This window comes from Helobdella robusta (genome assembly GCF_000326865.2).
Source record: "Helobdella robusta unplaced genomic scaffold HELROscaffold_2, whole genome shotgun sequence".
Classification (NCBI taxonomy): Eukaryota; Metazoa; Annelida; class Clitellata; order Rhynchobdellida; family Glossiphoniidae; genus Helobdella; species Helobdella robusta.
In genome coordinates this window covers 6,208,263-6,280,351 of record NW_008704083.1, presented here as the reverse complement: position 1 = coordinate 6,280,351, position 72,089 = coordinate 6,208,263, and the positions used below count along the sequence as shown (strand labels likewise).

Here is a 72,089-nt window from a genome sequence, read left to right as displayed (position 1 = left end):
AAAAGTATAAAATAAGATATTTATGTTGTATAGAAAAGTTTAAATTTCTAGATCTAAGACGCCTGGTAAAATAAAAACTTGTTGAATTATGTTTGATCTGATAACGTTTCAAAATTGATTTTTTATAAAATTGCAATGAGAAAATGAGAAACAAGAAAAAACTTTCTTAGAAACGCACTGTTAAAAACTTCAACCACCTTACCAATTGAAAAAATATGAGCCAACCGGTTAATGACGCGATGAAATTCATCTAATTAACACGCGAAATTCGGCCTGAGGAACGGAGTGGCGTCATTGGACACAGGTGTTGCATCAGATGATAGCATCAAATATGCATGGGCTATTCTATTTAATTTATTAGCCTCTCATAAAAAAACACCTGTACCGCAACCGTGATTTGGCACTTCTCAAACAATATTCGTATTGGTGGCAGTTTCGCACCCTCTTGATATCTTTAAGTACCATTTTTACTATTATTATCTTTATTATTGAGAAAAAAAATAATTATAATGTTTTTCTATCATTATTTTGAAAAATATTTTGTTTTAAAAGTATATGAATGTATCTTGAGAAAGTAATAAAAATGTTATGCCAATATTTTGATTCTAGAAAGTGGTTGATTTATTTGATTGCGGTAATGATAGTGGTGATGACGACGAAGACGATGATGATAATAATAATGTTGAGTCAAAATATATCTAAAACGACAAAAACAATGATGATGACGATGGTTATTATGATTATTTTGAAGGTGAAGGTTGCAGTTGGACTCACCAAGACCGTCATATAATTTTATGTCTCGGTTTACATTCGGCATGAATTTGAAATTTCATGCGAGCCGAGTATAGTCTTGCTTCATCGTCAGCCACTATGCTTATCTTGCTACGACATCACTTGCAACTAAACAACCAACTAACCAACTATTCAACTAACCATCCATCTAACAAATATACCAACTAACCAACCATCTAAACAATCAATCAAACAGCCATCCAACCAACCAAACAAACAAACAATTAATCAAGCTATCAAATAAACAATCAGTCAACCAGCCAAACAAACAATTTACCAACCAGCCAACCTATCAACCAACTTTCCAGCTACCAACCAGCTTACCAGCAACAACAAAATCATTCATCATTCCACATCTTATGTTAATCGACGATAGGTTGCTGGTGGTGATGATAGGAGGATGTTTATGAATGATGGCGAAGTAAAATTACGATAGCTATGATTAAACTGATTAGCGGTGATGACGACGACGATGATGGTGATGAACGATGATGATGACGGTGGTCCTAATGAGAATAATGATGATAAATGGAAAACACGTTAATGAAGATGAATTCTCTGGAATAACTACTAAAAAATAACAAGACCGCTATTAATGGTCTAAACAGTCGTTTTGTCGTAATGATATAGTGATTGTAATTAGTTTGGTGTTAGAAAATACAATGTTAAAACTTCAAATCAAAGTCTAAGCATAAAACTTTCAGCGATTTTCATTAGTTTGAGAAGTTTTGCAGATCATTCAAAGTTATCTCAAATCGTTCTAACACAAGCAGGCGAGAAAATATAAAAAGTTGTTAATTCATTACTTCAAGACACCTGAATAAATTATGGTCCTTAAATGAAGATAAACTGTAAGCAAACGACGATAGAAGCACTCGTCAATCTCCTGCCAGCGAGTGCCAGATTAATTTGCGCGTTATTGATGCTACCTCGTAAAAAACCTCAAATTAGTGTTTGTATATAATAATTTTATTGATTTTTTTAAAATATGAAATTAAGAATATGTTTTGAAAATGACTCTGCTAAAGGAATTATTTGTGAATCTGCTAAAGAAATTATTTGTCGTACAATATTGCTTACTTATACAATACATGCTCCATGCATACAATAGTTTTGACGTGCCAAACCTGTTGTTGCTGTGTTCCTTCTTAACTCTTAATTCATTCTTACTGGTTGAATGGATGGGTGTCTGTTGTTATGAATAAACAATCATTTCTTGTACCTACTTCGAACGTTACATTGTGTTGTTTATCTTTGCCGAAATGATGAAATTAGTATGAAAAATGTTTCATCGAAAATGCGTGCCACGTGTAAATGCAATTCATTTCTTTTTTGGATGAAAAAACGTTTTTTTCAAATTTTTTCTCAGGTGCTAAAACAAGATTTACACTTTTTAAAATTAAATAAAAAAATTAATGTGTTAAAATAAACATTCAAGTTTTATTAAAATTGTTTGTTTTATCCGCAAATGAACTCTGCAAATTTTGCGAAGAAAATCAAAATTCATCTTTCGAGTTTCGCTGATGAGTAAAAAATGATGATGACGAGGTAAGTAAACCTGATTGTGCCGAATTCGCTATAGGATGATCTTCAGGAAATAACTTTGCACCCACGACACTTTCTAATTTTCTTCTTGCTTTTGTTTGTTCGAACATTTAGTCAATTGCAATTTTTGTGTGGTGTGGCTTTTGATTGCTTGTTTTAAATTGCTGGACACATCAAATAAAACTGCTTTTTACGTGTTTGTTGATTTACGTGTTGATAAAAGTTAAATTGCTGCATGAATTCAAAAAACTTTTAATTTTTGAATTGTTACCAAATTGAACAACATAACGGCAAACAGAATAAATAAATACCATATTCTTTCAAGATAAAAACTTGAAAAGACAATAAAAATAGCATCGTCGGAGGAGTTAAGGGATGGGATAGAGAGATACCAGAATTACTTTAGTCAGTCCGGAACACATAAAATAGGACGAAATGTACACACGCACAAACACACATACACACACACACAATCATTTGCTAACCAATCAAACAGACATAACAATACATAATACACAGACGCAAAAAACATTTTACATATGAAATACATTAAAATAAAGTTGCGTTTAATGGTTTACAAAAAGCCCGGAGTAGGTGGGTAATGTTCTTACTAGACAGGAGAACACTCAGAGAAAGAGGCAGAGAAACATTATGTGCATTTCAATGGAAGTAAACTTTATGTCTTCGTTCAAAAACTTCATGCACATGAGTAAAATAGAGAAAAGAATTTGTTGGTGATAATTACGTCGGTGATGAAGATAGGTACCATTTCAACTATGATGATAATGATATAATGATCATGCTGGTGATAATTTTGTTCGCGATAATGATGGCGGGAATAGAAATGATGATGATGATTATGTTGGTGATGACGGTTATGGTGATGGTAGTTCTGATGTTGATTGTTGATGATGTTTACGATGATGATAACGATGATGATAATGATTATGTTTTTTGTATCTTTTGACGAGTTTGATGAAGTTTTTGATGATGATGATGGTGATGATGATGATGATGATGATGATGATGATGATGATTATTATTATTATTTTTGCAGTTTGTCAGAAATGAAATTTGAAAGGTTGGAAATAACTGTCAGTCTGTCTTTTTGACTTTTTTGTTTCGGTGACAAATTGATATGATGTGGATGCTGGTTGTGGTGATGGTGATGATGACGCTAGTACCAATTCCAATGAAGATGATGATGATGACAAAGAGTTTGTTTTTATTCAGAATAAAAAATGTTAATTAACTAACTTTAGAACAAAAACGAGCCAGATGTGAAAAATGTTCTTAAAAGGGAAGAAAAAAATATTTTTGATTTTTTTTTGTCTGGACAGCATACGGACACGTTAAGCTAAGAGCGCTGAGTGTCGTAGCATTTGTATCTATCAAAAGATAAAAGCTGCGTGATGCTGTTTTATGGCTGCTATCTCAGGCTGCTACCGCTGACACTTGTTGCTCAAATTTTACATTAACAGGTTGTTGTTGTTGCTGTTGCTTTTGTTGTTGCTGTCGTTGTAGTTGCCTCTGTTGTTGTTGTTTTTGTTGTCGTTATTGTTGCTGTTGTTGTAATTGTTCTTGTTGTAACTGCTGTTATGATTTAATGTTGCTTGTTTCAATGTTTTGTTGTAAAGTTTTTATTGATGTCATCCATAAATGTAACAAAGCTTTTATTGTTTTGATATAAAACGTCTGTGCAACAAATACTTAGAATGAATGGTACTAACGTGTACACTACAGTTGCATTTGTTCAACTTAATAGATTGAGATAAGGAGTGATGTTAATAATAAGCATTACTGTGCTGGATTTAGATTCTATGGCGACCATTTTTGACGCATTTAACTGCTACATCTCTGCGTTAAATTCAAAAAATGTTCCATAAAGTATTTTTCATCAGCATTTGTGATGCCAAACTGCAAGGACATTTCAACTTCAAATATTTCAAAACTCCATCCAATTACAAAGCAACATTTACTTGCATTTAGTTCTGTGTTACATTTCACAACAACTTTTCGACAAAACAGATTGTAGCAACTAATTTGGTCAGGAATTCAGATAACGACGAAGTGAATGGGCCGCAAATGACGTCACTCGTGACGTAGGCACGTGCAAAACGGAAAAAGAATGTGATGCTGAATATGATGATAAGAATGAATGCGATGGCGTGGATGAGGACGATGGGATTCAAGTGTTAGTAGGAATGAAAATATCAGTGTCTGATGGATTGAGTGAGGTGTATTCGTATTTGTGAAAATTGTTTTTGTGATATGCCCGTACCCATGGCAATATTTGTAGGAATGACATCGAGTCAGAGAAGTTGATTACAAATGAAGATGTAAAAATATTGTAGGCCATAATATTAAAGAACCAACCATGATGTAGAAGTGCAAGAATATTGAACTGAGACATTCGGCTCCCATTATTAATATTATTCCGTAGTTGCAAATTTAAAAAAAATATTGTTAATTACAATAAGAAATTTTTTCAAATGTAATGAAACATTCACAATAAGAGTAGAAACATGTAGTAGTAATGAAATTAAAATTAAAGGTTAGTTCGGACCACCCCACGCAGTATCTAGACCAGAGGGACAACGTAGAAACGTTAAACGCTCTCTCCAGAATTCTCCTCATGCATATTTTCATCTTATGAGACGCGAACAAATACGAATAAAGAACGAATGAATAAAGAACGAATGAATGAAGAGCGAATGAATGAATGAGGCCTGCTCACGAAATTTGTTATGTGGATGGATTGATGGATGGATGGAGAGTGTGAGCAAACATTGAAAGAAGAACAATGAATGAATAAATGATTTGAGAAAATATACAACCAAATGAATGGGCAAATAAAATATGGATCTGACATCAATCATCCTAAATGACGTAATTCCTAAAATTGTAATAAAACAGTAACCACTTTTTAAAAATTTTTAAATATAATTAGCAACTTTAAAAAACCAAAATCGAGTTCACAGAAAATTCCCCGGCGTTAAACTTCTGCAAAGCTGAACGTAATGATGATAAAGCGGTTAACGTGACATTCTGCTTAAGCGATAGATCGAAATAGGATAATATAGAAATATGGCTTAGAAATTTCTGTGTGGGTTGACGAAAATGATGAGTGATTGAATGGTGCATGGGAGTCGATAGCTGCTTATGGACGAACCTACGTGCAAATGCATGACGGACACTCTTTCTTATTATATATATTACGTAAATTTATACAATTATGTATCCATAGCCTTACAAGGCATACAATTTTGTGTATGAAGCGGTGATGATGTAAATAAATGAATAACGAGGTACACGTTGTACAAGTCCCATCGTTGCGTATATTTACAAGTTTTTATACAGGAATTTACAACGTTTGACTCATTTAACCTTTGTTTACCATTTTTAACATTTGATGAAAATTAATTTTATAAGCAAACATATTTAATTGATTTTGTATAAACAAAAGAAAAAACATTTCTGTCGTCTCAAGGTAAGTTTCTAAAAGCTTTACGATCATTATTTTAACAAATTCATTGGATACTATTGGATGACTGAACAGATATTTATATGAATAATAAAATGAATATATTTATGTGATGTATACTTTTGAGCAAATGCAAGCTTGCGAGAATATTGAGTGATGGTACTTAATACGTGCTAGGGAGTATTTGCACAATTTGCATGTTCAAAAAGCATCATTCAAAATGATGGATCTGCCTAAAACAGTTACAAAAACTTAGAAGTAACTGAAAAAAGATTCAAAATTTGATATTGAAATATTAAAGTTTCGTTTTCATACAAAAAATTTTTATCTATTTGAAATTTAAATTTTTAAACAGCTGAAATAAATAGTCTTATTTCTAATGACGTAAAAATAAATATATATATTTAATATTTGACTAAATAAAAGTATATAAAAAAAACAAAAAGTGTGTCTACTGATAAACAGTTTTTATTTTTATTTCACTAAACAGCTTAATTCAATTAAAACTTTGTTAACGTCAGTTAGGATTAATTTTTCCAAAATTTTCAAGAAAAAAATCGTTCTTAAACTTTAAGCTTTAAAAATTGAACTTATGGAAGAAAATTTAAAAAAATTATTTAACTTTTAATAAAGTTTTTTAATATTTTAAAAAATGTTATGCTTCAAGTTTTTTCTACAAAACTGATTCATTGAAACATTTTAAGTTTATTATAATTTTAGTTTATAAATATACTGTTAATAGAGTATTTACTTTTTTGTATTGAAAATAAATGTGTATGTGAGTGTGTAGAGTCCGTATTTTACAGTAAATAATAATAATTTTGTATGTTTAAGACCATGCATAAAGTTTGTGATACTCAAAGATTTTCAGCAATGCATCATATAGGGTCATAATGTTCTAACCGTCATGAGTCAACTACCTAAACAAAATTCATCTATTCTCATTCTGCTTCAGTAGTTTAATTTACAAGGGTAGGCTCTATTTGCATTTGTAACCGAATTGAAAAAAATGTTTGAGCTACTAGAAACTGTCAAATAATTACTAATTTTGGTTTGAAAACACGAAAAGAGCGCAATAAATTTATCTTCATTTTAAAAAATGCAACCGCAAATGAGAACAAACTATAGCCACTAAAAGATTTATGGTCTATATAGACATAAATTTCAAGTAACTTGCATATTCAGTATTGTCTGGTGTGTCCAGAATACATTAAAACATTCGAATGTACTCGCGTTGAGCCTGATCATATTTTTCAGTTATAATTAGTCTGTCGATCATCATCTGTGCGTAAAGCAGTGCGTCGTTAAGCACAATTAAGAGAGGGTCTAACGCTAATTTTCAAGTAATTCATCAAGCCTTCTTGTTACAAACTGTAACGTTGTGTCGGTGTGTGTGTGCGTGTGTGAATGTGCGTTTTTTACATTTTGTTGGTATCAGGTTGTAGATTTTACAAAAGTTTTTCATTTGTTTTTCATTTATAAATCATGTTTTTAGCAATATTTCATTTTATTAATAGCATACATTGTTGCAAATTATGGGTTAAATATTTATAATCATAACTTTTTTTAAACCTCAAAATAATAACTTTTGGGTTTCTAAAATAACATTTTCAGACCAAATTCTCAACCAACAATAAACAATTTTAACAGCCTTCGAAATATAGCATCACAAAAAATGAGTTATGTTCATTCATTGATTCATTCTAGCTATTAAAGTTTGCATTTAAACTTTAGCGTAATTTTTATACAAATTTGTATATTCTTTATTGAAAAAGCCAAAACAAGCGCACTGTGCCCTGACTGGTGTTTGGATTAATTTATTGAGAATAGCAAGTTACGATTAAACATGATGACCCAAGTCATCAAAAAATATTTTTCCAGGAAGAGAGTTTCTGCCCGCTTGTGTCGCTTCTTTTGCTGCAATGTTTACGACTCACAACAATGGTTTGTAATAAACTTAAAATAGTTATTCTAAACTTTGCAATTAAAAAAAGTATTTTAAAATTCAATCGTTTTTTCGACAGTAGAACATAAACTGGAACAGAAGCACTTGTAAATCACGTTGAAGCCTTCAGTCGACAATTTACTTTAACGGCCGGCCGATGAGTTTTATGGCCCGCAGTTCATAGAGTAGGAGGCACTCACTCTACATGTACAGCTCAGCAATATAAGTATTTCACTTTAAATTTTGAAGTGACTTGTGTTGGTCGATCAACATTTTTTTTAAATTTGAGTTAGCCCTGTCAAAAATGTAAAATATTTGATCGGCTCGAACATTTATTTTAAGTTCTTGCATTGGCTGATCAGGGAAAACGATTATTTATTTATGAGAGAATGAACGCGTTTACCAGCCTGCAATGTTTATGGACGTCTATATATCAAGCGAGATTTATCTGACAACTTTTGTCTCTATTGGCTTTTGTTTGCAATTTAATTTTAGTTGAAATAACTCGATTTTTTCTTACAGTAACCTGCACCTTTTATTAAATAATTTTATTGTAAAAAATTAGTGCTAACTAATATTTTAAATTGAAAAATATTTTTATGGTAATTGGTAAATCCAAACAGTTATATTCGAAGTATGACTTGCTTTCAACAAAGTTTGGTTTAATATTTAATAAATTTAATGAACTGTTTATTTGATGGAACAATAAAAAAATGCCTAATTTCAGATAAAAAAATTTTAATTTAATTTAGATAATTATTGGTAGAACAACTTGCCAAGTTAAATAAACACAAGACGTGCAAATGAATAAGACGAAAGTTCAAAAAAGCTTTGATTTCTTTTTACTTTGTAAAACTATATAGCCAATTACTTGTTCAAAAAAAAATTCCAACAAAACCAAGAAAAAGAAAAATCTTTTTGCTGAGAAAATAATTTTCCAAATTATAAACGCAAATAACAGTGTAAAAAATTATGACTTTTCATAAATATGCATATAATACTTAGACTATAAATATATTTTGCCACTAAATAATTGCAATTCTTAATCAGTCAATGTGGCAACAACGGAATACAAAAGCAAAAAAAAACATGCACCTGAGGTTAGAACACGTATGACAGAAACTACTGCAACAAAAATAATTTCAATGCCTCTGAAAATTTCAACTACTACTCTGCAAGTGACGATGGCAGCAAAAGCATTTATTACTGGCCGTGAAAATTTGTTGTCGGTTGCTTCCATCTTTGAGTAAGAAATTTCAAACTGGAAGTGTCATGTTTGCGTGTGCCTGCTTCCTTGTGCAAATGTATGTGTCTCGGCATGCACCTAAGCATGTATATTTCTGTAGGCTGGCTTAATTTTCTACACCCCCCACGTACTCAAATGCAAACTCGAATGCTTGTATGTGTTCATAATAACACACTTGGAGACAGGCGGCCTTGTGTGTGTGTGAGTATATTTTAGCCCCTGAAAAACTTCTGTCACCATCAAGCCTGGATGAAATGATAATAATGTTCAACGTCGTTGTGCTCAATTTTTACTCAATTGAAAACATTAAACAGAAAGATGCCTTTGCTGTACATATGCTGGCGTCTTTTTGCGTTGCAATGTTTAATCTTGCAGGACAGCATCATTACAGGTGGGTCAGTAAATCTTTCTTCCCATTTGTTCGTAGGTAACAAAGCGTTTATTTTAAAGCGTTTTATTTTATTTTACAAATAAACATTTGTTCATTTATTTTATGGACAGAATTTTCATGGCAATATACACACAAATTCTTTCACAGTAGAATGCTACGTTGGCGAGTTTATAAAGTTTTATTGCTGCAGAAAATGCACCAATGACATGAATATTTTTTGAAATATTCAAATTATTTTTATCAACATTTGAGTTATTTTTTAAATTCTAATAAAACGTTCGCAAAAACAAATTTTTTGACAGTACCAACTTTGATGTTTTAAAAGGGATGCAACTTGATGGCATTTTCAAAAACGTTTGAAAACTTTGGTTGATGAAATTTTGTTTTTTGTTTAAAATACTTTGCCTCAATAGATCTTATAAAAAATAAAGAGTGGTAAGTTAAAAATTGAAATTAAAAATAAGTATAAAATATTTGTCGAGTGTTGATCAATGGTTGCCAACCTGTGAAGCCAACAAGTTTCCGGAGAGGTCAAGTCAACGCTCATTTCCATTATAAAGTGAAAAACTTTGAATAGATCAACTGCAAAGTTAATTTTAATTAAAAAACGTAAAAAAATGAAAAACATAGTCTAATGAGCCAAAGAAAGGTCATCAACTTTGAACCTGCCGGTGGAAACGGAGATAGGCTGGCTCTATCATTATTTGAATTTTTAGGAAGGCTGCCACTTAAAAGGTTTGGAACCGCTGTTGTTGATCAATAGAAAGATTAATTTATAAAATTTTTACAATTAACATTTTTGGTTTTTTATATTGCCATTATATTTTTTACCATTTTAAAAAGAATATGTAAAGAAAGGACAATTCGACAGCTCTTGAAATTAAAAAATAAATTTTAAAAATGAAGAAAAAGTTTAATTAAATAGAAAAAATTTTTAACCATAAGTCAACAAAAGCTTGTATGAAAAGAACTGAGTAATCCTAAAAACTTTGAAATTTGAATGAAACTCAAGGTAATTGCACATCTTTAAATATTCACGTTAGTGTGCTGTGAGGAAATTATGCCTGCATTGGAATGTACGCTTGCAGTTCCAAGCTGGTAATACAAATACAAACAAATAGGCACATAAATCGCCGTAAGAAGAACTTTTGGAATTTTTCTTTGTCGCTAAAATGTTCAGCTGTAAAGCATCTTAATGAATGAATAGACGTCGGTTCTCAATTCCATGCTCTAACAATAATTTTCTTTTCATATTTTCATTATTGCAGTTTCAACTTACTGAATTTATTTTATTTCGCTATGGTCAACACAAGGTAATTTAAATTTTAATGATTTAATCACTGATTTCAACAATTATAAACATTGTGCGATTTTAAATGTTTACAAATATTTTACGAAAATTTCATTTTTGAAATTTTACATAAACTTTATAACCCATCACACCGCTTTGCTTTTTAAAGCACTTTTTTCTTTTCCCTGCACTTTTCCTACAACTCTCAAAGTATATTTTTCATTTTTCTTAATATAAAAATTTTTGTTTATAAGTTGTTGTTGAACTTGGAATTCAGCAAAATTATAATATATTTATATATTAGTTCACATTGCCAAACGTTCTAAATTTTGATTTTAACACATTTGCGCATATTTTGCATCCGTCCGTTTACTATTTTCCTTGAAAAATCGTTCATTCGTCAGCACGTGAATGCTCGGTCACTGAATAAGTTACTTCGTCCATTCAATCGTTTGCAACGCTATTCATTCATCTATTGATTCATTCCTCCCTTTAATCATTAAAATTTGTTCACTCAGTTTTCTATAGTTTTCATTGATCGATTGACTCATTCAGACTTCCATTAATCCAAACCGTTTCTGCGTTCAAGAGTTATAAAACTATTTCCCCATTCTATCATAATCACGTTTAAGTGCATACTCATTTTTTATACACGATATAAATATCCGTGGAAACAATTTCCCCATAGATGTGTTTGGTCATTCAACCTTTTAACAAATTCACCTTTTAAGAATTCAAATTTGTTTTATTACAACTCTTACTCTTAATAACTTCATTTAAAAATTATTTTGATTTATATACAAAATATTAATATTACTCATATAAACATTCATGCCTTCAAGTACTCAACCTTTTCACATTAATTGAAGATAACTAGTTAAAAAAAATTATTCTTAACTTCTTGACTCATATTAAATACTCTTATGCTAAATCGTCGTTTGCCTTTTCTGGACCTATTCTGTGGAACTTTCTACCTCTCTAACTACTTCTCCATCACTCACAAAGTTAAGATTGGATCTCAAGACCCATTTGTTAGTAAAATTCATTGAGGAGCGTTATTGGGCATTGCGGAAATGGCGCTTTATCGATTGGTTGAAAATGTGCAGAGCAACACTTGCCCTTTTGGAACATAGTCCATCGTTTTGCTACTGCATCTTTCCAAGCTTAAGTCCATGCCCTCACATAAACATGCACTTCTTGTGTACACTCTTTGGTTTTTTTCACACACAGACACTATTTATGTATTATACTTTTCTTGATGTTTGTTAAAGTACGAAAACCTCTTGTTTAATACGCATGCGCAGTAAACACGTGTGCACATATATGCACAATACTAACAAACAGTTTTGAAAATTAAATTTCGTGCTTCGTTTTGTAGATAGCAGAATTGTATTACGTTCATTCTCTTCTGGTTTTGTTACCTTCCTTTCATAATTGAAAAGGTTGTTTTACTGATTAGAAGCACCTGAGACCAGAAGGAGGATACAACATTTAGAAAACTATGCAAAAATTTTTTAAATGAATGAAAAGTTTGTTTTGTTTAAATTTTTTTTACATTCTAGAGCGGGAATAATGCTGCAAAGTGTATTTCATGGCCAAAAGTCTTGGCTAGAAATGTTTACCTCACTCAAACAATGTTCTCATTTAATCTTATAAAATTGCAATAAATTTTATCCTCTTTTCAAAAAAGTAATGATATTTATAGAGGATATTGTTTGTTTAAATGATGTTAACAAAATAAAATAAATAAAACAATAAATGATAAAAAATTATGACTATGATAATGAAACTGATGGCTAGTGGTATTTTACGATAAACGCTATCAACTTTATCATCAAGCTGATGATGTAATGGTGATGGTAAAAAAAAAGCGCGCTGATGAGTTCCTGATGGAAATGGACTCTGATGTTTGTCTTGTACCATCGTCGTTACTGTCTGACCAATTGTTAAAACTTCTGCGGGATGAAAATGGGGATTGTGACGACGGTGATGGTTAACATGATGATGACGACGACGATGATGATTGTGATGACTATGGTGATGATGATTATGATGACGACGATGATGATGACTGGGAGGATCATGATGATGACGTCGATTACGATGATGATGACAATGATAACAATGACGAAGTAGAAATGATTTTTTAAGTGATGATGATAACGATGGTGATGGTAGTAGTGAAAATTGAATGCTAATGATGATACCATTCAATACCAAGCGCAAACATACACTCATATCTTTCTTCCAGATTTCAGATATTTTTATGAGATAATATTTGATGCAGATGCACGCAAAAACACGGACAACATTTTTCAATTAAGCCTCAACCTAACAACCACCCTCAAATTCATAAAACTCATATTATAAAAATGTCTACGACTATTATTATTATTAGTATAGTAGTAGTAACGATTTAATCACACACACATTTATTACAAATTATAGAGAAAAACTATATGTAATTATTTTACACACGCTTCATACATACACTGACATCGTCTTGCCGAGAGCAAAGTGGTTTGGCATCTCCCTTCCTTCAAAAATTCATGGTGGGGCAGGCAAGCCCGTTATTGGCCTACGATATTTCGAATTTGATATTTTTATAAAATTAGACGGATACTTATAAAAGTTTAACTTTTTTCACTTTTAGAGTCAACTGAAATGTTTCATATAGATATACTTCACTCGAATGACTCAATCCAACAATTCTTAGTAACAAACTTATTGGTTATTTGATGCTATTAATAATTAATTCAGTTCACGGACTCAAGAACATTTTCCAACCTACGATGGTGAATTATTGGAACACCATCGCCTGCCACACGTCGGCATCAACTATGCTTAATAATTAAGCTCCTAATAAGTTCCTTAAATGACTTCAACTCGTTTCAGGCTATCGAAGAAATGATTGACGGCAACAGGAGGAAGTGCCAGATTTTTTAACTTACTTCTAGAAATTTATGTGTGCCTTCTGATTGTGTTTCAAATTGAGCTGAATTCTGAAAAATTTGTTGGTATCTTTAAACTTGGACATGATTTATTGAATCGTATAAAATATTATTTGACGGTAAAATTTTTAAAATAAATTTCAGAAAAATTATTTTATTTCAGACAAGATTGAATATTGTTAAAATTCTGTTATATATATATATATATATATATATATATATATATATATATATATACAACAGTTACTGGAAATATTTTGGCCGCTTCCAAGTGATGATGTGATTTATCGTTAATTGGATTTCGACAGCATGTCCATTCGATTCCTTCCATCATCTATTCATTCATGACGCTCAATCCACATGACAATATTGATGTTGCGTACAAATTTACACAAAACAAGATAAGATTTATGTGAAACGAAATTTTGCAACATACACCAAATTATAATAAATGAACAAAAACCAGGATGGCTGCATGCCAGCATCGTTATAGATTGCTTGCAAGTTCTTATCAATGAGGAATGAACTGCTAGTTTTTGATATTAAAGTCACTCGTGGAAATGATTTATGTTCTAACTTGTAACACGTGAACGTTTCAAGCTTCTATGAAAATTTTGCGTTATTTCTAATTTGAAAAATAAAAAAAAATTACTAAAGTACACAAAAAAATGTTTTACTCAAAAATGGTTCTCCAAAAAAGTTACGAAAACATTGGAATGGAGTTGTAAAAACACGTAAAAACACGTGTTGAAAAGCATTGTGGCAGAAGCAATTTAAAATGTTGAGTAAAATTATGGAGCATCGTCACTAAATAAAAGTGGTTTATTATATTATTTTTCAAATATTTTATTTAAAAAATATAATATTATTTTATTTAAAGTAAGAATAATTACAAACCCACAAATAACAGGCTTTCCGTATGCCAAGCTGATGAACAAAACTTTGTACCTGCAAGTCCTAGATTACGATAGGTTGGTAAAAATTTATTTATTTGTCAGTGCAAATGTAAATCAAAATGAACAGTCAAAAAACCAACAGAGCAACGCATTTATACAACATTTACAGTTAATATGTACCATGCATATATAAGCATTTAAGCAATGGATAAACACAGTGAAGTACATGTATTGATGATTGTTTAAGATTCAGTAGAGATGATCCGATTGGTGAAGTGTGCATTCCACTGAGCGACTTCGATCTGTCGTCTGGCCAGACTGTTTGGAAGAATTTGCAGCCATGCAAGAGTCACATGGTGGTTATGCTACTTTTGAATTTTATTCATTCATTTATCTGAAACATTTTTTAGAAAACCTGTTCTTCAATTGGTCTTTAGTAAACTATTAAAATATGAAATACTTTAAGATCTGCCAGATAATTTTTCTATAGCTAATACAAACGGGTTGATAAAATTTTGTTTAAAATTAAATGCTAAAGATTTTGTCATTATAAAAAAAATATAATAAAATTATTTAATTATAAATTATAATAAAATTTAATAGAAAATACAATGGATTTCATTACGTAGCGAAAAAAATTATTTAGCGCATATCAAATTTTTGAAAATTATTGTGATCCCATGAAGGTAATGAGACGGCATCTCATAAACTATCCTTCCTCCTGATTCAATAATCATTGCACAGAAATCTTTTCTAACCAAAATTTCAAATTAAATTTTATGAATTAGATAGAAAATCGTTGATATGTATGCATTAATATATGAAAAAAATAGGAAGAGAGAGAGTTTGAGAGAGAGAATCATTTTAATTGCTCATATATTTATTATAAAGTTTATTTTTTTACATATGGCTACCACCACATGTTATATATAATTCTTTAACAAAAATTATTACTACCCTATTTCCAATTATCAAAGTTAACCTAAACATCTTTAAAAATAATAATCAACACAACAACCACATCACAAAATCACAAAACACGCACGCGCACACACAAACAGACAACAAACACATGCACACTAATTCGACTGAGCAGGGAAAACTCGGGGAGATCTACGTAGGCCTGTGCTATCACCCCTCCAACGGCCAGCTGACGGTCAGCATCAAGAAAGCCAGGGATCTCAAGGCCAAGGACATCAATGGACTTTCAGGTTTTTTTTATTTTTATTCTTTTATTCATTTTTTATTATTTGTTTATTAGTTTAATTATTGATATATGGGCCATAAAATAATTTGTTTTGTGTGATATAATTAATTAAAAAAAAAGGACTGGGGTTTTTTGCTTAAAAGTAATATAAACTATGAGAAAACTTTCAATTTTTATTTGTATTGTTCAAGTGACTTCATATATTATATAACGTGACTTTCTTATTAAGTGCTTTGCTCGTTGATCTTCATTTATTTTTCTAAAGGCTTCTAATGGCATCACGCTCTTAGAAATTTTAACCTTCATTTTTTTTAACTAATTCATTTCATCAAATGATAATTTTAAAAAAATAAAATGCCAACTGATATGTTAAACTCAAAAAATATTTAATTGATTATTATTAATAAACTTTATAATTTAAATTTGAACACTTATTCAATTTAATTAACCTGCTGCCCTGAGTTGTACGTACAACGTTGTGGGAGGATGCAGTTTCTCGTTTTATGACTCTGATGGAAAAAAGTAGAGGCATAAACTTTGAAGTCAGCGTGCATCACTTGGCAGGCAGGAATGTTTTGTGGGTGACATTTGTAAGCTAGAACAGAGCACCAGCAGAACTGAAGACAAAATGTTTTATTGCTTTCATAGTACCATCGAAAACGAGTTACAATTATATAGCCCCCAGACCATCCAAAAGTGTTTGCCTTTCTATTTCCCTTGTACTTTTGTTGTAAAAATTTTTATGGCTATGCAATTTTAAGCCTTTCATTGATGCGAATGAAATGCAGGTCCTCGTACAACCAGCCCACTCGCCGCAGCCACAACGTTCTTACACGCCTCGTCTTATAAATTATTGTTACGTGCACACACTCGGAGTCATGTTGTTGTTGTTGTTGTTGTTGTTGCTGTTAATATCTGCTTGTTTATTGCAATTTTAAACAAGTGTTTAGATTGGGTTTTTGTTTGTATGTACATTCTTGGAAAATATTTGGATAATATCTAATGTTTAGATGGGGTTTTTTGGGAAAATATTTGGGTATCCCAATGAGATATTATAACATGAAAGAACATCAAAATATTTACAACCAGTATATGCAAATATCACTTAATATAATCTGCCCGAAAAGATGCAACGAATACTCCACTGTTCGTCGTACATATGCAAGCACACACAAACATCCATTCATTCGCAGACAAGGCCCCGAACATTTGCATGATCTCAAGACAAATCCACGCACAGATGCACAAACATGCACCGATAATTCGAGCGTACACACGAACATTCAAAGTAAAAGAATTGTACCTATAAACGCTGTACATGCCTGTCTGTATTGGCACATCTGTACTCTGCAGCTATACATGCAAGTGCATGCACAAATACTTGTGCGTACGTGCGTGTATACGCGTGCATGTACACCTACTCCTGCAAACATTAGATGCAAACCTTTCAACAATGTTTGCGTTTATTGCTCTACTTGATAGCTATAAAACCTTTGATTGTCTTTTTATTTATACACATATTTTTGCTTTTACCTACGTTGTGTTATCATCATTAATTCAGATCCTTACGTTAAAATATGGCTCATGTTGGATGGGAAAAAATCTGAGAAGAAGAAAACAAGAACAGTAGAAAAGTCGTTGAATCCTCAGTTTGATGAAAATTTCGCATTCGACGTACCTTACGAGAAGATCCGCCAGACATCACTCATGATAAGCGTCATGGATTACGATCGCATGGGCAGGAACGAGCAGATAGGTAGGTGTCGTGATACGTTCCTGGGCGAGTGTTTCATTAGATACAATCCTATCCTACCGCATGTTCACAATTCAACATTTCTTGAAATACTCTCCATTAAACACATCTACTTTACCTATTAATTCGAATCGGCTAAAAACTGAAGCATAAGTAATATTTTGATTTTTTTTAGCATTAAAACATATCATATACTATTTTAGAAAGTGTGAAATTATTATAAAAGTCAACATAAATGTATAAGCTATTGACAACTCATGAAATTAATTTGAAAACATGCAAGGTCAAATTTTGCTGGGCAGTAAAAGCGGGCCAATGGAAGTGAAACACTGGAATGAAATGTTCTCGAAGGCCAGGCAGGAAGTTTTTCAGTGGCACATCCTCAAGGATTTTGGTTAGGAAGCATCTGAACCGACGCAAGTTATTGTACCTAAAAGATTTCAAAAATTTAAATTGAAAATCAAAAGCATTTATTTTGAATAAAACTTGAAGAGATAGGAACCATAATTAATTTTAAAATTTTTAGCTCAAGTTTACCCCTTAGTTTTGTTTAAAATATTGAATATCATTATGAATATTATTGTTATCTTTATAACAAGTTCTCTCATCATGTACATCGCCGGTGTTAACGTCAATTTATTGAATAATTCATCTGCAAACCAGACAAAAACATTTTGAAACTTTTTTCAAATCAATCAAACGATCCAACACTCGCTGTCTCCATAGCATTTTTGTTATTTTTGAAAACTTCTACGAACACCTCATTCATTATTACATCGAGCTGTTGTTTCATTTCAGCAGCTCACAAAAACAAAACAAAAAAAGTTAAATGAGTCTATTTATTAAAAATATGTAAAGAAAAAAAATATTAGCGTCAAAAATAATTTAATAATATATTGTGTGTCGTATATCTTGTATATCAATATATTGAGAGCATAAGTTTGGTGGTTACATGCTTCCTACTTGTTTCACTTGCGATGAGTGACTCCAAATGATGAGAACGGAGTAAAATGATTGGTATATTTCGATGTGGTTATGACGCTATAGTGCATTCTACCAATGTATGATGTATATTTTATACATGTCCTATGCTTTTAAATACATGTATATATGTATATATATATATATATATATAACACGTTTTTGAGAGATATCATGAGATACCATGATTAATAAGCGTGATATGGTGGTTGGCACAGGTGCTCCGCGTAACGAAATTATTGAGTGATAGGAACAACTCTGCTGAGCAAGGTGATTTATGACGAGTTCCCCATTTTACATTCGTAACTTCAAATTTGATGATGTATATAATACAACTAGATCATAAAACATTGGTATGTTGTATTTATTGATATTTTCTTAAAAGATAAATGTAAACAATGTTTAAGCTAAATCATATCATTTCATTCATATGCTTGATAACCGTTGTTATATTTTTTCTCACTATGAGTAAATGTTCAATTCAAATTTTTGTGTGTACACACGTCTATGCGTTTGTATGCTATGTGTACTGTACATATACATAAATAACCGAACTGTGTATGTGTCAGTGTATGTGTGTTTGTATTTGTTAATGTTTGTTGCTTGTGGGTTATGAGAAGTTACGTTGTTAAAATATTTTGCTTAATGCGATTTTAAACGAAAATTGTAACCTCAAATCTGATTATGTGGAAATTAGTATTTGATGACAGTGCTTCAGATAAAAATAAATCATTTAAATTTAAATAATTCATCCTGGACTCAAAGAAATTGTTGTTATTCGCAATTACTCATAGGATTGATTTGCAATGTCAGAGAGTTCTGGCAACTATATATTTCATAGCTTTGCCGCGTTTTAATATTTGCCCTATCGTCACTGTTGAGTTGAATTATTCAAATTATATTGTCACTTCATCAGCCCTCATGTAATATTAAGTAAGATCATTTTTGAAATAATACTGGCAACAATTTTTTCTCGTTTTTCTCTGTAATGACGCACGCACTATCTGTACATAAAAACATGCACTTTCTATAATATGTTTGTGTGTGTGTGTGTGTGTGTGTGTGTGTGTGTGTGTGTGTGTGTGTGTGTGTGTGTGTGTGTGTGTGTGTACAACTTGATTGATGGCATAACTGATAAGCCGCATATTAAATTGAACCTCAAGAACGTTTGCATAATTTAAAAGTCCATCATCATCATATGAAAAAAGCGCAACTTCATTTGAAACAACTTGATTTCCGTGCTTCAAACGATGTTTTTGTCTCACAATTTGTGTTGTTGGCTGTTGGTTACATTAACGAGCACTATCGTTTCTGTTATTGTTGTTAATATTGTTGTTAATCATTGGTTATTATCGCTAAAAATATGATTTATTCTTTTTGGTATAATACAATTTGAAAATATTTTGTAAGGAAAGCTGTCAAGAACTAGTCTTTTATATAAGGACATAAATAATATTTTCAGAATATTATTTAATGTCATCTCTATATTATCACTGTTGCTTCCTTTTCAATTTCAGTTGATTAAATAGAATTAATATTAATTCAGTCAGTGATCAGTCCCATGTGCTCCCACAAAATTGAACCACATTCTTCGTTGTACATACACCTGTCAAGCTCTTTATTTTTTTTATTCAGTTGCTTTTTTAATCTTTACTATAAATTTAAAATGAACACAGAATTAAACGACTTTATAATCAAAAACAGCCATTGAAAAATTATTTCCAGGTCTTTTAAACATTTTGTGGAAGCTGTTTTCTGAAAAAATAACCGATGAAGTCACAGAAGTGACCAGAAATTACAAGTCATTCATTTTTAAATTCTCAATTTTTTTCAAATAATATTTTAGTAGTAAATGCACAGTATTTCTAAGACTTGAACACAAAGGACATCTACTCTCCTTGGTTGGAGTGATGCGAGTGCAGCTAGCATCGTCGTCGTTGTGATTGTAATGAGCAGACCGGGACAATATGAAAGAAAAGTGTTCACTTAATGAGCATCCTGACTCACCATTAACTTCACTTCCTATCGTAAACCATCGGACACATCCACATATTCCAGCTTGTCTACTACCATCCATATCCGCAAAAACTGTAAAAAATGTATACAGGCTTTGAAATCTTGCAAAGAAACAGAATTAATATCGTTTATGTGCATTGATTTAAAATAATTGAATAAGGTTTTTTACTGAAGGGAATCCGAAGTACAAATTTAAAATAATTTCGAGATTAGATTTGAATTAGGAATTTGAAATTCAAATGCAACTCATCAGTAGACCACCACTTCTTCACAATTCTTGTGATGCTAAGAAGAACAAACTCGTCACAACAACCCACACCAACGAAAAAAACATAGTGATAAGAGGTTAAGTCAACTGCAATTAAAGCAATGCACTTTGAAGGGTGCAACGCTCGGCTCGCATTCATTTAATGACTTTATCTTTTGTTCGGCATATGTGTGAGTTTGCACTTCAAACATTCTATTGAATTAAAAAACGCAGATGCTTAAACTCTGAAGTGATACACTTAAGGCATTTGTATTTAAAACTAAAAGCTAATACTATTAAATTAAAAAATAAACTATACGCATACACCAACATACGTAGCACACACGTTGAACTCACGCACGTAACTTGATGGCATCCAAACTGCAGTCTGACACAAATTGTCCTGTAGATAATTGTCTTGGAAACATTTCAATTAAGTTATTTTTGATTTGTTTTATAAATAAAAAAAATGCAGTTAACTTTTCTTGTTATGTTTTGTTTAATGAAATTTCATTCGGAAGTTGAACTTGTCAAAAAATCAAAACGTTCAACAAAACATTTCTGCATGCGTGGCATTTATGAAATCAAAAGAGAGACATGAACAACAAAAAGGATGTTTGAAATCAATAGAAAACAGAAAAGCAAAAAATAGTTATAAGCACGCATCTTCTATGGAAAGTAACAAGAAAAATTCATTTGAACGAGCAAATTGAATTACACCCTTCAAAGAGGAGGAATAAGAAGAAAAGGGAGCAGTATCGTGATGGTGAGGGAAATGCCAGAGATGTATCATCAACTTCTTTTTCATCATCATCAGTTATTCATTGTTTGAATACAAAAATATAAGGCTCACACCCGCAAACCCAACACATACACACACGCACAAACATATGTATGTATATACAAATGCTTACACACGTGTACGCAACGAAACATTACGTTAGAATTTATAAATTGGAGCACGAATGTCGTTCGATGCCGTGTGTTCAGCAGCATTGTTAGTTTGCTATGTTGAATTGTTCAAGCCACGTTCAACACGCGCCTAATCAATTAATTGATAGAATTTTGTTCGGTGTGTTGCGGCTGAAAATGTAAGTACGAAGTTAACGGACTGCTAGCAGAAATGCAGACGAACAAACCGACAAAGTAATCACAAAATGTACGCAGCAAAAATCGATAGCAATTTTTTCGTTTGAGAAAGTTTTTTGAAAAATATTGGAATTCAGCTGGAGTCAGTCAGAAAATAAGAATCGAACTCATGAAAAACCAGCTTGAATAGAAAAACGCTAAATGTTAATCTGATAGCATCTGCATTAATGGAGGAAATCTATAAAGAATTTATAGATATTTATAAATATTTATTAATATTTATAAATTTAAAGGATTTGCCAAAAATACGGGATGACATAAAATAGAGTGGGTGCTGGGTATTTGAGTTTATTACCATGGATATATCCATGTTTATTACAGCAAATTTAGATCATACGGCATTTCTTTGAAGGTTGGCAGCGAAGCATTCGTCATCACACTTCATTCTAATTCTTGAAGGTCAGCCATAACCGTTATCAGTATGAGTTTCGGAAGTTCCGCGTATATATCAACATTACAATAAATACGTGACATCAACGTGCTCTCACTTCCATCCAAGTTCTTAACGAGAGTACGACTCCACGGTAGCTACTGTCAAAAACTTTTAAAAACTTCATGTCAAACATTCGATCTGGATATTGAATGGTAAGGAAAACTAGAACAAGCTTTGGCACCTTTATTGATTTATTTAATACAATCTATTATTTCATCAAGATGAAGAACGGTTGAGTAAACATAACAAAACAAAATGCAACGCAAAATGGGAGGATTAGTTAATAATTTAAAAATACGAAATAGGAATTTGATTCTAAAAAATGATTAAAACGAATGGAAAATAGCACGTGAGATCGAAAAAACTGTTAGTAAAAGCGTTTTTTATTTTGTCGACTTTCATAAAAATAATAAATTCCAACAGCAGCCAACACTAGACAAACGACAACCATGAAAATTACAAATAAAATAAAGAGGAAGGACCAGGATTCCTTGACAACTTTTTCCGTTTTGGTAACTGTCAAAAAAAATAAGAAAATTTTTATTAAAATCTATTAATTATTCAACATTAAAAACTACTAAACACTAAACCTACACAAAATATATTAAACAATACTAACAATCCTCATATTCAAATCCTTCCAGAGAAGGCACAATTGCCATCCTTCCGTTGATCTCATCTTCATCTTCGTGCTGTGAATGACAAAAATTGTGAGAATGATGTTTTTGAACGGCACAGCACGTAACGAGTTAATATTCAATCTATTAAATGTTCAAATAAATTATGTAAATGTGATTAGGGAATGATTTATAGATACCTCCGCCGTGCCCACGTCGTACATCTTGAAAGTGATCAAATCATGATTATCTGAAAGATGTCAAACGTTCAAAAAGATTTTAAAAAACAAACATGACTAAGAACTGAAAAGCAACTATTGAGCCTGACAATCAAGTGACTATATAAATTAAATTTGCAGAAGTTCAACAGAGGCATTCAACAAACATGCAGAACAAAACAAACTAACCTGACAATCCACCAGTAGCAGCAGATGCTCCAAAGAACAATCCTGTAGGCAGCAGAATGTTGTCTACTTTCAGACAGGTCCTCCACGTGTTCTTGCCATCAATGTCTAAAGATATCTTTTTTAAATTTGTAAGAATTAAAAATCAAAATTGTAGAAAATTAACAAACTACACAAATAAATAAAAAGAATAAAATATAATTAGATACACATTTTGAACATAGTAAATAATGACAAAATAGCAGGCCCTAGACATCAAGTGAAATGAAATAAAACTAAATAAAATTAATGTATGATCTCATCTGCTCCATTAAATGATGTAACTAACAGTTAACTTGTTATTTTCATATCGAATGGCAATGAATGTTTCCACTTTGAGATTCCTGAAGTGTGCCTCACAACCAGCCACCTCAGTGCCTGTGCCATCAGAGTCGTGGTCGTAATGCAGTGATCCATTGTTCACCATCACTGATATGTATGGGAATCCATGCTAAGAAAGTAGAAATGCAGGAAAACAGTTCAGTCAGATTAAAAGTATTTTCAATTGTTGAATGATTCAAAACATTATGCTGTCAGAAGGGAAATAAAATATAATTTCTTATTGCAATGAGTACCTTGTGCTTTTCATGGTAGTTGGAATATGTGTCGAAAAATATTCCAAGTCCATAAAAGTTGTCAATGCTTCCAAACACTGGACCTGTTAAAATGAAAAATAACGGTAAGAATAATGAAAACTATTCTGTAAAAAGCATTTCTTATAAATGCATTAATATATTAATTACATCTGGATCAAAATCATCTATTTATAGGCTTGCATTAATAATTCCTCATGTAATAAAAGGTGCCATTCACTCATAATTTGTAGAACCCAAGAAATATTGTGAGCATAACAAACCAATTAAAGATGATTTAGTTTTTTCATCAAAAGTACTTAGGATTGTATATATATATATTCGGCTCAAGAAATGTTTTTCAACAAATTAATTTTTTTATCTAAACCAATGTCATTATTATTCGTCTATGTAGACATAAATGTTGCACAAGATATTAACATCAAAAGCATAAAAGCTAAGATGGTTGGCAAGTTCCGCTAGTAAAAAAAATGTTGAAAAATAATTTAAAGATATAACCAACAAATTTATTCAAAATTTGTTAGTGCTGATGGGAAAACTATTTATGAAAGTGAACGAAAAATGCATAGGCATGAATCTGATGCAATCAATAAGGATCAATAAGTTAAAACTTAAATATTCAAACTGACAACATTGCTGAAGGTTGCTTGGTTTTATTTTAATATTGCAGATAATAATGAAAAAAGGGAAAAATTGATACAATTATAAAAGTCTTCAAATAGTTTACTCCTTAAAATTTAATGAAATATGAAATTTGAGAATTCATATAATTTAAAATTTTTTTTATATTTACCAAGTTTCATGGCATCTCTGACATACCAGATGGCAAACCCATCTCCAGCTAAATCAGTGCCAGCTCCGTGCACTTTAAAATGAACGTGCAGTTCCCAGTTTATTGTCCTACAAGGCTGAACATAACAGAAGAAACATTCATGAATTAAAAAAACAAAACGTAAGACACCAAACAGAAAAACCACATTTAAAAAACGTTATATTTAAAAACTTTTAAAACTGAATTGAACAATAAAACAGGCTTTATAAACCTCAACAATTAAAAAAATAAAAATCAGTTTTAAATCTAATAAGACTCATGAATAAAAAAATTAATTACTCAAGATAAAGCTTAAAATTTGGCAAAATATCAAGATATTATATCAAACTGTTTTCAACTCAGTAATTTTATTGCAACTTTAAAAAACAAAAAGTAAATATTTGAAAATGATAACAGCCATCTACCAACCACACTGTTCCAAACAGCTCCTTTGCGACTCTGTTGATCAGGAGTTAGTCGTACATAATTGTTCAAAAACATGGCACTTCCAAGCAAATTCCATCTGTCATCTTAAATGAATCATCAATTATTTATAAGGCTTTAATATTCTACAAAAAAAATATTTGTTGATAAACATTCATGTAATAACTACAACACAATGTAGTCAATGTTTCAGACAAAAACTTTAATGCAACTCAAAGTTTATAATAAAAATAGAAATCTGATCATTCATTCAATTTTTAATTATAAAACATAATAAATGTAAGATTTGTAGTAAAACCAGAGATCTGTAATATCTTTGAAGGGTATGTTTTCTGGTTCCAAAAAATTTAAGTTTAGTAATACCTTAAAGAATGTGTAGTAATGATAAATAAAAAAAGCCTAATCAAAGACTTTAAAACATTTGGCTATACAGTAGACAGCCAATCAAAAGATAATATGTAGCAGCATGAAATTATTATAAATGCCAAGTTCAATTTTAAACATATTATTACGACTATACAGAAAACTTATAAAAAACTGTAATGGTTTGACAGGTGATATAAAACAAATTATATACAGCAATTCATGCTCCCCTCATACTGATACTTTAATTTAGAAGCTAATCAAATCAATATCACTTATAACTTAGTCTTACTAACTTACTAACAAGCTTTACTTTACAGATTGATGGATGATGGGGTTGTTGTAGTATCATAGAAATATGATAATAAAAGAAATGATGTAGACTAGAGTATATAGTATTATATACTTATTAGTGTAGTGAAGTTGATAAGTAGTTTCACTGCTTTTTATGACCAACTAACTTTGCTTTTTTATTGTAATTAAATTATAAAAATAAAAACAACAGCTCATTGTATATAATATAAATAATATATTATATAGATACACTTTATATAACTATACACTTATACAGTTATACACAATACATACTTGTCAGAAACTACTAAGATAAATCACCGTTTCTTTTATATTTAAATAATAAATTACCACCAAAAAATGAATAAAAAAGGATTCACTGTTCACCCTGGCCTATTCTCATTCAATTCATTCAGGCATTCACCTTTGTATGGCTTCATCAAGGAATGCTCCTTCCGCAGGTAATTTTTATTACTATTGGCATCTGAATTAACCAATGCAATCAGCAAAATTGTACTTAGTACAAGACAAAAAATTGTGGACCAAAAAGATAGAAGCATTATTTTTTTAGCTAATGATAATTTCTAATCTAAATAAAAATTAAACGAAAAAAAGCCGACGGGCGTCACAAGGAAGTGAAGAGGGTTACGATAAAATGCTTGAAATCAGAAACTAACGTCATCCAACTTTTGTAGCACTGTATTTTAAAATGAAATTAAGAATTGGGTACTCGTATATTTTTATGTACTATTCTAAGTAAATTTGGTTCTCGGCTAAGCTATTTATTAGAAATAGCAAGTGTTAGGGCTCAAAAGATGTAAAATATGATATAAATAAGACCAAGGTCGCCTTTCTTTTCATAAATCAGCGTGACGCAAGACCAGGCGCTTTATCTGCCAATCTATCTATCTGTCATCTGCTGCCTTTAATATTTTTAATAAGACATGATCTAATGTGGGCAATATTTTTATTAATTTCACTGCTAATTTAATATATATCTCAGTCAATAGATCTAGCTATATGTATAATTATAAACCTTACTGATTTAATCTATATATAAATATAAATTTACGCACAATTAGATATTATAAATAGCTGTACTGATGCTATAAGATAAATATAATTAATTTTTTTGCATTTAATTAAATAATGTCAAAAAATTACAGTTATAAAGAACTATCATATATATTTTACGCATATAGGAAACCTAATTTTAAAAACACAATAGCACCTATCCATATGCTCTCTTGTGAGAGAGTAGGGAAAGTTTGAAATAGCCTACCATATATATCTATGTAGCCTACCCGAAATTGTTAAAGCTTTCAAAAATTATCAATACAAATTTTGGAAGAACAAAGAACCAGGATGTCCTCTTTAACTACAAAACTAATATCTTAAAGACTAGATGTAAAAGCAATAAAACTATAGATTTTTAACTATAAATAATGTAAATATATCTGTAAATATGGATGCGGGCTTTGTGTCTGTTTGACCTTCTCATAATTTTCCATTATGTGAAACTGCCGCGCCATACCATAACAAATTTATGTTGCTGAGTTCTGGCACAACTTTCTTTTAATTTTTTTTAGTAAGAGAAAGCAAGGTTTGCATAATTGTAAACACGTACGAATTTATGTTTTGGATTTATACGGGCTCTTCCTTACGTTTTATTCATTTTATAGCATTTCGATTTTAGTAAGTTTTTAATTTCTAGTATTTAATGAGTTATTTGCATGCTATTTTTTTATGCTGATTGCTGTCACATTTCATTTCAATTTCATCCAGCAGAATGCAGCGGATTCATTTTTTAATTAAATTAATTTGATAATCATTTTATTTGTAATTTATTATATTGTAATGATAACCAATAGTGTATTATATGTCCATGAATGTTAGAATAATTTTTTAAGTCATAATTTTATTAAAAATTAGATTACAATTACAGCATGGCAAAGGCAAGACAAGAGAATATTATTTTTTATTTATTTTAAATTTAAATTAGTAATTAGTCTTTGTTTCCTTTTTATGGAGATTAGATCATTTACCACGTCAAAAGCAATCACAAATTTGTCAATTATTGTATATAAATAATTAATTTTACACAGTTACATCATGTGATTTATATATAAAAACACTTATACATAGGAATGTCATTGATCAATTGAATTCATCTCAATATATAAATTTATAAAATATTGTTGACAAATTAAATTAATAAATTGATTTAATAGCAAAGTTAAATTTTGTTATATAATTATTAAATAAATAATATGAACATGTGTTTTTTTTAATTTTTCAGATTTTAAAGATGAAATGTTCATTGTTACTTTTCTTACTGATTTTATACAAGTTTAACTCTATTGATGCATCTCAGAAAATTGAAAATAATGAATTTGCAGAGTTTGAAGAATTTGATGATGGTTATTTTTTGTTTGAAAATGATTTTTCAGTCATATAATAAGTAATTTGTAGTCCTACACTCTAGCTAATTATATGATAGCATTGTGTGTTTTCTTCAGGTTCTTATTTGTTATTAATAAAACATTATAATTAAAATAAATTTTGTTTTTATAAATAGTGAAATTTTGATGCATGTACTTTCTACTTGAACATTATTTTAATTCTTGATTTAAAGAAGTTATAATAAATTTTTGCAAATAATTAACTTAAAGATAAATTATTTCACAATTAACTGGCTTTTTACCAACTTTTTTATTAGAGGAAACGACTTATGTAACAAATGATGACAACCAGAAAGAACCAGAACCACAAAAACCAAAGATCATCATGTCCCCAGAAGCTGCTCAAGTCATGGATTCAAATGAAGATCAGAACGAGGAAGAAGATGATGCAGTTGTGGAGGTTCATTTTTAAAGCAATGTTATATTTCTTCAAATATTAAATTTTTTTCATTTATAGTTTAACACTTTTTAGCTGAGATTTTTGTGATTCTTATTTCATTAAAAAGGTTTATATTTTTTAAAAAAAGGAAGATGAAGAAGAATTCGAGTATCTAAATGAAGATGAATTTGAAGGGTTCGATAGAGAGAAAAAACCAAAGGCAAAAAGTGAACAACCACCAGATTTGAAAATCGTTAAAGTTTGTATAATATTTTGGATATCTTTCATATGAGTTCAATTTTCCACATACTTATTATGTGATAATACCTCATTAGTATTATTTTTTCGTAGGTTCCTTTGCATCTTCATACAAACTGGGATAGTTTCTACATGGAAATATTAATGCTGGCTGGCCTTGGTGCCTACCTTCTAAACTACTTGGCTGGCAAAACAAAGAATCAAAAACTTGCTCAGGCATGGCTCAAATCACACAAGCAACTTCTTGAAGAAAACTTTTCAGTTATAGGTTTGCAGTTTATCAATTTTTCTATTATTCTAATCATAATTTAAAATGTTAATAATTGCAATTGTGACATTATTAATATTTGTTTTTATTCAATTAGGTGATGATGGTACAACTATGGAAGCAACGAACACAGGTTTAATGAAGGAAGCGGAAAATATATATTCTTTGTGGTGCAGTGGTCGAACGTGTTGTGAGGGAATGCTTGTCACCATAAAGATGTTAAAGAGGCAGGATCTGTTGAGTACCATTTCAAGAATGTTTAGACCTGCTACTGATCAAATTGTTTGTTCACTATTCTTTTCTACATTTTTCTTCATTTTCATGTTCATTGATAGTAAGTCAGTGTTAAAGGTATTGCTTTTATTTTGTGTTTGGAGTAAATATAATTGCCTGTTTGATGGTTTTTTTCTACATTGGTTCTTCCTAACTAAAGGCCAGCAATAAAATGTTTCAGTTTGTGAAGGTAATCATGGATGATTCAGATATGGACAATTTTGTGTTTTGTTTGAGTCACAAGAGGTCAATCACCAAACTGCAAAAAGATCATGCTGATTTGGTGAGAATTAATTAATTAATTGGCCGTCATTATTTATTTATTTCAATTTTTAAACTCAATTCATTACTGAGAATGCTAAAATTGTAAAGTATCATAATATCTCTGCTAATCAAAAAACAGTCAAACTTCTGCCCTGAGAAGAAAAGTTGTGAGAAGTTCCTCATTCCAAGCCATTTCCAGATGTTGAGTGAGTGCAGTGAAGTCACTGCATTCATACTAGATTCTAAGGTTGATTGGCCTTTTTTATTGCCAGTTTTAACAAGTTTTATTTGTAAATTTCAAATTCGATAAATTTTTTTTTGTTAAAATTTATAAATATTATTATTCATACTTCTTAATTATGTTTTACACACTTTGATTCAGGTAACTGCAGTTTTAAAAAAGTATGAAGGAGCTGTGGAATATCTGCATTTTTCAGATCAATATGCTGGTGTCAAACAGCCAGAGTTTGTATATTGTTTTAACTTTTCAACTTTTGATCTCATTTTCGGCGGCGAGTTATTCATTTATGCTCCCACTTGAATCTGGACAGAGATAGTACCACAACCAAGGTGCCAGAAACACAAAAAGTGCTCATATTTTGCTTCAACGGTTAGATATCTTATGCATTTCAGATTTGGAACCTGATGATGAACTGACATGTTTATTTTGCAGTGACAGACAGTGGGTTCACATCCCCAAAAGACATGGATCACATGAAACCACTTCTTCAAATGGTCTTCTATTGCATGGACAAAATTAAACGCTTCAGGCTCAGCAAGGAGGTTGTTGCATTCTTACTTTCAATTTAGATTCGTTCATTCGCCAACTCTCGTTTTCGTTTATTTAAATAATTTTTGAAAGAAGTTCATACAAAGAATTAAACTAGATTCAACTTTTCTTAAACATTATCAACCGTGTTATCTTTGTCAGGCATTAAACAGATTACAAATTCCATTCAATCAAAATGCTAGATTTGTTCTTTAACGTACGTAGCTTTCTGAACGTTTACAGGCGAAATTGAAAGCAGACAAAAACAGGCAGAAGGTTTTGGAGTTGTACCAGAAGGCTACACATTCTCAGAGGAGTGAAGCGGCTCAAAATCGAAAGGAGGAAAAGAGAAGAGCGGAGAAAGAGAAGATTATGAATGAAGATGACCCGGATAAGCAGAGGAAACTGGAGGTGATCTCATTAATGACTTCGTTCATTTCGTTGTCAATTTTTCTGACCAGTTTTATTATTTCAGGAGAAAAATTTAAAAAAAGAAGCCAAAAGAAAACAACCAAAAATGAAGAGGATGAAAATCAAGGCTATCTAAAAATATCAGTACAGTCAATTGGCTGGTGGGAAAATACTTTCTAATAAACCTCCTCCGTTTTTTGTCTGCTAACCAACTTATTACGATGCACCGTGATTTTTTGTCGCTTTAAGTTTTCTTAATTAAGCATCCTGAAAATTTTTAGTTTTCAAATGGTTTAAATTATAATCTGTTATTTTTTAATTAATTTAATCGTGTAAATAAATGATGTTGATGTGTCCAAATATGTCAAGCTCGTTTTTTTGAATTCGTTGTAAAATTTGGTCTGGCTCCACATCAAAATAATGACCGACAACGAAAATGTGAATTGAAAAGTTATGTATATATATAATTTATCTCGAGTATAGGAAAGGCTAGAATGTTATGGCAATAAATCCGAATTAAATTTCAATTTCATCGCAAAAAATGAACGAAACGCCCAGAATCTTTCCATGAGTTTAATGAATCTCCATTTTGAATTTTCCTTAACGTGCCTTAAAATCTTGCTATCGACAACCATGTAAAGTTCTTACGCAACCATGTAAAGTTCTTACGTGTATCATAGGTATCTGAAGGAGGCTGAATTTCTTGGATGATCTCATTTATCTGATTTCGTGAGCTCTCGTCCAACATTTTCTATTCTTATAAATAATATTTATTAAGCGGTGCATTGTTGAAGCGACAGCAATATCGCAACGATTAATTTGAACTTCAGCACCTGAACAAAATCTTTCGAAACGCTCAAATCCCAAATAAGCTGATATCGTTGAATTACGGGTACTTCATTAATGTTGACCTGAAAGCTTTTGCGTCGTTATATTGTTTTTTGCGGATGCCTTTCTCTTCAAGATTTTGCGCCTCACCAATTATAATGTGTGACGTTATTTTTACTCTTGTTTTTGGTCATGTTTGTATTAAAACAAGATTGCTCGAGCAGAAACAAAAGCGTTCAGTCGTAAATTTCATGTTTATACTATTCACTCATTTTTTCCCTTGTTACTAATTTTTTACGTAATATAATTTCTTAATCTGTTCTTATTCTTCCTACAAATTCATTTTAGTAACAATCGTTTTTTTGACTCAAGCTTCTATTTTAGCTTAAATTTATTACTTTGCAAAATCTTCACAATCTGTTTCAATAGCAGAAGCACCCATGTACAGGTATCGCCGCCTCGTCCATACTCTTACCACCGCAAACTTTACTGAAATCCATCTCATTCGTTAACGGTGTTTCGTCCTTCGTTGTTTTTCTCGTTTCTGTCCGCATGTGTGTGCGTAAAAATTATGAATTTCTTTGAACTAAATGACAACTGCTGAATTATTTTTTACCTAAATTATAAAAGTCATATTTTTATTGCTTTCGTTGCTTTAAAATTAACACAAAAACGAAAGGATCTGTTATTTTGTACTGAATGCATGATATGCGAATGAAATGATGCATCCAACGAGAGTGTACTCAATCCCTCACTCTCATGATGGATGTGGCGCTCTTCATTGCACGTGCGCTCTGCGAATGTGCGCTGCTGCATTCCTGCCTGAGCCTCTTCCTTCAAGCAAGAACCACGTAAAATACAAATCTAGGGAGGCGCGTATTTATATAACTGCTGCATCTTTTGCCCTTGTTATTATCATTATTAATAGTAGTATATATGTTTTTTTTTGTTCTTTGTTATTTTAGTTCCCAGTTTTGTTCATGATTATTATTTTCGTGTGCCAATTTTTGCTTCTTCCTTTTGCATACCTATGTTCGATTTTTAAGACAAAGCATTTCAAATTGTTATTCACGCTGTACATTTCCTTCTGTACATTCCATTTCAGCATTAAATTAATCGTTTCTGCAAAACAATGAGCTTCAAACAATTTTTACTCTAAAATTTCAAAGGAAAAATATTTTTTTCGTTAATAAAAAACATACCCGCGCTTTTTAATAATATTCGTTGCTATGCCAACCACAACCCTCGATATAAAAACATGCTGGCGCGAAAGCTGTGTGGATGAAAAAGAGAGCGAGCTATATTTATACAAATAAACAAGCTTGCGTACATATATACCTAATGCATTTTTTATAATTTTTTAGCATTTTATTTTATATAAAGTGATCTTAGGTCAAATAATAGTACGGCCCACTAAATTAAACAGTAATTATCTTGACTAAAATATAAAAATATCGACGCAAATATATAAACAAAAAAGTGACCACCAAGTTGAATAAGTAGTTTGTATTCTTTAACACTCTTTGGTTGATCAAATGTTAATTGCATTTAATGTTTCAAGAACTAGAAACAAAAGATTTCAAACCATGATTTAATTTCATAAGATGGCTGTGAATATAAAACGGTTTGAACAAAAGAGATTAATGTTCATCAGCTTGTCATTTAACATATTAAAAAAAACAATCAAATAACGAATGCATCATATTCAATATTATATTCATCAAACAATCTGATTGACCATCTCCCATTAGTTAGCTTAGTACAATGAAACATGTTGATAGATGTACTCGCGTGAAATGTAGTAGTGTGAAACAAGTAAACAAACAACGACAACCAACCAACATTCACGCACGCAGGCAAATATTTTCATTTGACGCTGTGTGTTGCAAGCATTTTCATCCAAGGTTGACACGCAATCATATTTCTAAAAATTTGATTGAATGTTCTACCGTATGTCTTTTTTCCCATGGAATACTGTTACGGTGTCTATGTAATTTTAATAAATGTATTCAAATTTCAAGATCTGGCTATCAAACATTTTTTAAGAAAGTTTATTTCTGTTTTATTTTAAGAAAGAGCGTTATAAATATCAGTTCAGCACAAGAAAATTTACCAACGATGGCATATCAAAATATGCTACAGGGGACATTGTTGTTTTGAAGTAAGGATGACCGTACCTATATTACTCATTCGCTAACAGTAAATGCTGAGATGAGATGTGCGGTAGATCATATTCATTTAAACATTATTTACATAATACTTTTGTGCCAAACATATACATTAAATAAATATATATAATGTTTATATTTGTATATACATTTGTATAGGGTATATATTTATATTTTATTTATAATATGACTTGTTTTTCAAAATTGAATTTATTTATTTCTATTGTATTAAAAGAGCACGTGTTTATAACAAAAAAACCATAGTTGTCTTCATAATAACGATGACAGACTTGAATAGCATGCGTGGTTGATGTATGTACGTACGTATGTATGTATGTATGTATGTATGTATGTATGTATGTATGTATGTATGTATGTATGTATGTATGTATGTATGTATGTATGTATGTATGTATGTATGTATGTATGTATGTATTATTATTATTATTATTATTATTATTATTAAAACACTTAATAAGGCGCCAATTAAAATCAAAAAGTTCTCAAAAGCGCCATCCATAGCAATTAAAAAAAATAAAGAACAGTATACAATGGCAGTTATTAATAAACAGTTCAAAATCAAAATCAAAGTGCAAATAAATAAGTTTTCAATTTCTTCTTAAAATCATCCAGCTTCAAGTCTTTAGATTTCAAAAATCTTGGCAAACTGTTCCAAACAGCCGGTCCTGAAACAGCCAGATTTCTTGACGCGATCTGTAAATTGATATCCGGGACAACCAGCAAAATATTATCATCTGACCTCAGCTTCATGCCACTCATCATTACGGATTTTTCTTCTATTTTATTGATCAGATAACCTGGTAACAGACCATGTAACGCTTTATACATTATTAGGCCTATTTTGTATGTAATTCTTTTTTTAACAGTGAGCCAATGAAGACTTTCCAAAATAGGAGTTACATGATTGTATCTGAGACCACCGACAATCAACTTGGCCGCTCTGTTCTGTACGGACTGAAGAGTAGAAACATGTTTATCAGGTAACCCGTAAAAAAGGCTATTGCAGTAATCTAGTTTTGAAAGAACAAGTGCATGCACCAACGTCTGAATAGCCGATTTATTTAAAGAATTACGTACTTTGTATAACTCTCTAATCTGAAAGGAACATGCTCTCACTATCGTTTTTATATGATCCTGAATCGATAATCTGGTATCCAGTAAACAACCCAAATTAGTTACTTTGTCACAGAACCCAATCTTGACGTCATCAATTTCCACCGAATCAATATTTAGTTTTGTCAACTGCTGCCATGTTCCAACGGGAAGAAATTGTGATTTCTGTTGGTTCAATTTGAGACCATTGTTAGACATCCACGTTTCAACATTGCTTAGACACTGGACCAGTCTATTTATTTCACATTGTAGTAGTTCTGGCTTATTACTAATTATTATTTGTATGTCGTCAGCGTAAGCGTGATACTTAAAACCAAACTCATCAATAATCTTTAAAACCCCAGCAGTGTACATGACAAAAAGAATAGGTCCCAACACTGAGCCTTGAGGTACTCCTGATGTTAAGACCATTACATCAGATAAAACATTTCTGAAAACAACCTGCTGCGTCCTGCCAACTAGATATGATCTGAACCATTCAATAACTACACCGGAGATACCATATTCATAAGCCAATTTTTCTAAAAGAATTTGATAATCGACGCAGTCGAATGCCGCACTCATATCCAAGAAAGCTACCAATGCCACATGCTGTCTGTCCAGCGCAGCAAACAGTTCAGAGAAAACATAAAGCAGTGCTGTCTCAGTTGAGTGATGTCGACGATATCCAGACTGATGCACTGGTAATAGGCTGTTCAAAGTCAAATAATTAAGAAGCTGTTTAGTAACCACTTGTTCAATCACTTTAGAAATAAAACAAATATTGGAAATTGGTCTATAGCTAGTCAAGTCATTTCTATCCATATTCACCTTTTTTAAAACCGGATAAACAATAGCTTGTTTACACCCAAGAGGAAAAGAACCACTGCTTAAACTCAAGTTTATAAAACTCGTCAGAAAAACTATGAACAGATCAATGTATTTTTTAAAAATGTGCGTAGGAAAACTATCAATCAAACATGTTTTAGATGGCAAACTGAGGACTACTCTTTTAACTTCCAATTCTGTAAGAAACGTGAAATCAGAAAAAGAGCAGTTCATATTAGACATTGTCTGATCTATTGCCGGTCTGCTGGTAACATTAGTAGTCTGTCTTATTCTATTAACTTTATCATCAAAAAATTTCACAAACTGAGACGAATCTAGATTTATAATTTCATTAGATGATTCACCAGTAACTTGATTGCATAATACTTTGTTTACTATTTTCCATAGATCTTTAGGAGATCCACAATTTTCGTTGATAAGTTTCTTCCAATAATAATTCCTTTTTTGGGAAAAAATTCGAGATTTGTTTTTTAGAGCAGCAATCCAGTCACCTTTGCATTCAAAAGACTGATATTTTCTGTAGTTTCTTTCTTTTTTACGACAAAGTCTTTTGATTGTCTTACATTCATAATCGTACCAAGGGGCAGCAACATCACATCTGACTTTAGTAAAATGATAAGGAGCAATTTCATCAGCCAATTTCTTGAGTTCAGTATTCAAAATATCAAATTCAAAACTGATGTCACCACTCAGACATGACCTTGATAGTGGTGAGTTTTCCACGTGTTTAAACAGCTTGGTCTCATCCAAAAATCTCCATGATCTAACCATTTTCATGACAGTTTTAGGATGTTCGTAAGTTAATGGTATACGAGCCTGTATCAAGCTATGGTCGGACAAAATCCCACATGGAAAAATGTTTAAATCTGATACCAAAAAATCTTCTGAACAAACAATCAGATCAAGTATACCTCCCCGTTCGTGAGTTGATTGATTGATTAAGTTTTTCAACTGAAACATGTCAAACAATTCTAACAAATTTAAAGTATGACGATCATTCATATGTATGTATGTATGTATGTATGTATGTATGTATGTATGTATGTATGTATGTATGTATGTATGTATGTATGTATGTATGTATGTATGTATGTATGTATGTATGTATGTATGTATGTATGTATGTATGTATGTATGTATGTATGTATGTATGTATGTATAGATGTATAGATGTATAGATGTATAGATGTATAGATGGATGTAAGGATGTATTTCCTACCTACCTACTTACTTGCGTGTATTTATATGCAAGCTTTTTTCATTGAATGAGATGTACGTTGGCGTGATATAACGTGAATGTAATGGCTTTAAGGTTCTACTCAAAGATATTTCTCTTTTGAAAAACACTTTTATTTTTTTTTTGGATTTTTGTTGTTACTAATTAATTTTATTATTTTGTTATGTTTAAAATGTTTAAATAAACATATTTAAATAAAAATTAAAGTTGCAAATAGTTTTTGAAAAAGAAAAGTTTAATTATAGTTATAGTACAAAAATCATCAAATAAAAAGAATAGACGTTCGAGTGTTTGACAGGATGATCGTTTAATTGAATACACCATGGAGATGATGACATCAACACAGCTCAAGCAAGATGTTGATGTCACAAGCAACTCCAACCAAAAACGATATAACTGCAAAGACCAAATACAACATAACTTAAAAGACAGCAGCAACAACAACAGCTACAATAACAGCTGCAAACAAAACGTCATCAACAAAACTAATAAACCCGGAAAAAAATCTCAGGGTTCCTCATCAGATGGAGGGGTCGACACTGGACCTGTGGCTTTCAAACCTGTCCTTCCCGATCCCAATCCTCGTCCAATCGTTGGCACTACAGTTATAACTGATTCGACGAATCAAACGTTTCCTGACGATGAAGACGCGCACAGCACGATGACGTCAGAGGAGCACGTGAATTTGCCTCCATCAACACTGCGCAGACTCACCGAACAAAAACAACAAAATTTGCTGAAAGTTCAGCAACATTTGAGACAGCAGCAGCAGCAATCGGAAGGATCGTCGAGTGAACGTTGTGGCACAGGAGAGAGCAGAAATGCATCAGTCTCATCCGAGATGGAACTCGAGGGCAGCACAACTTCAACGAAGAAAGTGCAGCATGCTTATGAGCAGGGACAAAAACAAAGTAGCAGCTCATCGAAATGCAGTCCAGTGAGCACGCCGGGTTCAAGCTCCTACGACACGGACAGCAGCGGCAAGGAATCAGGTGGGCTCATTCATCGTTTCAACTGCTTTTATTTCAGTGAATTAAAACTAAACTCAAATTATTTTTTAACATTATTCTGTTTACTGTTTGTTATAAATTTACTTTTACATTATATTAGTGAATGCTGGTAAAAGACCTTAAATAATGCAGTAATTTATGAAATCTACCGAATTTCTGGCTTTGGATAGTTTTTTATTTTTATTACATTTCTCAATATTTCTAACCAAATTCATGTCGATGACAAGAATTTTTACATTTTATTATACTTTATGCGTTTACTTATAAGTTATATTTTTTCATTTACTTTTAAATTATACTTTCTACATTTTCAATTTGATAAAATATCTAATTTGTAAAATTGAACATAAATGCCTAATAGCAAAACCAAACAAAAACTATGAAGGCAATTAAAATGATAAACGACTTTGTTCCTTTCAGGTTATTTGACGTTGGAAGATTTGGAAGAACAATTTATGATAAAGTTGCCATCAAGTTACAGAAAAGAGTTTAAAAAGGCTTATGACAGATCATCAACAAAAACAGACACTGTTGAACTAACAGTCGATAACTACAATCCTTCTGGAACATCACTTTGCGATCCGAACGCAGGTAAAAATATTGTTGTTGAAAAATGCGAACGACAAACTCAAGTTTATTTTGAAAAAACTTTGAGCTCAATCAGTTCTGATCTGCAGCTCTCCCTAAATTTTCAACAAGTCCAACAATATCAACATCCGCAACTACAAAATTTAAGAGAACAGCAAATGAGCTGGCAATTGAAACACCAACAACAGTTGGTGAAGGAACGAGACCGTGTCATGTTCAACAACGTTACGAAAAAATTGCCTTTTGATAATGATCTCGACAGCGAACTTAATGATGTCAGTAAGGAAGACAAAGAAATAAATTGTGATGATGAGGATGATGAAGATGAGGAAGACGATGATGTCTTTTTATCAGACGGTGAAATCAGCAACCGATTTAATGATCAGTTTCAGATAAACATCAAGCATGAATCAAATAAAAATGATGGAAGTTCTGCGGATGAAGACGATGATGCATTTGATGACATTTCAGACTCAAACAAATCAAATTCTATATTGAAAAATGCTGATGAAACTGTTCGCATGAATAAACACGCGAGCACGATTGCAGTAGAAGAAAATAAGAGGAAGGCAGACAACGCGGAGATGCAGCAGAGTAGTGACGTTGATGAAATTAATCATGGAACTCTCAAGGTTGCTGAAGTTTGGGACGATGATAACGTTGATGCTGATAACGATGATGATGACGAAGATGATGACATTGAAAATGACGATGTTAGTGTTAGTGATGTTAATGATGGTGGCATGACAGATGACGATACACCCGATAGTGGCTACCGAATGTTAAATCCGCTAAGGGCTCTTATCGAATACTCACAAAAACAACAACAGAAACAGTTCCAATCAACCAACCAGCATCAACTGTTTCAACTACAACATACACAACAACATCAGCTGCAACAGTTACAAGCTCAATCACAAGATGTGCAACAATTCATTCAAAGCCCCAAACATTTGAGCTCGCAAAACTTTCAAACTGAACCGAAAAAACATTTAGCAAAGAAAAAAAGCTCTTATGCCATAATGATAAGTCCAGAGCAACTGAAAGAAATGAACCTTTCAAACGCAATGTCGCAAAAATATCACGCACAAGCTACTTTAAAAATAAGACCTGAAGCTGATGAGAGTAGAAACATTTTACACGTCGTTAAAAATGTTGACAAGGAAAACCATAATAAAAACAGCATGATTACAAATGGAAGTGACATTAAAAACCCTTGCGAAACATTTTGTAATTATAACAACGATAATGAAAGCGACGATGATAATGATAATGAGGACAAAAATTACAACAAAATAAATGAGGATGAGATGGGTGGCGCCAACTATGTGTACACAAAACGAGTCGATGCCGTGATGCCGACTGCTGCTGCTGGATCGAGATTGCATGCGAAGATGCAAAACATTTCAAGAAATATGATGAAACAAGGCAAACTTCAAAGAAACTACAAGAGCGATATTAACAATAACAACCTTCATGTTCGCAACAGTAACATCGGCGGTTTAAACAACCGCAACAACAATATTAACAACAAAGATGATATTTACATGAGTTGGGAAGAAGTAACCAAAGAAGCCAAACATCTTGGCATTAATTTAAACTTACCAAAAACTAGATTTGGTAGCAGTAACATTAATGAAGATAAGAACAAGTGCAACAAAGACATCAACAACAATCACATTTATAAGAACGATGCCAAGAAATGCAAAGAAAGGGTTTGGTTTTCGTTTCCAAGTGATTCTGAAATTTTAAACAATTCAGTGCTTGATCGAAGTGAAACAATTGGATCAACCGTTAAAAAATACACAAAAACACGCAGCAAAACTCCAACAAAAGTTCGTTTTGCAAAAAATGTTGACAACATTGTTGACCCCAATTCCAACTTGATGGCAACAGATGGAAAGTTCAATTTGAAAAAATTGTTCAACCCTAGTAAATTGAAACAAAACTTCAAAATTGATTTCAAGTCTGAAAAGTTAAAAACAAAAGAATCGTGGTTCAGCAAAAAAGAACAAACTCCTATTGAAAATTGTTGCAAATGTAACAAAAGTTGTGGTTCAAACAGCAAAACGAGGAATTCTTTGAAAATGTTAAGTGGCCAAAGTAACATTGATAATTATTTGCAAGGAGTCTCAACGAGAACAAAAACTGATTATGCAGATGGCGCAGTATTGAACACAGGACATAACAACGGCGTGAAATCATCAAATAATCATCATGACAGAGAACGGTCGCACGCAATAAGTGAGACAAATAAGGAACCAAACAGTCAGATCAATCAAGATTATTGTCAACATCATCATCGTCGCCATCGAAATCATCTGCAACAGCAACTGCAGCAAGACAAACATGAACAGCAACAACAACAACAAAATAAACAAATGGAGCAACAATTTATGAGCCGAATTAGCATCAACGCAACTCAGATATCGGGACATAATCCAGGAAAAAATTACTCCGAAGTAATGGTGGACAAAAACGTAATGAGAGAAATGCAAATGTTGGAATTGCGACGACAAGTGCGTCAGCAGGAGGAACATCTTCAAATGCAGAGCTCCTCTCACGGTCAGATTTTATCAAATTTCTATTTGTTTTATATTCATTCAATTGGAATGTAATGTCGAAATTGATATTGATGTCTATTCATTTTTTGGTTAGTCAGCATTTTATTTTCCCGTTGTTATTTAACTCATATGATATGAATAATTGATATCATGAATAATTGATATCATGAATAATTGATATCATGAATAATTGATATCATGAATAATTGATATCATGAATAATTGATATCATGAATAATTGATATCATGAATAATTGATATCATGAATAATTGATATCATGAATAATTGATATCATGAATAACTGATATCATGAATAATTGATATCAATATTTTAATCATCAAAACGTAACCCAGTTGATTAGACTGAATACACAAGCCATTTATATAACACGGACGTTTGCTACTTAACACGTGCTCGCACATGTTGACTACTATGTCTTTTTTGACATATTTCCTTCAATGCAAAATAATTAAACCTTAGTACTGTTTTGTTGTTTTGCTTCGTTAAATTTTTGTAGGCGTTTTTTTATCATCAAAGTAATTAAATTTAAAAATTGTGCTTTAAGTTTTTTTTTGTTTTATCTGTTAGAGCTTTGTGACAATACATATGACCAAAATTTAAAAATTACAAGAAAAATATTAATAAGCTTGTGAACGGCAAATTATAACAGAAAATAATTAATTGGATTTTATTAACTTCAATTGACCATTGCAAATTTGATTGTTTTTGTTCGTAATGAACTAGCAACATCATAAACATTATAGAACAAAAAAAAGTTTGACTGACTCAATATAATGAATAAATTCAATTAAAATAATGAAACTTTGAAGTTTTTCACCACAAGATGATTGTTAAAATATCATTTTTTTAAATATTGATTGCTGTCGTCATCATTATTCATCATGACATCAACAAAGTGCAACGTTAATCATTTTTTCTTTCAGTGATAATTTTTTCGCTATTTTTAAGCCTATATTCTACTTATATGTGTTACATTGTATACGTAATTATATTCAGAATCTTTTATTTATGTTCTATATTATATTTGCATATCACCACATGTCATTGTTTGAAGCTGTCTCATGCATATTCATAACTTCTTACCTACACGCACACGCACGCACGCACACACACACAGACCTACCTGTCTATAAACCAACCTACCCACCTCTGCAATACACCTACATACGTGAATGTTTTTTGATTTATATATATTGTGTGGCCAGTCATATATAATGATTGTCTGTTGCTTGTTTGTTGGGGATATTGCTAATCAGGATGATGAACATTCTTTCATGTAAATTATGCATTCTGCTGTGTCTCTGCCTCTGCCATACTCGCTTGCATCAAAGACCGTCGTCGTTTTTTATTAATGAGTTCTACTATTGTTGTTGTAGTAGTAGTTGTTGTTGTTGTTGTTTGCGTTATTGCTGTTGTTACTTTTGATGTTGTAGGTTGAATGTTTTGTATGTATGTACTTTTGATATTGTATTTTTTGTATGTATGTTCTTTTGATGTTGTATGTTTTTGTATGTTCTGTATATATGTACATTTGTTGTTGTATGTGTTGCTTTGCTATCGATGTGCTGCATTCAGTTTGTTTTGTTAGAGGCGTTTCCTTGGCGTCAACAATGTTGTTCGTGTTGTTGTAAGTTCAGCCGTTATAATCTATGTTGTTGCTGTAATTTTGTTCAGAATTGTTTTTTGTGACATTTCATCATGCAATGCATTTCGTTGCACTAATGTAAAAACTGTATCGATTGAAGATTCCAAGAAAGCCATGCATCACGTTGTTGGACCACCAAGCACACTGATACCCTGATGTGATGCCTATTAAACGTTGCACGCACGCAACAGCACTTCTTCCATCATTTTGTTAAGGCGCGCAATCAATATTTTTTTTAATTATAGACTTCAACTTCCCGTTGGATAAGAAGTGCGTTTAAAAATAACATGTACTGGATCTAAAATTATCAGTTAGTTTAATGCAAATGTCAGCCTAAACTAGAACTATGCATGCATCTGATTATGACTTTATACAATAAACTTTCCACACTCAAGTCTGCAAAAAATATCTTTTAAAATAACTGTTCAAAATAACTGAACGAAAGTTAATCATAATCCAGTTTACAATTCGTTTCCATATTATATTTCTGTGATGGCATGGCAGCATTATATTGATGTTCATATAAGTGAGATTGATGGAGGATGTGGAGCAGATGAATGAGATGACAGCCAGGTGTTTATTTATGTTGTGTACATGGCGTCAGTTAACTCAGCAACATATCAGCATTTCACGTCATAAAAATAATAGCGCCGCCAGGTCATGAATATTTTAGCAGGGAATTAAACACAACGCAATGAATTGTGGACAGTTTTTGAAGAACAATTATAAATTAAGTCTTCATCAGGTCCGAGTGACGTATGTTATGAATTTCTGCTAATTTTTTAAAAATAAAAAATTAAGATATAATTTTTAAAATAAGTTACATAGTACACTATCAAAATATAAAACCCGACAATAATATATTTGAGTAAATAAAATATTTTCAAATTAATCGAGATCAAAAATGTTCAGAAATCGGCTTTTTTTCAATAAGAACAAAAATTTGTCAAATTTATAAAAAATAATTATCATTTACCTCTATAATAACATCAACATCATGAAAAGTAGCAACCACAACTACAATAACCTTAAATTCAGCAATAACAAAACATCAACTTTAACATTACCAACAACAACAACCTCAAAAACACCAGGACCACCACCAACAACATCAACATAAGCAACAACATCCACAACAAACGCGCGACGATACATTACAATGAAAGCAGAAAACACTAATGGCACTCACTTCCTGTCTTAATTGTGACCAACATTCACGCTCCTTAATTTATGTCCATGCTTTTCCACGTCACGACAACATGACTCTCTTCAGAAAGCTCACACACAAATGCTGCCCAAAAAAACCGATAATAAGAATAACAAAATATAATCGCATGTTATATAAACATTACGAAACATTTTTTATTGCAGAACTTACAAATTTTTTTCCAAAATTTTACCTTGATTAATACAGTTAATTTAATCCGTTATCTGACATTCTACGCAATTTTCTCATTGTGATCATTTATAACATAAAGTTTAAAAATTACCTTATTGTTATTATCTCACTGAATTGTACTGCAAAATTTCTCAATAAACTGCAAAACAAGCGGCAGTCCTTCGTTTTTTAGTGACTCAATTATCTTCTTGAAAAAAAAAAAATAACCAATCAGTTTTTTATTAATTGTGTCTCACTGACTAGCGCGATACGAAAACAGTTTATTGTTATTGCGAGCTATTCATTATCGTCCTGTCATGTTTTTACTGTTACCTCGTTGTTATTAATTATTGTTATTAACAGTTCTTGTCATTATTGCCATTATTATTGTTATTACTGCCATCACTTTCAACGTCAATTCGATTATGTTCTATCATAAAGACGACGACAATGAGGATGACGATGATGATGATGACAAAGGTGTTGATGATAAAGATTATAACTAAGATGATGATGACAGGTGCTGATAAAGATAATGATTAAAGTAATTAATTTATGGTAGCGAGAATGATGATGCTAATGGTAAAGGACCTGACAGCCATCAACTGCATATCAAATCAACCTGACCTTTACAAACGAGACAGCCATCATCTTCATCATCATTGTCATTGCTAGAGTGTGACCATTATGAAAGTTATCTCATCATCATCATCAACACGACCGCCAATGCACTCATAAAACATAATTGTCATTTAGAGCACAGTTAGTTCCAACAAAAGAGTTTTATATTCAGCACATTAACCTACTTATTAATTTTTCCGACGTTTCTTTGTCAAAATTTTATTTTTTCTAAAAGATTTTTCACAGTTTTGTTTTGCATTTTGTTTTTTTTTGTACGTGCATGCGGTTAAACGTTGGGTAGGTTTCATTTTGATAGTTGCTGGCAAGAGTTGAGATACATTCCTTAGTCACTATTGATTTTTTGTGTAACCTTTAATTTTCATTAAGAAGTTAAATTTATTTTGTCTTATACTATTATATGATGCGCCTAGCTATGTAAATCTAATAAAAAACAACCTCCATTTGTTTCATAAATTATTCATTTAGGTTCTCATTCATTTTTTTGTTCATTATGTTGTATTTTTTGCTAGCTCAAAAGTTCATTTTTATATTTCCCATTTATTTATTTACTGTTTCTTTCATTAGTTTATCCACTCACTCCTCACTTATCCATTCACTCGCTCACTCACTAACTAACTCACTCACTCACTCACTCACTCACTCACTCACTCACACACTCACTCACTCATTCGTTTTTTCACTGATCTATGTGGAAGTCTATCTCCGTTGGCACATTTCCGACGGAAATGCACACAAAACTCGTTCGCTAATTCGATTGAATGCGTCACATGACACCACGTTTTCTTTCATTTTTACTTTTTTTTCATTTTTTTTTTTAAATAAAAAATTTACTTCGAGATTTCAAACGACCGTTGTTTCTACTTAAACAGTTATTACAATTTTTTCAAAAAAATTACGAATCTTTGTTCATTTTTGGTTGTAAAATTCTTCATCGGCTTCTTACAAACAGGCGCCTGGCAGGCTGCATGCAAGTTGTTCGCATGCTTTCTAACGATTGCTGGAAGGTTCCGCACTGCTTCAACGTCCCGACTATTCATCCAATCAACAATCAACATATTGGAATAATTTCCTACGTATCGAACGTTTGACTAACCAGTCCTTCTTTTTTAATCAACCAACCAAAATATTAAAATCAAATTTTTTAATTCATCGCCATTTTTGAAGCCCACAAACTCATTCGCTTATTGTACTTTTTTTTAATTTTTATAATAAAACTCCATTATTTTGTTATATAAATTTGAAAATCCAAATTTATATAGAATACAAAATCCTTACATTATAAAAGTTTAAGTGCCATGCAAATAAGCAAAACCAGGTTACGTACTACAAGAAACAAATTTTCGGAGAAAAATGTAATGCAAGGAAGCGAAGAACTGACCAATAAATATAATGCAATCCCCTGACAGTTGCAACGAGCTGACTCAAGTTGGGCATACAACGTCCAATTAATTTCAATCTGACTTCTCATTATTCAGAAGTTCTCTTGTTTTCCTAATCTAATGCTACGTAGTATCACCATTTACAATTGTCCTGGAACAATTTTATTGAAGTTTTTCATGCTGAACTTTTTAACATGCTTGCAAATTGTTTTAATTAATATTTTCACAGCTCAGTACAATCAATAAATAATAAAGCAGAAGTTGTTAAGAACGAATAAAAATGTTATCATAAATCGTCGCGTCATGTAACAAACATGAAAGCATTATTTTGGCAGATGCTTGTATATAATAATTAAGAAGAATCTAATGTATGACGCTCATATTGACGTATTAATGCGAGCTCCTTTGCTGCAATTGGCATTCATAGGCGGGCAGGCATGCAAATAAAACATTCACGGCTCGGATGCGGTCTAATTAGTTGGAAGTAATTAATTAGTGGTCGGTTCAATTTCATGGAATGTCGTGTTTGCCCGCGTAAGTCATTGCATGCCGTGAACGCTGTATTAATATGCGCTTATTGTTTGCGCAATCAACATATATTATTTATGGAGCACCATTAAAAGCAATTTGATGCTGCTGAATTTTTAAATGGGCGAGATCCATGGTTCTTTTCTATTTTAAGTTTTGCGTTCATGAAGACGTTTCACGCAATGTTTTATTTTGCTTCTAGTAAAAAAAAAACTAAATGCCTATGCAAACTTCTATTGCTACATTTCTTTTACTTTGCATTAACTGTTATTACTCAATTTCTATTTAAGAATTTTATTATCGCGTGAACATGAAAATGATTTTTAATTAAAAATTTTTTCTTTTGTTGAGTTACACAATCACAATTTCCACATTCTTTAACATATCACGCTCATAAGTCACACTTCAAAGAAAGACATAAAATGCGAGACAGTGGAGAAGCATGTTGGAAGGAAGAAGCCACGGGGGAATGATTAGATGGCAGTGATGAAGATGACTCATTTCTTCGGCTGCTCCTATACTGGCTTTCTTGTTTTGAAGCAATTTTTTACGTAATTGTTAATTTTTTGCTTGTTTTTCTTCATATTTGTAATCATTCGTGTTATTGTTTACGCAATATTTAGATGTCGGTGTTGTTGCATACGTTACAATTTCTTCATCATGTTATCAACCATTATATTATTATCACCTCACAAATACATTAATTTTTTTTATCTATTATCACCTTTTATAATTTCATCTTCATCACTTTTACGAATTTCAATTACCCTCATTACTACTACCATCTTTATTGTCACCATCACTACCATCTTCATAATCATCATCACTACCACCTTCATAATCATCATCACTACCATCTTCATAGTCATCATCATCATCGTTTTCAACAAAACACCTGATGCTCTCCAATCGTCGGCCATCCTGGCATCCATTTTTATAGCGCGCATCTTCTTGTTAATGTAAGTGGCATCAGCAGCAGCAGCATATGTGAGGTGGTCCAACATGGGGCTCGTAAAAGTTATATTGCGCAATCTTACATGTCTGTTGACATTTTTCACTGTAATATTTACCATACACTGTAATAATCACCACTGCCGTAACTGTTACCGCTGCAGTAACTGTTGAAGCAAATTAAAAGCAGGTATTTACAGACATTTAACATGCATAAATGGATTTGTAGCCAAAACATACAGAGAAATGACATAAGCGTTTCCGATTACACAGTTAACAATAGTAGAAGTAAAACACGGCCAACTCCTTAAACTTCAGCTCAAACAACAACACATTGCAGCAGTGGCAACACAACAGCAAAACAACAACATCACATCAAACATCAATGGCACACATCAACACCACCAGCAATCAGAAACAAAATAATCCTCCTACAACAAACCACACTTTCCTCACACCACATGTGCCCATTCAAATGAACTTTCACCCGACTCTCACTTTAATCTCAGTTACTGCCACACGGGTCTGCAAAACATTGAGATTTATATAGCTAAGTATAACTTTACATATAAAATATTATATATATATATATATGGATAGATAGAGAGAGAGAGAGAGATAAAGAAAGAAAGAAACAAAGAGAAAGAGAGAGAGATATTGTAAATGTATGTAGGGCGTCTACACATGTTGGTAATTAATTGTGAAATATTGTAGATGCATGCACTGCACAGGCAGGATGCGGGCATGCAGGCAGATTGGGGAAGTGCGTGTTATCACACATGTATACTGTCACAAGTGGCTGCTTTGTTGCCTTTTTTTGAATATTAATATTTCTATGTTGATATTTTAGGATATTTTCAACAATTTTGTAAACCAGATGTTATAAATGTCTGTTAAATTGTTATTTCAGTACGTTGTTCAGTTAATTCGCAAGAATTTTCAACTTTCATCATTCTAAGCAATAAATAATGATGTTACAGCAACATTAGCACTGCAATAAAAATTTGAGATGGAGATGTATCATTGCTTCTTTGTACTTTCTCCTCTGCATCTCTTTTTTTCATTTTCTCCATGTCTCCGTATGTCCGTCTGTCTCTGCCTGTCTCTGTATGTTTCTCATGGCACGGCACGTGTTAATTACGGCCTTCAACTGTCTTTTGCTTGCATTTTCTTAAATTTTCTTAATAAATTGATATTTTTAGAGGTTTTTTAATTTTTTGGTTGAAAATTTTCTTATTTGAAGGTCAAATTTTGCGATTGTCAACAGGCAAAAATTCAATAAGCATATGCGATAGATTATATATTTTACACATATGCTAATGAAAATAACATATCAATACAGATGAAATTAAAATTGCACAAACATGAAAACGAACACCAACGCCAACAACGAATAAACAAACAACGTAAAGAAGCACACAAATAAGCTTAAAAATAAAAAGTTGAACACAACAACATCAGCGCAGCAGCATGGAGGTCTCATTGCATGCCGGGCAGAAGTGCGGTCTGCCAACAATTTTCAAATTGGTTTACGAAATGTAATTTAGCGGCAAGAACCAAGCAACCTGGGTTATTTTCTAATTGTTTGTTTACTACTTTTGGTCCCACTTTGTTTGGGATTTCCTATTAAAAAAGGAAAAAAAATTACATCTACAATTTTCCAACGTGTCACGCGATTCCACTCTTAATCAACCTTATTATCAACGTTATCATCATGGGCGATCGTGCAGTCCCCGTGAATGTGGATGTGTTGCATCGTATGGGTTGAGAAAACATGCAACTGCACAACAGCGAATAAAAACATGGCCGTTCGCTCATACATGCAGTTTTATTTACACACAACACCTGCGTCTGTGCTTTCAAGTGAAGATAACTCAAAACTGAACAACTACAAACACACAAATGTGTTTGCTTTAAATTTCTATATTTGCACACAACATTTAAACAAATGGTTTTAAACAAAGAAAGTTTACATGGGCACAAAATATGTTCAGTAAGTGTATGTTTATACAGTTACGTAACGAGAACACAAGTCAACTAGCACATTTAAGTATGCACATGAGTACGTTCGTAACCATTTGAGTACAATGTAAGTATGCATTTGAATATATTGTACGTATGCATTTGAATACAGTGTACTTTTGTATTTGAATACAATGTATGTACAAATTTTGAGTGCAATGTATGTGTGCACATATGTACAATGTATGCATAGGCACAGCGTACACGATTGTGCATGCGGACATTTACATGGTAATGTGTGGTAATCATGTGTAGCTATAAACTATGATTGTCTCATTGCGACCTGTCTGCACGCTCTTGTCCTGCAGGTTGGTTTCTTCATGCTGTTGGTTTTATTCCCTGTTGCTGATGTTGTTGTTTTGGTGTGACGCTAATATTGCTACGTTATTGTTGTTGTTTTGTTGTTGTTTGTGGCTATTAGATGTTGTTCTGTTATTGTGTTATTGTTGTTTGCTACTCAGAGAAATTAGTTGTTGTTTGGAATTAATATTCTAATTTTAGTATTGGCTGTTGCTGTTTTTTGTTGACAGGGCTGATGCTGGCTGTTGTTTTTAATGAATTCATCTTCAAAATGTCCGTGCGTTATTGTAACTTTTGCCGAAGATTCATAAAAGAGAGAAAGTGAGGAGGAGAGATGATAGAATGAAAACGGAGAGAAAGAGTGTTAAAAAGAATGAAATTTAGATAGAAAGAACAGAAGAAAGTTCAAGAGAGGGAGAAAGGGGAAGAAGAAAAAGAAAAAAAATAGACTAAAGAAAAGAGAAAAAGGGGAAGGATGAGGAGCATTTATAAATGTTATGGTCGTTGGCGTCCTGGTTTATCTAATGGCCAAGTAAGACATCTGTGGGTGGACAACTCACAGAGGGATTTCAATTTAGGTCATGATTTGTTGCTGTTGTGTTGATGTTCTGATGTGTGGCTTTTGTTGATGTGGATGTTGTGGTTGTTTTGTTATAAATGTTGAAGTTGGCTTTATATGAATGATGTGGTTGCGTTGTTGCAGTAATATTGCTGTCGTTATATTGATGATGCAAATGTTTCGATATAGGTTGTGATTTTATGAGATGATATATGTAAATGATGTCATGTTGATTGACTCGATGTCGTTGCGTATAGTTGTGCTACGTGTCGTTGTTGTTATATTATTCTGCGTTGAAATGGAAGTTTTGTTGTTAATGTTGTGGGTGTAGATATTGACTCCAATGTTGATTTTATATGCTGCTAAAAGTGAGTGAATGCGACTAATGTTTTTGCAGTGGTATTGAATTTAATAAAAAATGTTTTTGTTCGTTTTTAAAATTTTGAATGTTTAACGTTGTGAAATTGTTATTAAAATGTAGAACTGTTACTAGTATGTTGTTTTTCTGAATGTTTTGCCATAGATATTTCGACGAAAGTTGAGTGTGGCGGTTGGAGTTTATCATTTAAATTTGATTCTTCTCGGATGTTTGTTGTTGTTACAATTTTGTGTTTAGCCTTGTTGTTGTTGTTGTTTTTCTGGCTTAAGTATTATAAAAGTCAGATTTTAATTAGTTTGTAATTCAAGTTAATGACTTAAGTGACAGTTTTTTGAAATTTTTTAATTATTTTTAAGAACTTCAAAACTTTTGTGTACAAATACTGAAGAAAAAGAATCTAATGTAGTGTTTGTGGTCAGTCTAGTGACCAAGTAATTGGTTTTCTTGTTGTTTTGTTTGCGTGCCTGGCGATGGTCTGTTGTTGTTGATGATGACCAACGTGTATGAACATATGTAAGTTGTTGCTGGGTATGGTTTCTGATGTTGCAATGTACACGAATGTTTCCCTATTGCAGATGTTGATTTGAAGTTATTTGGTGATTGCATGTAATGGATGTTGCAAGTGACGTTGCTTTTCTTTCATTGTTTTTTTTTTGTTCAAAACTTCTCTTTTTTTTGATAATTTTTTGAAAATTTTGAAAAGTATTAAAAATATTTTGTAGCGTTGTAACTTTACATGTGATATTCTCAAACAATTTTTCGACCAATTGTGCTCTAAATTTCTACAAAAATTCCAAAGAAAGAACCAGTTTTTGAAAAATAAAAAAGTTAAAAATAAAGACAAAAATAATAAAGCAATAAAAACGTTGAAAGAGCTTGTATGTCAATTCATAAGAGAACTAATTGGTGCCACTAATGATGGCACTAACGAGCGAGCACCGGTCTCTTCTCCGTTAAAAGAAAACAACGAAGCTACTTGGCGATATATTTATGGAGGAGTTCGCCTGTGGAAGCCTGCCTGTTGCGCGCTATTTTGTTGGACGCAGGAAGATGCTGTTGTGTGTTGTTTAGCTGTTGTTTGTTGTTAGGTTGTTGTGTGTGTTGTTAGGTTGCTGTGTGTTGAGGGACTGTTGTGTGTTGTTAGGTTGTTGTGTGTGTTGTTAGGTTGTTGTGTGTTGAGAAGTTGTTGTTTGTTGTTAAGGTGTTGTGTGTTGTTAAGCTGTTGTGTGTTGTTAGGTTGTTGTGTGTGTGTTGTTAGGTTGTTGTGTGTTGAGATGCTATTGTGTGTTGAGATTCTGTTGAGAGGTTGTGTGTTGAGATGCTGTTGCGTGTTGTTAGTCTGTTGTGTTTGTTGAAATGATATTGTATGTTGTTTGGTTGTTGTGTATGTTGGAACGTGATCATGTTTTGTTATGTCGTTGTGTTGTAGTTTTCATCGTAATGATTTGGTAGCGTTGCTTTGGTTGTTGTTTGCGTTGCTAACTGATGTGATGGTTATGATGAAAAAGATGATAAAAAAACGATGCCGGAAAATAAAGATAATAAAAGTCTTTATGAAAATAGTTTTTTGTTATTTGGAAGTTTCCAGCAGATTTTTTTTCACTTGATCATTAGCCGACATAATGGTTCCGTCAAAATGGATCATAATTGACCAAATTATTTTTCATCGCCATTTTTTCCTTCCTTTTAGTTACATGGAAAACATAGGCATGCATGCACACATACATTTACACATCCGTACACACAGATACGTATGTAAACAAGCATCTGCAAACGCACGTACAAACATACTGAAACACAAACATACATACACACACATACATACATGCATACATGCAAAGCACGTATTACATGCACTAGAATTAGTTATTCTTACTGCACCGGACGTTTCACTTCTACTAAACAACTTTGGTGCGTTATGAGTACTTGGTAGGTACTGATGGAGAAGTACTTACATGAGGAATGCAGTACAGATGATTGAAAACTTAGGTGTAGTAGGTCATGATGAATTACAATTTACTATTCATTTTCTAAAAACTATTAGACATAATTATGACGAAATGATAAAAATATAATCAACTTTTAACAAAATTACCTTTTTTATTCACCCATTACCATAGGTTTCAGCAATCAGCAATAATGAAAAAAATAAGATAAATTTACAGTGTAACAACTGCACTAACAGCAAAAACTTAGGATCACAATAATATCAATAAGGAGCATAGTTTTATTACAAAATACCCTCGCAGAACCACATTCAATAATTTTTAATGTCACCGGTAATGCTAATTTCTCATATTTTTGCAAACCTTGTCGCAACGACACCAACGACGACGACAATAACAACAACAACTACTATTACAACTAACACATGCTATCATTTTTATATTACCATCACTGCAACTACTGCTATTACTACCTTTGTTACTAAGTACTATTTTACTAAGCTACTGCTGCTGCTACTACAACAACAACTACTACTACTACTACTACTACAACTGTTGCTGCTACTACTACTAATAAAAATACTACTTTTACTACTACTACCACTAGTAATAAAACTACTGCAAAAGTTTGCATTTGTAGTAATAGTAGTAGTAGTGGTAATAGTAGCATTAGTAGAAGTAGTAGTAGTAGTAGCAGCAGGAGCAGCAGTAACAATAATGGAATCAGAAGCAGCGGCTGCGGTAGTATTCAACACATTTGGTCCAACTGACATCATAAAATAGAATTAGCTTCACTGTTTGAAAGAGCGTACGTACACAGGTATGTTGCAGGACAAATGTATGTGCGTGTATTGTATGGGTATTAATGTATTTTGTATGACGATGCGTATGTACGTATTGTGTAAGTGTATTAGTGCATTTTGCATGACGATGTGTGCATATAATGTTTATTTATTGATGTACGCTTCACAACAACGAAGGTATGTGCAATCATGTATGTTATTTCATTTCTAATAATTTACCTGTATGCAAAATGCAAATCTATGCTCCAGCATATATTTCAATTAGAAAATAATAACGGGCGACGGCATGCAGTTTGTCTTTGCAAGGTGTTTCAATCGGCTGATGATTGCAAGCAAACATCCTGGTCACCGAGAAAAAATTCATCTACTTGTGATTGTCTTTCTTTATATTGTATAATTTCAGTGAGGCATTTCTGATTTGGCCAAATTTTCAAACCTGAAGTTTTGTCAGGTAGTTTTGTCAGAATTACTCCAAACATTTTTTTAGTTGGTGATTCATATCATCGAAGAAATTGTCAACAGGAATAGAACAATAGAAACAAACATTATGGGTGAGGTGGTGTTAGAAATACTGCCAACGAAAGAGTTAGCAATGGAGGAAATTATTCCCTGCATAATAATCTGTAGATGCCATAGTAGATATCTGGCTGAGGTGTGTGCGTGCTAGCTTGCAGCCTTAATTGGTCGTTAATGCAGTTATGTCTTCATGGCGCTCCAATAGGAAATTGACAGTTAGTTCTCACTTTATTGAACTTATTTCCCAAAATTTTTCTTCCTGTGAGATGTGACGATGCCATTTGTGTTGCTTTTGAAGTATTTGGAAATTTCATTTGCGGTGTTGTTGGTGCCTGAATGTTCGTCAATATATGCTGTTGTTTTTACTGCAACGATATAGTTGATAAATTGTAAAAGATGTTATATCGGATCGCTTATTTGTTTATTAAATAAATAAGTGGAATGCTAATTACTGTTCATTGGTGATTTTTACATGCTTCAAATATGTTTAAATTTGTTTCAATTGTATTTTACTAATGCGTCTTGATATGAAAGAATAAATACGTTGAAGTGTCGCCACTTAAATGTTATCTCGCCCATCCATCTGCATTGAGCATTGAACATAATGATCGTTTGTACTTCTACTTTGAATTGAAAAATATATATGTGAGTTGGGCATAAAAATAAACTGTTATCGTCTGTGTTGTCTTGTGTTATATTGTTATAAACTGCGTCTGATTGTTTTTTATTGTGTTTAGTAAGATAGCTGGCTATTCATTTATTTACGCAGTAAAAAAATACAATTTTTATATAATATCTTTGATATTAGATTGAAATGTCTGTGGAGTAACTAGAATGAAATTTCAGTTCTTACCTTCTTTCGTACCTGAAACATTGCGTTGCTTGTACGAGGAACAAGAAAGGGCCCTTAACAATCTTCAGACATTATTGGCCTTAATTGTAAAAATTGTTAGGATATTATTTAATGTTGTATCGATGCTCCGCTGTCTGGAACGGCTTTTGTGATGTTAATATTTCCCATTTTATTGTTGTTGTTGTTGTTAATGTTTTTTAATTTATTATTTTTAATTAATCATTGTTATGCAATGTTTACATGTTGACGTGATGAATATCTTTAATCATTGAGTTTTGTTGTGTGGTTGGTTATCTCTCTGAGAATGTTGTATTGGTTCTGGCAATCTTGCTCAATTTTAGAAAAGTGATTTTGTTGTTGTTATGCTATGTATGTCGTTGTAATGTTGTTGTAATGTTGTTGCAATGTTGTTGTAATACCGTTGCAATGTTGTTGTAATGTTGTTGCAATGTTGTTGTTATTATGTTGTTGTTATGTTGTTGTTCTGTTGTCTGATAGCACGAATGATTGCCTGGTTTATGGTTGTTCACGTTGAAAAGAACATAAACCATACGTGAAGGTGTGCACATAAAAGCTTGTACATCAAATTATATATTATGTAGGAATTACGCACGCACACACGCACACACACAAATACAAACACACACACACATTATATATATATATATATATATATATATATATATATATATATATATATATAGTTATATATTTATATATGCGTGTGTGGCGTGTGTTCAGTGATGCTTATGCAAATACGTCACTCGCAAGAAAAAGCGTATATACAATATAGAAATGCATTGCTATGCTCGCGTTTTACTTATTTGTTTGTTCATTGATGGATGAATAATATTTTCGAAATGTGAAATAATAGAAATTACTTGGAAAGAATAATAAATTTACTTTTGGTTTTTCATATCATTTGTTTACTTCAATTTTTTGCATTTTGCATTTTGTTATTTCTATGCTTTTTTGTTTCTTTTTTTCTGTTACAAACTTACAAACTAGAAGTTTTTACTATTTTCTTTCAATTAAAATAAAAATAATAAAAAGAATTCCTTTGCTATCCACATCACCCTGGATTTAAAAAAATATAGTTGGTGCCAGTGCATTAAGTGTATTAGTCATCGTTAAAAAAACTTCATAAAAGAACTCAAAACTGCTTAATTGAGGATACGCAGCTGGACAGGTGGAAAGGTTCACATCCCGATTCCAAGTGCATGTTCTTAATGGGATGGAATGTTGTTATCAATAGTTGGTCGCATTAATTAACTTGAGATCAAGTTTCATCGATTTTTATGGAGTTCATTTGTGATCTGGTGGTTATGTTGTTGAACTAAGAAGTTCTTGCTTTGGTGTTGTGTACGATCTCTTGTTAAACGTGGTGGGATCAGTTTGTCAAGACTTTCCGATCTTTCGCAAATTGACTTTGAATTAAACCTTACTATTTTTGAAGTTTTTTTCAAATAGACTATATTGTTTGTGGTAGGTAAAAAAATTATCATTGTTATTATATTGAAATAATTGCAACAAAATTTCATTTCGAGTTTCATAAAATCAAATTAAAAATAGTAACTCCAAGAAACATGCAGCAAAATAGTATTGAATCTCAATGGAAAGGTACTGAGTCGGTACCAAAGAAGAACAAACAAGCAAGCAAACAAAAAGTAATGAAATGAAATAAGATGGAACGAAATGAAATGGAATCAATGACGTCAGTGCTGTTTGTTCAGTTGATGATGTTTGGTTTCATGTTTTCATATTAGATATGTGCTGTACTTCTCGTGTCATCCTATTTGATTGCTGCCCGCTTTCATCAAAAATGTACCAGTATGTGTGTGTATGTGTGTGTGTTTTTGTATGTATATGTATATATTTAGAGATGTGTGTATGTATGCATATATGTATGTATGCTTGGTTGTGTGCAGTGGCGGATCAATAAAACTTAAATTAAATGTTTAAATTTTTACCAGGGTTTAAAATTTTGAAAATATTTAAATTTTCACTGGGGATGGCAAAATTTTGACGAGAGGTCCAAGATTTGTGGTATTTGTGGCTGACGAACATAGATACGTCACTGGTTGTATGCATGTTCCTACCAATAAGTTTGTTATGTCCTAATAAATTGATGTACATGTGTTACTTATGTATGCATGTATGTTCACATGTTTGTTTGTTTGATTGTTTTTAAACAGTTCATATGAACAACCGAAATGATTAAATAAAAATTTCTATCTATCATTATCTATAAACAAATATATTAATATTTTCACGAAATTTTGTCAACTTGCATGTTTTGCATGTTATTTAAACAAAGTAATAGAAATGCATTGGGGAATGAGTACTAACTGATTAGTAGGTACGTCGGTATTTGTTTGTACGTTGTGCAACTGGAATTTTGAGATTACGTCGTAATTGTAAAGGAATTGATGTTCATGCCTGCAATAGGTGTGTGTATGTGTGTTTGTGTGTGCAGTGTAAATTTAGGACGCTTTTTTGCATTTTTGAGTCTATCTCTAGTCCGAGCGTGTGTGTGGTGTACACAATTGTATACGTACCAAACTAATTATTTTAAAAAAATGTCATAAAAATGTGTATGATTGTTGCTCATGTTCTGTTAGCTGCCAGTATTTGCTCTTATATGTTCTGCATGCGTTCAAAACAACATTAAAAAGGTGATAAACATTGGACAGGCAACGAATTAAATTATGAACAAGAAATTAATTAAAACAAAACGTAATAAAAAAAATGTTGTGATTGAATAAGGAGAGATGAAACATGTAGGAGAAAACAACATCTTTTTTGCAAGCCGTTTCAATGTTTGCTCATGTCTTCATGACATGTTTGTGTGTTTGTTTGTATGTATGTATGTGTTGCAGTTGTGTGTGTGTGTATATGTGTGTGTGCGTGTATTAGTACGTATGTGTGTGCACATGCTTGCAGTGCTTTTTTTAATGGGTGTTGTAGTGCTGTGCTTGTATTTAAACGGGTTCCTATGCGTTGTTAATGTTTTCTGTAGTTTTCTAATGAGTTTTTTTTAGATGTTGTTATTCATGAAGACTCATTTTCTTGCTAGGTTGTTGTTTAACCTGACAACCGTAAAAGACTCAATATAGAAAAGAGGTCTTCTTTAATTTTTAATTAATTTGTTTATATAAAAAAATTCAAATTAAAAACAAATAAGCAAGCGAATAGAAGTAGAATCATAAAACTGCCTGCATAATTACTCTCCACAAATGCATAGTAGAGCAGACGCAGAAAGCAAAACACTTTTTTAGCCGTAAACACGTCATGAAAAAGAAAATGAAAAATCTTTTATCGTCTTCGAGTGAATGAAAGCAATTGGAATTGAATGGAGGCATTTATTGATTGCACGAATGAAGCGCTCCATAAATGACGTTTTCTCCGCTCACCGTCTTCATTCTTCTCTCATTTTTATGTTTTTTTTGCGCAAAAGTATTTCTAAAGTTTGGTGTATGCGATGTGTTGAAAGTTATTATGAAACATCTTATTATATAACATAATATTTCTTTATATGATATGACTGTTATATGCAATGACAAATCGTTACTTATTGTGTCTAGCTATTTGAAGTGAACTTATCGTAACAGCTCTTTCTAAACTTTATGATCAATAATTAAAATTTTAAAAAATCCTGTACAAAACATTAATTGAAGAAACAATTGTTTATATTTATTAAAACGTATTTTAATGATATTTATTTTGTTTTGGTAAAGTTTGAAATACAACTTAACATCAGCAGAACAGAATATATAATGATGCCTGAAGTCCTTTCAAAGAAACATTTCAAACTTGAGATTGCACACCCCTCCACTCACAGGCAGATGCTTGAGTGCTGATGCTTCATATGCAAACCTCCATTTTCCTGTCCAACTCTTCAGGAAAGTAAACAACATGTAGTGAACAGGATGTGGTGAACAAGGTGTGGTGAACAAGATGTGGTGAACAAGGTGTGGTGAACAATTTATGGTAAACAATATGAAACAAACAAAATGTTTGTGGTAGAAATGTTTGAGGAATTGAATAAATCAGACCTGGCTGCTGACAACACCGCTTCTTAAACTTAAGCCGCCTTAGTGCTTCTTTAAATAAAATCTTCTTCATTATTCAGTCTCAACATTTTTTCAAAATGATGTGGTGCTTAGTTTCCAAAACTGCCGTAGAAGAATTGAAATGTTTTAAATATTTGAAAATTTTTTTTCTTCTCTGATTACATTGAATGTTTAATTTTTTGTAATTCCATACAAAAAATTATTTAAAAATTAATATATATATATATATATATATATATATATATATATATATATATATATATTGATAAAACTTGAGTGTCACACATAATCATTGACCTTAAAAGACGAAAGCTATTGTAACGGTGACAATAGTCTCGATGAAAATATTAAAAACACTAATTGAATACAACTTGTAGTACAGAACACAATGAATTGAACATGTATGTTACGTTTTGTTGTAGCATGTTTTGTTAACAAATGTTTGTAGAATAAAAATCAGAAAGAGACAAGTGGTGAGATGAACTTTATTCGCACGAATATTAGTTACTTAGAATTATTTTCATTGTTTTTTTTTACTATCAGCAATCAATCAGCAAGCAGAAATCGAGATAGTAATAGTAGTTGTACTAGTAGTAGTAGCAGTAATAGTAGTAATTATAATAGTAGTAGTAGTAGTAAAAGTAGTAGCAGTAGTAGTATTGGTAGTGTTGTAATCGTAGTGGTAGTAGTACGCATAAGATTAATAGTCTTAGTAGTGGTTTGTATGGAAGAAGTTTATATGTTGAGCTTCATTCAATTAAGCCATAGGTAATGCACTCTTGCTAGCTTTCATTAGCATCATCTAACTTTGCTTGACATCCACAAGTTCATTCTCAGTCTTTTAAATGGGAGTGGCGAAACACCGATGGCAGTTAATTGAAGTTCTAGAGTAGAAACTATGTCTGATTTTGAGTTATGTTAAACAAATTTTTGCAAATTCTTGTTGAAAAATCCTTAAAAAAATTATTTTAAACAAATTGAATAAAATAAAATAGCTTACAATATATTCTAGATTAAAATTTTACTAAAACAAAAACATAGAAACGATAAATTCATTTATAAATCTGACGTACGTAACGTAACGATCACCATGGCACAGCTGCTGCTCCCAACAATCGAGTGACTGTTGATATATTTGTATGCTACGCTCCTGCATTTATTCATCTCTTCATTCATTTATTCCTTTATTTGGAAATGTTTATGGTATGTTCAGCTAATAAAATGTGTCTTACAGTTGGCCTGAGTGAGTTGTTTATACGTGCGTATTTTTATATGGCTTTTTCTTGTTCCTTCCATGTTTACGAGACTGATGAGTGGAGTGCCTGGATTGCTGTGACGCGCCTTCATTGTAAGTTCAATTGTCTCTACATTAATCCATGTTCGGTGATAAATAATTGTGAAAATAATAATAAATAAGCGTGTAAGTTCAATGCTAATTTTTACAATTTTGGTGATTGATGAGAATATTTTTAAATGGTTAAAAATTTTTGTGTTGTTCCTTGAATAAGCGTGTGGTTAGCTAAATAAAAATTTGAAATATATCAGCTGTGCCATTTATTACTTTCAAACAGTTTTCATAAATTTACAATTCTGTTCGTAGAGGAACGTGATTCAGTATTCAACACAAACCGCGACTGCGTGACTAACTTTGCAAGTTTATTATAAATTACAAATTCTACATTGTCTGTTTAACAAAAAAATCAAGTATGTTTCATTCAATGAAATTTATGAAATCTTATGAATTCTAAAATGCAGCAAATTTGTTAAAATATCATTAAGACAAGATTACATAGATATATTTGTGTTAAATCTTAATTAGTGAATTCGCACTTGCATACATTTATAATCAAAACGCCTACTTTTTAATCAACACATTCTTTACTTTGCTATTAATCACAATCTTGTGCCAGTTTTTCAATAGATATTTTTATTTTTATATCAAAAGTTCGTTATTCATTCATTTATTTGAAAAATAGCCATCCAAAAAAAAACTTTGGTTAAACGGATTAAGTCTTAATTTTGTTCGACAGAAATTATATTTCCAAGTTGTTGCATAAACTTTATGAATCACCCAACATATGTTGCGTTTACAGAGCACATCACATTGTAATTCCCCCAACATATGTTGTACATGCAACAAGGGATGTCTTTCCAATATTTCATCCTATCCATTCAACTGCTAAAAATGTTGCATTTGAATTTATATATTTAAAAAAAATAATAATTTAAATGAAAAAATTCAGCAACTCTTATATTTCAGTAAATAATTTTACTTTAATGAATATTTACCATACATCTATCTATAGTGATGTTCACATGGCTTGCTGCAAACTCCCCGCAATAAATTGCAAGATGCCAAGTAATTTTAAATCTCTCTAATGGTCATTAGTACTGTTGTTAATAGCCAGGTTAACTTTGATCAGCAAGGATCAGTAGGACATTAATAACTGAGACACACAAACACACAAACGTACAAATACATGACAGTTTTCAAACACACGTTTCAAATAGTGCACTCACACAATGGCATAAATAGCTGGAGCTTGCTGAATCCAATGCCACCACACTCAACTCTAGAAGTGATTTATTAAATGTGGCAAATCTTTTCAGCAGAGTATATGTAAATAAAAATATTATTAATATCATTTCAAGTGAATTAATATATCTTGAAAATACTGAGTAGTCTTTCATCATGTATATTGCATTGTAGAGTGTGGCCGGTGTGTTAATATCTTACCCTCTCTCTCCCTCTCTTTCTCTCTTTCTTACACATATAGTGTTTTAGTCCGTGATTAAAATAAATCTTTAGATTTGTATAGCAAAGAACCAAACACGTACCTACACATATCACATATACGCGCGTGCACTCGTGCGTGCGTGTTTACGCTGCGGGCTCCAGGGTTGAGGAAACGCGTTGGAACATTTAAATTGATTTAATTTTTAAGGATTTCTTAGAAAAGTTGTTTTTCCTTCATATCTTTCAATCAGGCTTGCTGTCGCTTAACATTTATATTTAATCGGGTTGTTTTAAATCTTATGTCTATATTCAATTATCTTATCACCAGTCAGATAGTTCATTCTAATTTTCAGGATCTTAAAATTCATTTTCAAATTAATTAAACATATCAGCTACAATATTAATAATAAAAGGGGCTACTGGAAAAGTCAACCATGTTATCAATGATAGTAGTAATAATAACATATAAAAAATAGACTCTGCTGAAACTGATTTGTTTGCTAGTTAATTAGTAAATTACAACAATATAATCAATATAAATTATTACATTTCACTCTTCAATGTTTTCCAAAAACATCGACAACCAACACACAGTTTATGTGGACAAACATGGAACAACGCATCACACACGGCATTCATTGCCGGACACTACCTTTACAGCGTAAAAAAAATAAAATTTAAAAAAAATAAAATTTAACAACCGCAACAAAATTTTTGAAATGAAATGTATTAACAGGGAGTTTAATTAACTCGTACGAAGTGATGCGACGGACAGGACAAATCATTATGAGTTGCATCAAGCTGTTTTGCAGTGATGCTTAACCTTTATCTATATCAACTTCAACACTTTTCAACTAGCCATGCAATTCACCCATCTATCTATAATTTTTATATTAAATAATTATTTTACAAAATTACTCACATATTTATTTGATTTATTCGTCTATTTATTTGATCATTAATCTATCTATCGTTTCAGTTATTCATTTATTTTGGAGTTCATTTATTTATTTCAAATATTTTCGCTACCACATTTTTAATAATCAAGCCAACATTGATTAATTCATCATCATGCCATTGGCAATCTTTTTTTTCACCCAACTGTCCATCAATTCATCTATTCATCCATCCATTTATTCATACATCTATACATTCATCCATCCATCAATCGATCCATTCAATCGTCTCTATGAGATACGTGTGATATGACATGCATGTTGCAAACGTGACGCGAGATTTTAATGAACTAATGCTCACTGATCTCTGCGTTTGTTTGTCTGTTTGATTGTTTGTCTGTGCCTTTATTTTCGTCTGTCTATTTGTATTGGTCTGTGTATGTCCGTGTCTGTCCAATTGTCTGCGTAAGTCTGTGTATAGCTGGCTGTGTATAATTGCCTGTATGTGTCTTTCTGTCTGTTTTTTTACCTGTTTGTATTTATTTGTCTCTGTTTAGTTTTATTTGTTTTAGTCTGCTATGTTTAGTTGACAAGAGGAAATTTAAAAAATGAGAAAAATTAGCATCGTAATTGAAATCTTTTTGAAAGACATAATATTATGTGCATTGTTTTGAATTTCAAATTTGTAGAGGACTGCAAAGAGATTTTCCAGAAAAGTTTTGCATTCAATTTTCATTAGTTGCTGTCCAGTAAAAATTAAAATTAGTTTCAGTACACAACAACGTGGAAAAACACGTTGAAGGAAAAATATCCAAGTTGTGAGTCAACGGATCTTGAGAGGAATTATTTATTGGCAAGGAGGCGGTTGTTGGTGTGTTCGCTGCGCTGTTGTTCTGAGGTTACGTTTTGTTGAAATGTTATTGTTGTGATGTTTTATCAAATTGTTTTTGTTGTTTTGTTAGGTTTTGTTGTTGTATGCCTTTCTTTGTTGCCGTGTCATAGTTGATGTTTCTGTGGTATAGTTTTTAATTCCAAAATTTTGTTGTTTTTGCTTATAATAATTTCAAATGCACATTGCACACGAGTACATGTTCTCACACCCACACATGTTCACAAACACAGACGCACATGCAGAACAGCATGCTGGCGGGAAGCACACATAGAGAACAAAACCTATCAAACAAATCAAGAAAAGAGTGAAGTATGTTTGTGCTGAATGAGCCTTTTCAGTTGCTGATAATGCATTTCACGCGTGTGTACGTTGAAATAATTGGAATCTCCCAAGAGACTGCGTTGGGAGATGCATGTATGACATGGTCGTGCTAGTCTGCATATATATACAATACAAACATGTTGGTCATAAAATTTATGTAAAATAATGGTAAACTACTCGGGAATTAATTTATATTAAAATAAACAAATTTAAATACGCGCTCACCAAACGCATAAAAATATATATTTCCAGTTAGCATACATAAAAGGAAACAAACATTTCAATACACGTGTGTGTGTGTGTTGAAAGGATGAAATGGATCTAAAAAATTATGGAAACCTACTTGGGAAGCAGCAGGGCTGAACAAATATTCAACAAACAAATCCAATGTTTGCTGTTCTTTATTTTTATTCATTGATGTATATATATATATATAATATAATAATTGTTTATTTTAATATAAATTAATTCCCCAGTAGTTTACCATTATTTTACATAAATTTTATGACCAACATGTTATATATATATATATATATATGAACTTACAACATTATGAACTTAAAACAATATGAAGCAACATATGCTTGCTTGGCCACTGGAATGTTTTGTTTGTTTGTTTGCTGTTTTGTTTGTGGTTGGCTGACTAGTTGGATTGGCTGGTTGGATGGGTGTGTTTTTTTAACCGGTTGGAAGATTTGTTTTTGGTTAGTTGTCTTTTGGCTGGCTGGATGGCAGGTTAACTGGTCAGAAGATTTCTTGCAGATTTTTACCAATGTTTCGGAACTTGTTACCGATTAAAAGTTCAATCAATTATTTGAAATGCAAAATATTTATTAATACTTTAACTAATTGTTTATTATCAAAAAAAAATTATTAAAATACGTCTTTTGCTTTTTACGAATCTACATAAGACGAGAATCATCTGTCAAAAACTACAATTTATTAAGAAATATTTTGTAATAATTTTGCAATAAATAATTGAAAGTTAAACAACGTCTGATCAATTCAAAGATGGATTACATTGAAGGTATTTAGTTGCAGCCTTAAGCCATTAAACGTTCGATACGCGCCTCCTTTGTCAAAATTTTAGACAAAAATGGCTCCTAACGAACGTGCAGACGTAAAAAATCAATGCTAACGTGTATTATTTATTACATACCTATATGACTTGATTTTCAATATACATAATTTATGGCAGTCTATTTTTGCAATGATAATTAGTGCAAATAATTGACTTTGAAATATTCGACCAACACCCGAAAAACACTTCTAATCATTAATGTTTAAAATTCACAGTACAAAATGTAATAAAATGAACTTAAACCGAGCATTCAAAACGTAGTTACCTAAATATGATACCTGACTAGTTACATTTTCACATTTTAACCTAGTTTTAGTTAAAATTTATAAATTTTTATAAATTTACATATTCACAAACCAAACTTAATTAATATTAAAATAAATTTATGTAATTTGCAAATTTTTAGCAAAATAAACAAAACAAATATACATAAAAAAAAATTGTTGAGTAATATGATACCAACTTAACTTCGATCAATCGTTGATTCTCTACTCTACTCATTTTCCAAATCTTCACTACCAAAAAAACCACCACTTCCTAAGTCAACATCACATAAGCAATATTTACCAGCCATCATACAACCATGCAACAAACATGCAACAAACATGCAACAGCGTAGACAGACGCGAATGATTGCACACATGCATGCATGCATATTAACGTTCTTACGCTTAATGAGGTCAAACGATTAAGCCAAATGGTTCGAACAAATGAATACTACATTGTGGGGATCGCTCAACCACTAATCTTTTCCTTTTGTAGACGTGGATTCAATTGCTTGAATGTAAATTCATCAAATAAATGATGTATTTGTAGTGTAGTGTATGTATAAATCATGGTGTATATGTATATGTGTGTTTGTGTATTTGGTTGTTTACAAGTATGTTTCTGAGTGAGTGGAAACGTGTTAGTGTATATATTTATATGTGTGTGTGTGTGTGTGCGTGTGCGTGCGTGTGCTTGTGCGTGTACGTGTGTGTGCGTGCGCGCGTGTGTGTGCGTGCGTGTGTGTGTTTTTGTCTGTGTACATATGGTACAACTTGATTGATGAGCATATTTACAATGTACATTTTTTCATATTCAGAGAATTTATTATTTACAACCGCATACATTCATTTACATTTGAGTATTTCATTAGATTTTTATTGAAACGTTAATTAAAAATCATCAGTATGAAATTAGTCATGATAAACATAACTTTTTAAGAACATGCACTTCAAAGATATTATTATCATGTGGTATAAAAGCTATAAATAACCAGATACGAATACAATGACAATGCAGATGACGCTACTGCTGATGAAGACAAAGATGACGACACTGATAATAATGACGACGACGACGATGATGATAAAAATGATGACGATGATGACGACGATGATGATGCAGACGTTGTCTTAAATACCTTGGAGAATACGATAAGGCGATTATGGTAATGAGGATGAATAGAATACAGATGATGATGTTGACGATGACGGAGGTGGTTGTGATGGTACTTAAGATAATTATGATGTCGTGATGAGCAGGATGCGTTGGTGATATGAAGGGTTGTCATCATAAGAGGATTAAAAACGTTGTAGAGAAGATGATGGAGTGATAACGATGATCGCCCTGACGATAAGACGAGTGTGATGGTGGAATGATTGATATGATGATGAAGATTACCAAAATGATGTGAAGGTGATAACAGTAATAAAATGAAAATGATAATGACTGTGGTGGTGATGATGCTTTTACGTTCACGATGGCGTTATGTTACGTGTTGATACTAATGAATAATTCAGTTGATTTATTACAAGCAACATTTTTGACAGAAGCATAAAATAGCACAAAAAGGCTGAAAATAGCACAAAAAACATTAAAAACATAAGAAAAGAAAAGAAAAATACTAATAAAAATATTTAAATAGTTGTGTCAACGAAAAGTGTAGTTGTATGAAAGTATAATGGTAAAATAGTATTTTTGAGAAAGCTTTTAACCATAAAGTTTCAAAGTTACAAATCAATAACCAGCAACCACACCTTGAATTTTTGGACAAAAATCAATTCCTTCACTTTGGCTTATTTTAATAAAACTGGAAACATTAGAAACACATAATGAATGAAGTGTACGTTGTTGTCTGCACATTGTCACAGCGGTTGAACCGCGATCAAAGCTGAAAATTTCGATAGTATTGATTTAACAAAGTGAAAAAACTCAGAATGTATAAAAACACGCCTTGTTGAAACATTTCTAACGGCAAAATTTTATATCTTAATGTTAGTAAAATGATGACAACGAATAGGATGATGATGGTGGTTATAATTGTGGTGAAGATGATGGCAATGATGATGATGCTAATGATATTTTAGGGTGAAAATAATATAAATGAATAAAATGAGAAACAACTAATCAAAATGGTTCATATAAAAAGCCACGTAGATTTAAATATTTGAAATTTATACAAAACTGCTGAGTAAAAATACAAACACAATTAATAAATGATGCTGGGTTTGTTATTAAAACGGCTGAAAATATATCAATAGACATAAAACGCATGCCACGGTTGGTGATGATGGTCAGTTCTGACGGCAATGATAAAGATGAGTGCAATGATATAAATGATGAAAATGAGTGTATGATAATAAGGATGACAATGACGTAGTTGGTATCCTAGGAAGTGCCTAGCGACATGACTTAGTGAGTGGAACGATGATTTACTGGGTGCTTATGAATTCCTTTGCATAATAATCATATTTCTTTGCCAGGACTCGCACCTAGGTACTTTCTTCTATTTTGCATACAAATTGTGTGACGCGCTTCATATGAAAATTACTAACACCAGTTGATTTTTTGTTTTAATTTTCAGCTAAACACAAAAAAAAATTCAAAAATGCTGCCATTTAAAATACAAGCCTTTTATCAAAAAAAGCAAAAAAATTTAGGTCTACGATTATAAAGACAGGCATCAATTTAATAGCAATTGTTCTATGAAAGTTTTGGATAGGGGTTATTGGTTATCTTATTCATGAAAATAAGAATGTAGCATTATTTTGTATTTTGCCACACAAATAAGTTAATCTTTACATCTACAAAGCACGATGTGGGATGAAAAACCACAAACGAAAGTCATCAATAAGAAAAAAAACTTTTAGAGGGGCCATTTTGAAAGACATCAAAAACGCCACCTCCAGTGACACAAAAACGCCTTAAACATAGCCATCATCATTACACTTTGCTGTGATCATCTTAAACACAACCACCATCATCATCATTACTGGCCACCTCCAACAAAACCAACATCATCATCATCAACACTACACATTACGATGACCATCTTGTCCGAATGTTCTTTCAGCACCGCCTCATTGAAATTCATACGTATCCATACGCGGGCTGTAACACTACATTCCCGTATAAATCAAACTTACAATGCACGGCGCGTCTTTCCTTCAAATGACACTATGGCTACCATTTTATTATTTAAATTTATGCTCAACAAACTAATTTCATTTTTTTCCTTTTTCTATTTTTCCATCATCCAAGCGGTATGTGATAGGCCTTTTATGGTAACTTATATATATGTAAACTAATTTTGGCTAGCGTCAAAAATATAAAAAAAATTTAATATAACAAAATAATGCAAATTAGTTTGAAGAGGGAATTTGGAGTACCTTTTATAAACACGTAATATATTGTTTGGAATGAATTTTATTAGATGCAAATTTTTTTCAAAAATAATGTTTTTAGTTTCGATTTCTAAATGCCAAAAATATATACATGAAACATAAATATACGTAAATATATATGCATTTATTCCATTCTTCATATTAATCGTTTTTGTATTCAAAGGTTCAGATCAATAATAGTAGAGAGAGAAAAATGATGATGAATTGAAAAGCAACAATCAAAAACAGACATTTACAAACACTTAGCCAGTCAGTCAGTTACCGAATGGCTGATTGAGTATTGTTGGTGGTGATGATGCAGAAGTTGGAGATATTGTTGAAGTGGATGTTGTTGAGATGTTGAAAGCAGGCACAACTCTGTGAAGGATGACGATGGCGAAATGAGATGACTTTTCTGGTGATGATGTTTTTCGAAGCTGAATAAGTTGGTGTTTGAGCAGCTGCAACCACAAGATGATGTGTCGAGACGTGTGACCTCTAAGTATGAGTGATGCCCAGGGGTTTACCTCGGTGGGTGGGAACCAGAATATAGTGTGTAGACCTGTTTGAGGGATGGAGTGATGGTCGAGTTGATTGAGGTCAGCCCCAATGATGAGTTTTGAGTCGCTTCCCAATGCAGTGTTCATGTAGCGATTTTACGTCATGCCGGCAACTTTCACCAATGAAATATATGCCACATCCTCAAATGACCAACCACATTTGATGTATGGTGTTTGTTGAGTATCATTATTAATTTATCTATTTAACGTCGATCGCTATTATGATTAATGAGTGGGAAGCAATTAACTCTATGTATGTACAAGCGAGTCAGCAAACCCTGGACGGTTGATTATTTTCATTTAGATAATTTTCATTCGTTCGTTCGTTCGTTCGTTCATTTACTCATTTGCTCACTCCTCATTCATTCACTCAATTATTCATTTATTTATTCGTTGTTTATTTTATTTTTGGTTAACATTTTTTTATGTTTGTTTCGTTTATTCATTTTTAATTGCGGTTTTTGAATACCTCATCATATTAACTTAATTCAAAATTAATCTGAACATAGTTAACAAAATTTTTTTCAAATACAAAGTTAATTTTAGGTTTCATTTATAAAAATTGAAACAATATACGTTCTCAAATTTTTTCTTTTGTTAAACTACGTATATATATATACATCAATTGATAAAAATATTTATCATATTGATAAAGAATTGAAAAAGAATTGAATTGAAATAAATTGATAACAAAATGACATAACATAAATATGTATTTCGAGTAATTTGATAGAAAAGTGTATGATCCGTGTTAAATCTAAGATAACCTGCCATGTACGTTTGCGTGTCTCTAATTACTAATTAGTGTTTTTCCAAAACCGAATATGTAGTTGGCTGTAGTAAATTTACTGTGTGTGAGGATCTTGTGTATGAAACTGCACACACACACACATACATACACACAAAAACACAAGCAAAAAACATTTATATATATATATTATATATATATATATATATATATTAAAATATATAAATCACTATTTTATATTAATAATCATGCCATTTAAAAAGAGTTGAATGAAAATCTATCTTCTCTCGCATTAAATTTGCACCTGCGCATTCGTGTATTTAATTTTATTTTAGCTGCCATTACAAATATAGATCTATATTTATATCGCTATTTAGTTATTGAATTTTTTCATTATAAAAACATTGAAAGTAGGGGCCTTATACGTACGAATGGATGTCTGTTTAAATATTCATAACCTTTCTACACTTTTGTATATATATTTTATTACAATAAAAATTTGATGTGAACACGTATATGTTGATATATATATAAATATATATATATAAATATATAAATATATATATATATATATATATATATATATATATATATATATATAGGAAGAAGACCCTAATGTATACAGTATTATATGAATTCTACCGATTTGTTTGCATTTAAAGTTTGTCTTTTCAATTTTCCTTACAAGAATTTTCTGAAAATTGTTCATTTTATTGAAAATAAGATTATTATCCAAGTTTTTCATGAAACTTGTTGTTATTCAAATGTATCTTATAGATAGGCCTTATTTCGATTTTCAACATTTCATCTTTAGTGCATATTTGGTTTATATAGTTTCTTTAAACCAAGCATAGTTAATTTTTTAGCAAAGTAAGTTGTCGATGAAGGATACGACACCAGTTAATCAACTTGAAAAAAAAATAAAAAATTATTTTAAGTAAAAGTATCAATAGCTTCGGTATCAAATACATATGTAATATGTACATTAAGGTGGTCACAAGAAATTTTTTTTCAAAATCTTATCGGGGGAACCCACTAAATTGTGCCACTTGACCAAAAATTGACATTTGTAAAGTTTTAGCTCAATTGGATAATGCTAACCCGTGCCTCATCGAGGTTGAAATTTCGAAAAATTGGAAAATTTCGAAAAAACGCAGTTTTTGGTTTGTAAATAAAAACGGTTCACTCTAGAAACATGATTTTGGTTTTATTTTGTTCATTGATTAGTTTTCTTCAAATGTTACTATGATCACTATTTAGCTACAAATTATAGTTTCTGACATATTTGCATTGTTACAGATACACATTGGAAAAACCTTGAATTTCTCCATAACACAAAAACACACAATAACTTATTTACTATTACTAACCCGGGTGCTCTATGTTGCTTTCATGTATTAATATTAAGATCTTTTGGTTTTTCTACGATTTCTCATTTTTGGTAAGGAGCAGTTGTACATTGGGATGGGAAATTACTTCCAGATATGTTAAATAAAGAAAATGTTGAAAGAGTTGCAGTCTTAATTAGCTGTGGAGAAGAAGAATAGTTAATTGGAGTTCCCCAATTAGAGAATGGTGCTGGCAGTACAATTGCAAAATCTGTTTATTCAGAATTTGGAAAGTGGGGTGCACTTGACAAGATTCAAGCAATGTCCTTTGACACAACTGCCGTGAATACTGGCCGCATTAAAGGTGCTTGCGTTTTATTAGAGCAATTGATGGAGAAAAAATTATTGTATCTTCCATGTCGCCACCACATTTTTGAGGTAGTTTTGAGATCCGTTTTTGATGCTGTGATGGGAAAAACTACAGGCCCTCAATCGGATATTTTCAAAAAATTTAAAACTGAATGAAACAACATTGATAAAAAAATTTAA

General features: G+C 31.7%; 7 protein-coding genes across 7 annotated transcripts in view; 4 read left to right on the top strand and 3 right to left on the bottom strand.

Annotated features, from left to right (window-relative positions):
- Window positions 1–17,900, top strand: part of Syt7e (synaptotagmin 7e) — a gene marked incomplete at both ends in the record, with an annotated part of 20,713 nt that extends 2,813 nt beyond the window's left edge. Inside the window, 5 exons of the mRNA XM_009017499.1 lie at window positions 14,556–14,616; window positions 14,789–14,897; window positions 15,638–15,752; window positions 17,310–17,510; window positions 17,785–17,900. Coding sequence (XP_009015747.1) covers window positions 14,556–14,616; window positions 14,789–14,897; window positions 15,638–15,752; window positions 17,310–17,510; window positions 17,785–17,900 — 602 coding nt within the window. The remainder of the gene's footprint in view (window positions 1–14,555; window positions 14,617–14,788; window positions 14,898–15,637; window positions 15,753–17,309; window positions 17,511–17,784) is intronic.
- A 4,595-nt stretch (window positions 17,901–22,495) lies between these two features.
- Window positions 22,496–26,515, bottom strand: HELRODRAFT_184928 (hypothetical protein). Its single transcript, XM_009017498.1, has 9 exons — window positions 26,317–26,515; window positions 25,221–25,321; window positions 24,774–24,888; window positions 23,963–24,045; window positions 23,677–23,838; window positions 23,352–23,466; window positions 23,145–23,194; window positions 22,947–23,019; window positions 22,496–22,843 (listed from the first exon to the last, which is right to left on the bottom strand). The coding sequence occupies exons 1-9, from the start codon at window positions 26,450–26,452 to the stop codon at window positions 22,695–22,697; spliced, it is 984 nt and encodes a 327-aa protein (XP_009015746.1). The 5' UTR covers window positions 26,453–26,515; the 3' UTR covers window positions 22,496–22,694.
- A 1,685-nt stretch (window positions 26,516–28,200) lies between these two features.
- HELRODRAFT_64064 (hypothetical protein) lies at window positions 28,201–31,112 on the top strand (the record flags this gene model as incomplete). The annotated part of the gene is made up of 12 exons (XM_009017497.1): window positions 28,201–28,312; window positions 28,657–28,754; window positions 28,882–28,992; window positions 29,085–29,259; window positions 29,357–29,541; window positions 29,714–29,815; window positions 29,936–30,043; window positions 30,179–30,261; window positions 30,348–30,406; window positions 30,470–30,579; window positions 30,809–30,976; window positions 31,041–31,112. 12 exons carry the CDS (start codon window positions 28,201–28,203, stop codon window positions 31,110–31,112), a joined length of 1,383 nt encoding a protein of 460 aa, XP_009015745.1.
- A 6,381-nt stretch (window positions 31,113–37,493) lies between these two features.
- Window positions 37,494–41,387, top strand: HELRODRAFT_160543 (hypothetical protein; the record flags this gene model as incomplete). The annotated part of the gene is made up of 3 exons (XM_009017496.1): window positions 37,494–38,163; window positions 38,602–39,401; window positions 39,663–41,387. The coding sequence occupies 3 exons, from the start codon at window positions 37,494–37,496 to the stop codon at window positions 41,385–41,387; spliced, it is 3,195 nt and encodes a 1,064-aa protein (XP_009015744.1).
- A 17,664-nt stretch (window positions 41,388–59,051) lies between these two features.
- Window positions 59,052–60,677, bottom strand: HELRODRAFT_160542 (hypothetical protein; the record flags this gene model as incomplete). The annotated part of the gene is made up of 3 exons (XM_009017495.1): window positions 59,052–59,153; window positions 60,138–60,232; window positions 60,563–60,677. 3 exons carry the CDS (start codon window positions 60,675–60,677, stop codon window positions 59,052–59,054), a joined length of 312 nt encoding a protein of 103 aa, XP_009015743.1.
- An 8,502-nt stretch (window positions 60,678–69,179) lies between these two features.
- Window positions 69,180–69,551, bottom strand: HELRODRAFT_160541 (hypothetical protein; the record flags this gene model as incomplete). Its single annotated transcript, XM_009017494.1, has 1 exon — window positions 69,180–69,551. One exon carries the CDS (start codon window positions 69,549–69,551, stop codon window positions 69,180–69,182), a length of 372 nt encoding a protein of 123 aa, XP_009015742.1.
- Window positions 69,552–71,861: 2,310 nt separating this feature from the next.
- Window positions 71,862–72,089, top strand: part of HELRODRAFT_160540 (hypothetical protein) — a gene marked incomplete at both ends in the record, with an annotated part of 3,534 nt that continues 3,306 nt past the window's right edge. The window contains one exon of the mRNA XM_009017493.1: window positions 71,862–71,904. Within this exon, the coding sequence (XP_009015741.1) occupies window positions 71,862–71,904 (43 nt within the window). The remainder of the gene's footprint in view (window positions 71,905–72,089) is intronic.

Bases quoted from the DNA above. Each gene is read 5' to 3' on its own strand.
- HELRODRAFT_184928 (XM_009017498.1), bottom strand. From the start codon at position 26,452: ATGCTTCTATCTTTTTGGTCCACAATTTTTTGTCTTGTACTAAGTACA. The intron at 25,322-26,316 runs GTGAATGCCTGA...GATTCATTTAAG, and splicing joins CTTGATGAAGCCATACAAAG to ATGACAGATGGAATTTGCTT. The intron at 24,889-25,220 runs GTTGGTAGATGG...TGTTATGTTCAG, and splicing joins GAGCTGTTTGGAACAGTGTG to CCTTGTAGGACAATAAACTG.